This window comes from Malus domestica, chromosome 03 (assembly GCF_042453785.1).
Source record: "Malus domestica chromosome 03, GDT2T_hap1".
Classification (NCBI taxonomy): Eukaryota; Viridiplantae; Streptophyta; class Magnoliopsida; order Rosales; family Rosaceae; genus Malus; species Malus domestica.
In genome coordinates this window covers 30,494,350-30,564,719 of record NC_091663.1, presented here as the reverse complement: position 1 = coordinate 30,564,719, position 70,370 = coordinate 30,494,350, and the positions used below count along the sequence as shown (strand labels likewise).

The 70,370-nt window shown below is 35.9% G+C and overlaps 7 protein-coding genes, 1 long non-coding RNA gene and 1 pseudogene across 14 annotated transcripts in view; 5 read left to right on the top strand and 4 right to left on the bottom strand.

Moving 5' to 3' along the window:
* Positions 1-275, bottom strand: part of LOC139194118 (proton pump-interactor 1-like) — a 5,042-nt gene extending 4,767 nt beyond the window's left edge. Inside the window, exon 1 of the mRNA XM_070818444.1 lies at positions 1-275. This exon is cut by the window's left edge and continues 31 nt beyond it. The gene's annotated coding sequence lies outside the window, so the exon portion shown is untranslated.
* Positions 276-13,244: 12,969 nt separating this feature from the next.
* LOC103427326 (beta-glucuronosyltransferase GlcAT14A-like) lies at positions 13,245-16,798 on the top strand. 5 transcript variants are annotated; one of them, XM_070818445.1, is made up of 6 exons: positions 13,313-13,647; positions 13,812-14,026; positions 14,311-15,039; positions 15,126-15,201; positions 15,285-15,400; positions 15,996-16,798. In XM_070818445.1, exons 3-6 carry the CDS (start codon positions 14,469-14,471, stop codon positions 16,493-16,495), a joined length of 1,263 nt encoding a protein of 420 aa, XP_070674546.1. In that variant the 5' UTR covers positions 13,313-13,647; positions 13,812-14,026; positions 14,311-14,468; the 3' UTR covers positions 16,496-16,798. The 5 variants fall into 5 exon arrangements, with proteins under 5 accessions (XP_008363608.3, XP_070674546.1, XP_008363610.3 ...); XM_008365388.4 differs by having other exon boundaries at positions 13,326-13,647; positions 13,961-14,026; XM_070818446.1 differs by lacking the exon at positions 13,313-13,647 and adding an exon at positions 13,670-13,770 and having other exon boundaries at positions 13,961-14,026.
* A 2,028-nt stretch (positions 16,799-18,826) lies between these two features.
* LOC103431130 (protein SPA1-RELATED 3) lies at positions 18,827-24,966 on the bottom strand. Of its 3 annotated transcripts, none has more exons than XR_011578842.1 (8): positions 24,458-24,966; positions 23,092-24,150; positions 22,762-22,919; positions 21,143-22,082; positions 20,873-21,065; positions 20,476-20,787; positions 19,876-19,935; positions 18,827-19,338 (listed from the first exon to the last, which is right to left on the bottom strand). XR_011578842.1 is itself a non-coding variant. In XM_029100228.2 (8 exons), exons 2-8 carry the CDS (start codon positions 23,983-23,985, stop codon positions 19,150-19,152), a joined length of 2,700 nt encoding a protein of 899 aa, XP_028956061.2. In that variant the 5' UTR covers positions 23,986-24,150; positions 24,458-24,966; the 3' UTR covers positions 18,827-19,149. The 3 variants fall into 3 exon arrangements, 2 of the variants coding, with proteins under 2 accessions (XP_028956061.2, XP_070674543.1); XM_029100228.2 differs by having other exon boundaries at positions 20,919-21,065; XM_070818442.1 differs by lacking the exon at positions 24,458-24,966 and having other exon boundaries at positions 20,919-21,065; positions 22,762-22,902; positions 23,092-23,278.
* Positions 24,967-33,131: 8,165 nt separating this feature from the next.
* Positions 33,132-33,920, bottom strand: LOC103431119 (L-type lectin-domain containing receptor kinase VII.1-like). The gene has a single exon (XM_008369269.3). The coding sequence runs from the start codon at positions 33,918-33,920 to the stop codon at positions 33,132-33,134; it is 789 nt and encodes a 262-aa protein (XP_008367491.3).
* A 621-nt stretch (positions 33,921-34,541) lies between these two features.
* LOC103430618 (probable serine/threonine-protein kinase At1g54610) lies at positions 34,542-41,664 on the bottom strand. Its single transcript, XM_008368775.4, has 9 exons — positions 41,351-41,664; positions 40,501-40,971; positions 39,342-39,626; positions 38,801-39,118; positions 37,875-38,102; positions 37,250-37,350; positions 36,446-36,557; positions 35,418-35,873; positions 34,542-35,214 (listed from the first exon to the last, which is right to left on the bottom strand). Exons 2-9 carry the CDS (start codon positions 40,906-40,908, stop codon positions 35,008-35,010), a joined length of 2,115 nt encoding a protein of 704 aa, XP_008366997.3. The 5' UTR covers positions 40,909-40,971; positions 41,351-41,664; the 3' UTR covers positions 34,542-35,007.
* A 9,827-nt stretch (positions 41,665-51,491) lies between these two features.
* Positions 51,492-56,776, top strand: LOC103430607 (probable hexosyltransferase MUCI70). The gene is made up of 10 exons (XM_008368757.4): positions 51,492-51,779; positions 51,887-52,683; positions 53,113-53,358; positions 53,578-53,791; positions 53,922-54,031; positions 54,123-54,322; positions 54,991-55,094; positions 55,353-55,540; positions 55,683-55,882; positions 56,372-56,776. Exons 2-10 carry the CDS (start codon positions 52,419-52,421, stop codon positions 56,570-56,572), a joined length of 1,728 nt encoding a protein of 575 aa, XP_008366979.3. The 5' UTR covers positions 51,492-51,779; positions 51,887-52,418; the 3' UTR covers positions 56,573-56,776.
* Positions 56,777-58,603: 1,827 nt separating this feature from the next.
* LOC103430599 (uncharacterized) lies at positions 58,604-60,035 on the top strand. The gene has a single exon (XM_070818441.1). The coding sequence runs from the start codon at positions 59,215-59,217 to the stop codon at positions 59,647-59,649; it is 435 nt and encodes a 144-aa protein (XP_070674542.1). The 5' UTR covers positions 58,604-59,214; the 3' UTR covers positions 59,650-60,035.
* A 654-nt stretch (positions 60,036-60,689) lies between these two features.
* On the top strand, positions 60,690-61,996 carry LOC103430593 (cytochrome c oxidase copper chaperone 2-like; annotated as a pseudogene).
* Positions 61,997-69,954: 7,958 nt separating this feature from the next.
* The window catches only part of LOC108173086 (uncharacterized), a 2,069-nt gene continuing 1,653 nt past the window's right edge, over positions 69,955-70,370 (top strand). Inside the window, exons 1-2 of the long non-coding RNA XR_011578840.1 lie at positions 69,955-70,112; positions 70,195-70,370. The exon at positions 70,195-70,370 is cut by the window's right edge and continues 521 nt beyond it. This is a non-coding gene — a long non-coding RNA (uncharacterized lncRNA). The remainder of the gene's footprint in view (positions 70,113-70,194) is intronic.

Here is a 70,370-nt window from a genome sequence, read left to right as displayed (position 1 = left end):
AGAGAGAAAGACAAGGAATATCCTTTTGGGAAAAGAAAAAGGGCCCCAAATCCAAGTATAGGAAAAACCCAGAAAACGGAAAAAATGGAAAATGGTCAAGATCTCCTCCAATTTCTCTCTCTTTCTAAATCCTATTTCCAAGAGAGAGAGAGAGAGGTGAAAAGGAGAATTACAAGGAGAAGGCGGTGTTTATTTGTAGAGGAACGTTTCTGGTGAGGTAACACCATTTGGGGTGTCTTTTGTTTTTACTTCTGCATCCAGTAATTGTTGGACTTAGGGGTGGCTTGCGATAGAGGCGTTTAAAAAAAAAAAAAAGCACCCATAACAAAAAACTGTGAGGATTTTAGGTGTTTGGTAAATTGAAAAAAAAAAGCTTATTTTGGAAGCTGCTATGAGAATAAGCTGAAATCAAATAAAAAAGCTGAAGCTGCTATTTGCAGTTTTGGAAAACTGGCTTTTTTTCAAAGCACACGGAGCTATAGTGCTCATTTAATGAAAAGACCCACTATCAGACTGTTTTTTTTTTTTTCCAAAAGCACTTTTACAAAAAGGTTTACCAAACACTCTGCTGATTTATTTCACAGCCGCTTATTCTCACAGCACAGCTGCTTATTCTCACAGCAGCTTTTTTTCAAAACACTGCAATATCAAACCAGCCCTTAATAGACAAGCGTTTTTCCTCTCCCACCCCCTTCAAATATAAATTCAATTGGGCCCCTATTTTTTCGGTTTCTCATTGGTAAGAAAAGTGAATACCAAGAGGAGGAGGATTCACTCCCCACTCCTTTTTTCTCATGATCCAGGAAATTATTTCTCAAAGTATGGACTCACTAAACTTCGGAAAGTCAACACTTTTTCATTTCTAAGCTCTCTTTCTTGCATACCAAAATTTGGCCTAAGGACGAGGAAGAATATCAAAAATTTTTTTTTTAATAGAGCCGGATTCATTGTACCCTTTTTTACGTAACTTTTACGTACATTTACGTAGAATTTATGCCATAATATACTTCAACGTCTATTTTATCTCTACTAATTATTAAAACACTCATTCTTAACGAAAATCGTATGAAATTATCAATTTAACTCTCTAATTAAAATAAGAAATATAAGGTAAAAATGTAATTTTACACAACCAAATTTTACTTTTTTTTTTTTCAAAACCTCACATACATGTAATCATAATACATCCCTAATTAAAAAAAATTAAAAAACTTCTCACTCTCACATTCTCTATCACTTTCTTCCTCTTTCTTTCTATTTCAAAAACAAAAATAAAAAAATTTTCTCACGTACTTTGTGTGTACCCATATGCTACATAATTAATAAACCAAAGAAAAAAATCGAAATTATGGAAGTACCAATAAAACTCGTTAGATCTCCCGAACCGACGCGGCTTTGGAAGGGGACTTGACGTCATCGATGGTAAGTACATACACGTGTCGTTCGCACGCGCTTGGCTACGCCACTTTTGGCAGCGCGTCAAGGGGAAGCGCATAGAAAAATCAGATTAGACATGGACGAAAGTACCCATCTTGAATGGTCTACCAAAAGGGTACTTTGTACACGTGTAGTATTAAAGTCAAACCATATTGGGTGGTTGGTTTAGAATCTTGATTCTTGATGATGATTCGCTATTTATGGTATTCGTGGATTTATTGCTTTTTTAGGGACTAATTTGCATTAGGTTTTATTTAATTTTTATCTTTTGTTGAGTGGACTTACCAACCAAAAAAAAAAAATATTACGGTCGTTTGCAAGTTGTATATAAGTAAAATTTAGTCAATACATATTGTTTTATATCAAGTGCACTCTATTTCTATTAGAATAAACCAAAAGTATTCCTTATATAAATAGAACACTACTTCACAGCCACTGCTGAAAGAATAGCAATTGCTGTTGCTGAACTCCCAATCACATATGGACATGTGTCCAATCATAGTTTTCAGTTTCAATTATTTGGATTCATCTGTGAGTAGTGTTCAGTAGCAGCTACTGTTATTCTTTCAGCCGAGTGTTCATGTAATATATCAAATAAAATCATACATATTCTCACTAATTCGTGAATAAAATTAAGTTAAAAATCAAACTTTGCAAAACGAAAAATTGAACGAGTTTATCAAATTTGCATGTTTTTGGAACACCCAAGTTGCAATTGGGCCTTATTATCGCGTATAAAGCTGCACAAGAAACGGGCCGTGACCAAAAAAATAGACGGTCCATGCTCTACACTTTATATCTAGGTCAGGTTGGGCAGCACTCACTAGTGGACCAATATGCACCAAATTCAAAATATATATTTCAGAATTTGGAAGTATAATTTGATTTGCTGAAGTTGGAAATTTTGAATTGGAGTCGGAATTTCCAATCCAACTTGTATCTCTAATGTTAAAGGTGTTGCATATTAAAACTTAGTATTTTCGTTCAAGGGGTTTGTAACTGTTGATGCACAAAACCGGAGCGGTCTTGGAACAACGTAAATCCGACCGTGAATCTGCACAAACGCTCAAGAACACGAAGAACACAAAGAACACAAAGATGTATCGTGGTTCACCCCAAGGTTTGGGCTACGTCCACACTGATTGTATTGTATTTCTCTATTGAAGAGGGAAAGAGAGAGCTTAGAGCTTAGGGGATGTGAGAAGGCTTTGAGAGGGATGAGGAGAGACCTCTCTGTTTGTGAGGGTGAGGAGGCCCTTTTATAGAATAAGGGCTCCTCCCCTAATTACATATTTGCCCCTTCCTTTATTACATAATTACATTTAAGTCCCCCAAGTATTTATACGAGGTCTAAATACGAGGCCCTAAATATGGTATAAACAGTAGTCCCCCAAGTCTTCAGTCAAGAGAGTCTTTTGGCTGGAGACTTGAAATTCAGTCCATGTGTGGGCCGAAGTAACTAGATGTCGTCTAGAACTAATGCTTGATATGAGGCGGTGCCCAATCTGAAATGATGCTCAACTAGAAGTAGCACATGTTGCGAGGCCGCTTTGCTTGTAGCTTGTGTTGCCTTGGTTGGCTCGGCTTGTGGCGTTTGAAGGTGAGGGAGTCCCTTTTATAGAATAAGGGCTCTCTCCTCAATACATAAGTGATGGGTTAGAGTTGATGCTCGCAGTGAGACGGTTGCTCAGTAGGCGGCGATGCTCTCTAATGATGGTGAGGGAGTCCCTTTTATAGAATAAGGGATCGCTCCTCAATACATAAATCATGGGTGATCTTCAATGAAAGTGAGGGAGTCCCTTTTATAAAATAAGGGTTCGCTCCTTAATACATAAATAATGGGCTAGAGTCCCCCAAGTATTTTTCATGAGTGCTCTCTAATGAAAGTGAGGGAGTCCCTTTTATAAAATAAGGGCTCACTCCTCAATACATAAGTGATGGGCTAAGTCCCCCAAGTATTTTTCATGAGGCCCAGTTGAGGCCCAATATATGGTACATAATGTAGTCCCCCAAGTCTTCGGTCAATAGAGTCTGTTGGCTGGAGACTTCAAATTGAATCCATGTATGGGCCGAAGTGGTGGTTGTTCGGAGGCGGTATTTGTATACCCTGCACTGAAGCTTTGTAGGTGAAGCTTTGCAAGTGAAGCTTTGAAGCTAGAGCTCTGTAAATGAAGCTTTCGAAGCTGGAGCTTTTATAAATGAAGCTTTTGAAGCTAGAGCTCTGTAAATTAAGCTTTTGAAGCTAAAGCTCTGTAAATTAAGCTTTTGAAGCTGATTGACATGAGTGATTCTCATGAATGTTTATGTTGATTGACATGAGTGATGCTCATGAATGTTAGCATGAGTGATGCTCATGAATGTTGACATGAATGATGGTCATGAATGTTTATGTATGATTGTCATGAGTGATGCTCATGAATGTTTATGTATGAATGACATGAGTAGTGCTCAAGTATAATTTGGAGTACTAGGCGTACTTTTGATGACCTAGTTGGTGCTATTTTGAGCTTATGGGCCTTCGCTCTTCACACAATATTCCAGCCCATTTATTTTGGGCTTTGCCCTTTTTTTTTTTTTTTTTTTTTTTTTTTTTTTTTTTTTTTTTTACCCTCTGATGGGGTTTATACAGATATCTCCGAAAGATAATAAAAATAAATTACATCATTCTGGTGGGGTGTTTATTTCTTGCTTTTGCAGTGTTTTTCTGCTGGCAGACAGAAGGAATCATAATAATAGGAAAATCTTTTGTTTTTCTTCTTTTCTCTTTTCCTTTTTTCTTTTCACTTTTGCTTTGCTCTTTTCTTTTGTTTTTGTTTTTGTTTTTGTTTCCTCTTTTCTGCTGCATGGTCCACGAATCCACCCCCAAGGCTCCATAATATTCTCCCACACTGGAAAGTGGAGACGTTTGGTGCCGACAAAATGATGGGGCATCTTCGCTTGTCTTTACAGCATCTTCTGGAAAGTCAAAAGGCAGCTTTCAGGGCCACTAGCAGCAAGAGCTGTCCTCTCGCCAGCGCGGCTCGCCGGAGCTCGTCACGCTTCTGTCGTCCTCGGAGCTCATTGCGCTTATGTTGTCCTCGAGCTCAGAATGTTCAGTTATCATGCTGTGGACTTATGCTTTCGCTTCACTGTCAATTACATTCTGGTCCGCCGCCTTTAAGTGGCTTGTCGCGCGACTTTTGGCGCTTAGCTTTGGGTTCATGATCAAGCTTGGACCTTGGACGTTTGGGAGCCATGGCTTCGGGTCGTCTGATCCAGAAAATCAGTGGATCTGGACAGTACGATCAACGCCAGTGTGCTCTCTTCCCTTCTTTCCTGTATCTCTCTAAAAAACGGCAGCAATAATGATGAACTGTATAAGACCGAAGAAACACCTGTACGTCGTTACCGAGAACCGAGCTGGGTACTTCTTCAGAACCGAGGCTTGCAGCACGAGCCAGGGGGACCACGACAGGCAGTGCCCGATCAGGTACAGGCAGCCCAGTGTCCAGCTCTTTCCATTTGCATCGCCGAGCGGTGAGAGAGTCGACACTATTGCTGATGAAGAAGTTGATGATATTGCAGAGACGACGGTGGTCCGTCGAAGGAGGGAGGAAAGTGATCGGTTTTTCTGTCATTGTAAGCGACAATGTTGACGGGTTTGTGGGAGAGGTGAGATGGGTCGTCGATGTTGAAGACGAGTTTCTCGTTCCAGCAAGGATTTCCCGCATCCTCCAGCAGCAGTCAACACAAGCATAGACACCTGTTCATCCTTAAGGAGTTTCATCTTCAACTCCTTCAACGGAAAATCCAACCCGACTGTGAACGGTGGCGCTTCAGGCACCCCAGACGAACTTTTAACCATTTTAAGGCTGATTACTTTTCATCTTCAAACTCTCTTCTATTCGAGAGCGCACCGTCATACTCTGCAGTTTAAGCACATTAAACACTCTTCGGAGAGAATTGTCCAATTGGCGAAGCTTCTCGGGGTGATTGTGTTTTCTCCACTCGCCAATGTTGATGCACTTTTGAACAAACTTCGCTCCTTCCTCCATCTGTATTGCATAATTTTCTGGTCCTTCATTCCTCCAAGAGGCAGCAAAGACGGAACTGATAGAATGCTTTAAGCTGCTGGAAAACGAGCTAGGGGACAAGACCTACTTTGGGGGTGAGAGTTTTGGCCTAGTGGACGTGGCACTTATCCCTTTCTGTAGCTGGTTCTATGCACTGGAGACCTGTGGAAACCTGTGCATGGTGGAGTGTCCGAGGCTGGTAGGTTGGGCAAAGAGATGCATGCAGGGGGAGGGCGTGTCCAAGTCTCTGCCTCAAATTTGTCGGTGGTCTCGAAGACCGGACCTCAGATTTGTCCTGGTGTGAAATTAGTCTTCCTCCTTGGACTCGAAGACCGGACCTCAAAAGCTGGAAGAAGACCCACTCGATGCGGAAGAGCAAAGCCTGAGCTTGAAGGATTTCTTGACTCGGAAAGCTTTGGTTGTTGGGTTTTTTGCAGATTCACGGTGGAGGTGAAAAATTGAGAGAGAACCGACATAGCTTTTCGTGTCGATTCCCACAGACGACGTCAAATGTTGATGCACAAAACCGGAGCGGTCTTGGAACAACGTAAATCCGACCGTGAATCTGCACAAACGCTCAAGAACACGAAGAACACAAAGAACACAAAGATGTATCGTGGTTCACCCCAAGGTTTGGGCTACGTCCACACTGATTGTATTGTATTTCTCTATTGAAGAGGGAAAGAGAGAGCTTAGAGCTTAGGGGATGTGAGAAGGCTTTGAGAGGGATGAGGAGAGACCTCTCTGTTTGTGAGGGTGAGGAGGCCCTTTTATAGAATAAGGGCTCCTCCCCTAATTACATATTTGCCCCTTCCTTTATTACATAATTACATTTAAGTCCCCCAAGTATTTATACGAGGTCTAAATACGAGGCCCTAAATATGGTATAAACAGTAACCTTGATCGTTTTTGGAAGCAGTGTTCTTGTACTTTGATGAAGGAAATTAGTTTTTATGCACTCTCTTCGTAGTTGTCTTTCGAGGTGGTTGTCAATGAGTGACAAGAGGTACACCACTAATATCTACCACCTGGCATTCTCTATCGACCTCACACAGAGTGACAAAAGCCTTGATCTCTGCGTGCAAGATGTCGCCGGGCAACACCGAAGTGTCGGTCGAACATGAATTGTGAGGCCGGATCTCCGCCACACTTGAATCTTCTAGTCCCTTTGGTGAAGCCTTTGGTGAAGCCTTTGGCTTAGACCATCCTTCTAACCTTCCTTGGCCAACCCAATGTGATTTTGGCATCAACACTTCTCTCTTTCAATATCGCTAACCATGTTCACGTATACAACACATATAGTATATACCAAATGTATTACTTAGGTTAGTGGTGGTAATATGTGGATTATCTCCCCTAATTTTCGGATAGACAAATCATCAAAAAATGGAAAATCAATTGTAATTTTGTTTCTTGTAAGTATTAAACACAATCTATATTGGGTTACCTGATATAATTTATGTGCATATCTATCAACACTCGAATGAAATATTTGCGTGACACTACTTTTATGCTTTTTAAGTAGTATTGAGTATATGATATGTAACTGAAAAATTCAATATTTAAACATAATCAAGATAAAGAGTTTTTCATTTGAAGGAAATGGCGATATGATATTATTGAAGAAAATTAGCAATCCAATGGGAAGAAGAAACCTTGAAGCAAACAGCAACTGGTAAGATATGAAGGATTGGGTGGGCGTAGCTACAAATAAAACTTGGCCATCGGACTCTCATCCCACACCAAGCAGGCAAGCACAAATGTATTGTACTTGTAAGCTTCACACTAATAGAATATTTGACAGAAGTTAAATCGTATGACGACATCGATGTCCTTAATCAAATTCAAAGGCGACGTGTTATCAATTGTTTCACAGACCAAAATGATCATTTGTGACAAAAATTTATAAAAAAAATGAATAAAAGAATTTGAGAACAAACATAAAGTTGTCACACTAATAATTGTAAAAGAGAATAATTTTGCTCATTATCCTATTTATAACTGCATAAACACAATCTTCAAAATTTAACACATTCAACAGTAATAAATAAGATGACGGACAATACCACCAGTTGAAAGTGTGAGCAAAATGCACTCACTAGAAGATGTAAGATTTCAACTTGAGGCCTATTTAAATTCCAGACCAACGCTCATTTTCTTACTTGGTCGGAGGTGGATTGTCTGCCCTCCCATTTCCATACTCTTTCCATCCCCTCCTATTGTGTGTAGTCACGGTAAAGCCACATCAATATTTTACATTCCTATTACTTTTTGTTTTAATATTTTTATAAAAAAAATTAATATAAAATATTGACGTGACCTAACCGTAACTACACAAACAGCAGGGGATGGAAAGAGTATAGAAATGGAAGGGTGGACAGTCCACCTCCATTAAATATTTCTATTGAATTTTCCAACATGTTATTATAGTTTATCTTCCAGAAGAACATCAAAAAAATGTTTAAAATACTTTTCCTTCCTCATTTGGTCCGCTGATCGAACGGCCAGAAAGTTTTGTGCCGTTCTGGCGCAAACGTAATGATTGGATAGTTGATTAACGTGACAACCACGTGGAATCTTTTGGCCATTTACTGCAAAGAATGTTCATTGCGTTAAACGCGGTCCATGTTTACACGCAATAACATATTTTTTCCCACGGCTTTAAATGTTTTATTTTTGCCAATTTACTCGAGTACTCGCTTCTATAACAAATTAAGTTAAAAAAATGTTATATTACTACATACATTTGTAATGTCGTTTTAATAGAGATGAAACACACATAGGTTGGTGGGTCCAAGTTTTATTAAAGAGATAATACAAATATGACACGTAGTCATATAGTCTCTTTAACATTTTTCAAAAAAGCATAAAAGACTAGTGCGTGTGCATTTGCAAAATTAGGACTGAAACAATAACGTACCATGTACTTGGTGTTTTTATGTCTTCTGCTTCAGTACTTTGTCTCTCTATGTCGGTTTTGTTTTTGTTTTTCGTTTTATGTTAACGAATAGAGGCAAGGACGGAGCTAGAAATGTTTTTGACTGGGGGCGTCCTAAAACAACCAAGTAAAATAATGGGTGTTAAGTTGTTGAGGGTCAGGTACAATGAAAAATCTCTAAATTAAAAAGTTAAATTTTAAATAGTAATGTCACAAACGAATGGATGAAGTAAATTCATATAAAATACTTTGCAGAGTAAATTTTTTATATCAAGTTATGATACTTTATCGGTTGAATCCAATCTATTTATGAAACCCCCAGTTCAATTGAGTTTGATTTAGGTTAGAAAACGTGGAATATTCAGAACCAACATCAAAAAATTAATTGTTGTTTTAATTGTCATGACAATTTTTTTCATCGCCCAAAAATCTGAGTGGGGGCGGATGCCCCCTCTGGGCCTTAGGTAGCTCCGCCCTTGAATAGAGGTATGGAGAAGAGACAGATAGAGAAGGGTGAACGATGGTCATGCACCTAAAATTTTAGGTTCGATTTCTCCTTCAAGGTTGTCGTTTGTATCGAAAACAAAAATTCAACAATAGTCCACAAAGTTTGTTACTGCATTAAATTCAATGCGTTGCACTTGACGTTGAATCTAATCAGAATTGGAACAGCCTCCACTATAAACGCAAGTAATTGAGAGCATACGTTTTCGATCTCTCTATATGTAGACCACCATAAAAGCTCTTTAAGAAGGTTTGGTACTTGTTAAACCATCATAATTGATGTCCATGAGAGGACAATGCATATGTAACATATTAGTTGATGGAGTTCAGATGAAATGTTGTCTGGTCCACGGTGAATCCTTGTAATTAAATATAAATTCGGGCCTTTTGGTGATTCTTCCACTTTGAGCTCCAAATTTTTTAGAGTCTATCGTTGGTTTTATATATAGATAACGAGCGATATAAAGTTAAAAGAGGAAACAAATATTTTGAATTCAGGTGAATTATAGAAAAATATTTTATAATTAGGATAATTTACCATTTACATAAACGTCTTTAAATATTTAAGGGAGTTGTTATTGTCATTAAAAAAAATCTCATGTTGCACTCTTAATTTTTTTATAATTAAAAAGAAAAATACATTTGTGAGAAGTGTATAATGAGATTTTTGGAGCGCTCATAACACTTCTCTATTTTGAATGTAATTAATAAGGACAATAATGATGTCAGTTGTAAACGATGACACGCAAGAATAAAACAATTTAGCCACTTTTTGTTTTTTGGGTGAAAAAGGAGACGATAACATTACTTGCAGGAGGACATCCAAGATAACATCAGAAGGAGCCTCTTTCCACAATGTTACCAATTGAAAGTGCCCACTTGGCTAGCCGATGACATTACTCATCTTCTTTTAAAATGTCTGATTGAGGGTATTTTGGTCAAATTAGAGGTGTCATCAAAATGATGTGGCAACTTTTGAAATGAATAATATTATCCACATTAAGGATGGAATAGTGGATTAAGCCTCATAATAGGTTAGCAATAATATGGTTCAAATTCACTTTTGACGAGAACCGAACTTAAGATCTCTCATTTACTAATAAAGATGAATATCACTAGACTGTAGTATTAAATGGCAAAATAAGTTCATGTTAAACAGACTTTAAAATGTTTAAGAACAAACTTGGAACGAAAAATAGTGGAAGGACCGAAGTGAAAAAGTCTAAAACTTAGGGGACAAATTCGCATATAGGTCAAGCATTTTATGGTAGGTATTGATTCAAAAAAGTTGCGGTCCTACTTTTATATGTCATATTTGAGGCAAAAAAAAAGAAAAGAAAAAGAAAAGAAATTCATAAATCAAATAAGTAGAAAGTCAATGAAGAGTTAGCAATATCCCACTGCCTGATTAGTTGTCTTGTTCATTTTCTTAAAAATAAAATTTCATTGGTTATTTGATTTATTTGTCAAATTTTAGAGTTTAATCCTTCATAATATTATTAGCAGCATACTTTTCCACTCCAAAATCTGACTTTATATGTAACATCCCACATCGCTCAAGAAAGCGATCCTTAAATGTATATTCACATCCCTACCTAGCACGAGGCCTTTTGGGAGCTCACTGGCTTCGGGTTCCGTCGGAACTCCGAAGTTAAGCGAGAAGGTAGTCAGAGCACTCCCATGATGGGTGACCCACGGGGAAGTTGCTCGTGAGTTCCCAGAAACAAAACCGTGAGGGCATGGTCGGGGCCCAAAACGGACAATATCGTGCTACGGTGGTGGAGCGGGCTCAGGAAATGGTCCGCCCCGGGCCGGGATGTGACAAATGGTATCAGAGCCAATCCCTAGCCGGAAGTGTGCCGACGAGGACGTCGAGCCCCTAAGGGAGGTGGATTGTAACATCCCACATCGCCCAGAGAAGTGATCCTTAAATGTATATTCTCATCCCTACCTAGCACAAGACTCTTTGGGAGCTCACTAGCTTTGGGTTCCGTCGAAACTCTGAAGTTAAGCGAGAAGGTGGCCAGAACACTCCCATGATGGATGACCCACTGGGAAGTTACTCGTGAGTTCCCAAAAACAAAACCATGAGGGCGTGGTCGGGGCCCAAAATGAATAATATCGTGCTACGATGGTGGAGCGGGCCTGAAAAGTGATCCACCTCGAACCGGGATGTGACATTATATGCAATTTTACCAAACTTCATAAATCATTGCATAAACTTTGCTCCTAGTGGCAGATATTGGAAAACCACCAAACAAAATATTTCTATCATTTTCTCTTTTTTTTTCTGAACAAATATTTCTATCATTGGATATAAACAAATAGGTAAACTAATTTGGGTTTAAAATGGCTCAAAACAATCAATAGTATGAACACTATCTATTTCTATACAAAGTATATATCGTTAACAACTTATCCTAATTTTTTCCAGCATAATATAGAAGAGCTTAGAGTCACATAAAGAATTAAATATGACATTGCATTTAATTCTGTGAATCATATTTGACCCTGAGTTATATATGACTACAAATGTTCTGATGCATTGAAGAGAAGTTGAGTTAAATTTGAAGTCAAAAGTTATATTGACTCTTTAACTTTAGAGATACCCCAATATTTCTTCATTAAACCCCTTAGATTGAAGCCAAACCTTCTAAATGCACCCTGGTTCCTTCAGGACTAGAGGTTTTATATGTCAACCAAAATTTTTTTTTTTCCAGAAGTGCTTGAATTTCTAGTTAAATTTCGTCATGTTTATAGTAAAAATACTAAAAGTAAAAACACTTATAAATTTTTGTTCACCCCTATAGTGAGGGTGATGCTCACCCCTCCCCCCCCCCCTCTCATTGATTGCCATTAGATTAATATAATGTGGGTGCAAATTTCTTCCTCCTTGCTCTTGGACAAAATTGCACCTACAAAACAAATAACACCTTAGGTCAAGGTCAAGTGCCTCGCTCGCCCACGATGAATCTTTGGTCAAAAAACCTCCGATGTAAAAGTTAGAATTTTGAGGGGAAATGTTTGGAGAATTTAGAGAGTTTAGCAAGAGAATTGAAATTGAGTTTTGGAGAAAATGAGGGTGTTTATATAGGGGTATGGCTGGCCCCTTTGAGAGGAGATGGACCGGCCACTTGAATGGTTTTTTTGGTGAGATTCATGATTTGTAGCTAATTAATAAATTAATTGAATAATAAATCAATTAATTAGCTAATTAATATAATTTGAAAGGAAAGATTTGGGGGTTTCCTTGTGGAGAAGATATGATGAGGATGAATGAAATAGGTTTTAAATAAATATCCATTTTGGGCACTTTTGACTTGATTGAGGGATGATTGTCCACTGTTCGCACGTAGGAGTTCCGGTGTTTCTTGAGGGTAATTTTGTCCTTTTAACCAAAAAATCCACAAGTCGCCTCCATATTTTTCTTGATTATTTTTTGCTCCACATATAAATTTCAAAATTCGTTTCTTAGATTAATTAACCAAACTAATCTAACGGTAACCAAGAGGAAAGGTCAGCAAAGATGCACTCGCTACAAGCGAATATGTTAATAGAAGATTAAAGATTTTAGTTTGACCGAACAAATTAGAGTGTTTCCAAATGAGACGTCGAAGTGTCCAAATCAGCAGTAATAGTAAAAACAAGGCAGCAACAATGTTTTTCAATAGAAACGCCAAATCGGATGTGGCATGATATGGATTGGTAACTCTCACCGTTGCTGTCAAAATTGACAGCAGCTTCAATTTTTTTAAATTGGTTATTAAATACATTTTTATTGGTTATTATTATTTTTTTGTTTTAAAACATTAATTAGAATAGTTTAATGTAATAAAATAATAGTTTAATATAACATATCAAATGAATATCAAAACTTTAAAAGATATCAAAATATTATATAGACGGTCAACTCTAAATTTTATATTTAAATTTTAACATCTCCATTAAAGATGCTTGTACCTTGAATTCTCCTTAAATGGGTCATTATTTGTAACTGCCTTCTTTCATCATTAATGATATTGGTTTGACCAAATAAACAATCATTTATCCTCCTTAATTCTACCATATGAAAGATAGATGAAATTTATGGCAAATATAACAAATTAAATCCAACACTCAATTCATGACAAACGACAGCCCTTGATCAGCATTACTTTCCCCCACATGGAATCACCACACTAATTAGCAATTACAACTTAAAATTACAAATTGATGAGAAAAATATTGAAACAAAAAACTGATTTTCGTTGGTTTGATGAACCTCCCGATATTATATGTGACGTTATTCACAAAGATTGTAGTTGTTATTAGCAATCTAATAAAAACGCTACCGTTTCTCAAAAAAAAAATAAATAAAACAGCAAAACAGCAAAGGGAGAGCGGAATGAAACCGCAGAGATTGTAACTGAGAAACAAAAACAACAGCAGATAAAATAAGAGATGGAAAGCAGTTGAAATCAGTTGCCGTGTTGGTGAATCCCAGATACAGGAGACCCAGCAAAACCGAAGCCCCTGAGTCTCCGAGCCCAGGGGAGAGAGAAAGACATTCATTCCCTATAAAATACAATCAATCTCCCCACTTCCCCACTCTCTCTCTCCTCTCGCATGATTTTGTCTCTCTCTCTCTCTCCAAATCCTGTTTTTGTTTTTCCATTTATTTATTCCTCAACGTGCACGGACGCTCTTCATCTTCTCCACCAGAAAAAGAATCAACAGGTTCTACTCCTTCTCTCACATCCCTCTCTCTCACTAAAGTTTACATCTTTGTATCGAAACGCATACCAACTTTTCTGGGTTTTATTTATTTTCCATTTTTGAGCTCACGATTCAGCTGCCCTGGTATGTGACATCTGATTCTCTGTTTTGGTTGGATTACACAGAACTGCAATATTCTGATCTGGGGTTTCTTTGTTTTGCATGACTGAATCAATAGGGTTGTGTTTTTCTTTGACTCTCCGCCGATATTGCATTCTGTTATTTGGGATACAAAATTAGGAATTTTCTTCTGATTAGACACAGTTTTTTGCAGCTGATTGTGTCATTGTCAACGCACATATCTGATGGTTTTTTTTGGTATTGACTCATTGGAAACAAGGTTACAAGCAATTCTTTAATTATATATTTCTGATTTTGTTTGCTTGAATCCTCTGTTGTTCCTTTGCCGATTTTCTTATGCTTCAATTGTGTCTCTTCTGCTATTGCTTTTTGCTTGCTTGATTATAATTTTATAAAATAAGTGTTGTTTTGGCAGTTTTTAGCACTAATACTTCTGCTAAATTGATACGGCAAAGCTCCAATATTCTTTGTTTTACCAGAGTTATAAGCTACAACTTATGAATCAAATGCATACGTTTTAATATTTGGTGTTTGATTCAACAGCTGTTTCAAAAGTCTGGATTTTGGAATATTATTGAGAAAGGAGTCTCAATCTGCATCTCATCGGCGTTGTTTAAATCCGCGAGCGTGCATGGTCAGTTGAGCAAAATGATTATGTGGCAATAGTTTTTGATTGGAACAACCCATCTTAAGGTCTGGTAATGGGGTCCGCAATGGAGAAGAAATGGCTATTCCCTCTTCTCATAAGTTCTGTCATATGCATATTCCTTCTAGCCACCTCCATGAACTTGGGTCTCGTATCTTCACGACAAGCAATCAATTCGATCTTTTCCTTTTTACCATCTAGGGTGGTAACAAACCAATCTAGTCCAGCTTTTGCTGAGACTATAGTTTCACAAGGTCCACCCCCTCCTACAGTGCCATCGATTCCCCGCTTTGCTTATCTAATTTCCGGGTCAAAGGGGGATTTGGAAAAGCTTTGGAGAACTCTCAAAGCGCTTTACCATCCATTGAATCAATATGTTCTTCATTTAGACCTTGAGTCACCGTTAGCAGAAAGATTGGAGCTTGCTTCGCGAGTGGACAACGAGACTCTCTTTAATACAGTTGGGAATGTTTTCATGATCAAGAAAGCTAATATGGTAACTTACAGAGGACCAACAATGGTTGCTAATACTCTTCATGCCTGCGCAATTCTTCTCAGGAGGAGTAAGGATTGGGATTGGTTTATCAATCTCAGCGCCTCAGATTATCCGCTTGTTACTCAAGATGGTAAGTCCATATCAATTACAGTTGTAAACTTTTCTTAAAATGTGAGCTTTTGTGCTAAAAGAAACTGTTTGATTTGTTTTTGGCAGATCTTATTAACACTTTTTCAACTTTAAACCGAAATCTGAATTTCATTGAGCACACAAGCCAACTTGGCTGGAAGGAGTGAGTTCTCTCTCTGTGGACATATACAGATTGTTTACATATTTATTACTATCACTAATGCTATTTTAACTTTTGTCTTCCAGGGATAAACGAGCAATGCCTTTGATTTTAGACCCTGGTCTCTACTCAGTGAAAAAACAAGATGTATTTTGGGTTACACCGCGGCGAACATTGCCCACTTCGTTTAAATTGTTTACTGGTGAGTATTTTAATTAGTTCTCTGGTCACTCACAAAATTTTTAACCTGGCAAATTCAAAATCTTCATGTAGAGAAGACTTAACTGATGAATCTGAACATGGGAAATTCAGTGAACTGTATGTTTTGATTAATGATATTGTATGTTGTTGCCTAGTTTGTTCTTTCTTCTGCTGAGAAGAAATAGCCTGGTTGCTGGAATACTTAGTGAACCGTTTGGGGGATTTACGTAAGCATGCAACTTGCTGCAATAATCTCATTGTTTGTAACCTTTTTTGTAACTTGTAACTGCGTTTGTCCAAGGCAAAGGTTTACTGGAAAGCCTAGGGGTTATTTTCAGGGGATGAAATTTTGTAATTTTGATATTTCACATTGGATCAGCGAACCAATTTGAAAACTAGATATTTTTACTTCGAACAATTTTAGTGAGCAGACTAAATTAGCTGATCCGTAGCTCTCCTATTGATATAGAGTTGTTTGTTTTCTCTCCGGATAAAACCAATAGTGTTGGCTGTAACTTCGGATATATTATTTCATCCTGCATTGCCAGTTTTGGTCTTTGTTTTGGACAATCAATTAACATGCACCTCTGTTGCAGGTTCGGCATGGATGGTCTTATCACGCTGGTTCGTTGAGTACTGCGTTTGGGGTTGGGACAATCTTCCGAGGACCCTTCTCATGTACTACACAAACTTTGTTTCTTCGCCAGAAGGCTACTTTCACACTGTTTTATGCAATGAGCCGGAGTTTGCTAAAACTGCCGTCAACCATGATTTGCACTACATTTCTTGGGACATTCCTCCCAAGCAGCATCCTCATACCCTCAACATTAATGACACAAACAAGATGATTGCAAGTGGTGCTGCCTTTGCTCGAAAATTCAGGCACGACGACCCCGTCCTGGACAGGATCGACAAGGAATTACTTCACCGAAGAAAAGAGAGCTTCACTCCCGGCGGTTGGTGTGCTGGCAAACCGAAATGCTCCAGGGTTGGTAACCCGAACAAGATCAAACCAAGTCCAGGCGCCGACAGGCTTCGCCACCTCGTGGGTAGGCTTACCTTGACAGCCAAGTTTGGTCAAAACCAGTGTAAATAGATTGTGTTGACATTCTTGGAAATTGAATTAGTGAACGAAAAAGAAGAGAGTCATACTTGTATCAACAGTATAAGACAGCAGTTGGGAATTTAAAGGGTCGTCCATTTTTTATGCTTAAGTTTGATGGAATTAAGGTTGATGAGGAAGATTAAGATTAGTGTCCCCTTGAGCGTATCCATAGGTTGCCGCATTGTTGAAAGCAAACAGGTGTTTGGTCGTTGTCATTGTTTCTGTAGGTTGATCTATATCTGCAACTTTACAATCATACATTATTATATGTTGTATGCTCTTGCTGTTCCCCCACCCTGCTTCTCTTATCCTTTTGGATAAATCTTCTCCACAACTTTGATGTTCTTTGTGGTGATTACCTCCTCCGTCGTTATTTTTTTTACTCCCTTGTGTTGCTCGAACACCTGTCGAGTGGTTCAAATTCTCGAAGTTTTAGGTAAGTCGTTTTGAATATAGGAGGTGTATGTCACCACATATAAATGACATATTAATTTCTTTCGTCATGCAACTTCAGTAACGCGTGAGGTAATATCGTCTTTCGGTCTCCTAGTTAAACACTACCCCAAAGCAGACTCAAAAAGTAATAAATGACATGCGAATTCCAAACTTTTACTCGCTTTCACTAGACCGACTCCTTCTGCTTGACCTAAAATGTCATTGACGTATCTGAAATTTACCTAACTTTTGTTGGGCAATGAAAATGAGAAATTGACAAAAGCAATTTAAGCATTAGTAGTGAATGGTGACGAATGATAGTGACATAGTGCTGACTAGACTCTAAGGTAGGTGAGGATAATCTTCTATTGTTAACCAAATCTTAAAATAATTATTATACCTTTAATTGTGGTGTTTACATCAAATTGGGTGGCAGAAGATATCGACGGTTTTGACCGACCCTTCCAGAATCCAGATTAAAAGAAATCAAGAACAAATCAGTTTTAATTAAGAAATGGGTGGCCGGACTTCCATCATTGAGCCTCCATTTTAAAAATGTAAATGTTGTAGTGAATTAGGTTTGTTAATCGATCTATTGCGTTCAAATTTGTTTTTTCTCTTTCCCTAGTTTGGAGGTGTTTTTAAAATAACTAAAAACGTTTTTGGTGAAATACTTTTGAAACCAATTCTCAGTAAAAATTGAAGAGAATCCTGAGAAAGTATTTTAAAGTGTTTCATGCTTTATGCTTCTTTCAAAAAACACTTAAAATGTTTTCAAAACCCAAAATCAATTTCACAAAAAGCAATTTTAATCATTTTAAAAGCATGTCCAAACAAAACAATAATCTCGTAAGAAAAGAGAAATGATTTTTATACACTTCTGTTCTTCTTATGCACACTTATGTTTGTTCTTTGTTCCCCAGTTGATTTATTAAATTTAATAACCAAGAATAAACATAGATATGTAAAAAAAATTATAAATCATAAAAAATAAAACTTTCATTTGAATAATTTTTTACTAAATTTAAAACAAAATCAAATTTTAAAAGGACAGAACTGGTAATAAAAACATGAACATGCATGACCAAAACCTCATTAACCGAAATGAAAAAGAATTGGTCCATTTGGGAGAATCTTTTTCTTTCTTTTTTTTTCTGAACAAATGGAGAGTCTATTTAAGATATGGTATTTGAATTTGAATTTTTCGAGTAAATTGCTTACTGCTTTAAATTGGTCAAGTATTTTTTCAATACATCATTATTATTACACTCGGTCGTACCAAGTGCACAAGGCTCCCGCTTTACGCAGGGTCTGGGAGAGGTGAATGTCGGCTAGCCTTACCCCCATTTATGGAGAGGCTGCTCCCAAGATCATTATTATTACACCAAAGGTAGTTAATTTGCATTAATTCACACAATAAGTCAACTATGATACAAGAATTTTGTTGAACTGCGTAATTTAAGAATTGGGGGGGGGGGGTTGGAATTTGCCATTACTGAACATTGAACCTATGAAAGTAAAGTGGAATACCACTAAATTGTATAACTAGTATAAGAGAAAACTTCTTGTTTATTTGTATTGAATATTTTAATTTTTGGTATAAGAGAAAGAAGTATGAACATAAACATAAAAATTGTATTGCTGATCATTTTTTTAATAACATGATTTGTACTGGATGCTGTCATTTTTTGTTAAGGTTTGATTATTGGGTGTGGATTTATTGATAAACCTTATTTTTATTATTAATTGTATCTTGTACTTGTTGGTAATCATGCAATATAATTATATAAAGATAGAGGTTATATAAGTTCAAATAAAATTTCGCTTACAAATACCAAATGGTGCCTTTGATCACCATTTTAGAAGACAAACAACGAAAGAGAAGAATTCGAAAACTCTTATAGTATATAAATTGATTTGAATTGTGTTACAAATTATACAGAAATACCAATTTTTGTACCTTCCTACTTCCCTTAAATTTCTATCTACACATTGCATTTCAACAAGAACATTCTCACTTTTCACATTAACCACTTATCCCGCCATCATCTAATACCAAAATTTGCAATCTTGCTTGCAAACATTGAATTCCTATCACCTTCTAAAGCCCCTATGAGCTAACAAGCTTCTCTGGCATAACATTCTTTTACCTCATTTTCTTCTCAACACCCCATATATCCTGCCAGATTCAAGAATTTCCTTGGAGACCATCAAACCATCTCCAAAATTTTTATATTCCCGGTCGAATTTGCAGCAATTAAAGTGGAGGTTTGGACTCGCCAACAAACGGAAGAGATAAACTGTGCAGCGTCATCTGTGTCCTGGCCGGAAAGTGGGTCTGTGTTCTGAAACTTGTACGACAATGCTGGCATTGGAAAAGCCTTGTGGTAGATGAAAACCTGATGAATCAAAGCACATAATCATTGTTCATTAAATATGAATAAAAACAGATTGCATTGTCTGTTCAAAATTCGTATGACAGTTTTTGTACGAGACATTTGATTACTAAACAGATAGGTAAGATCCTTCTTAGGCTTGCATAGGTAACTTCTGCAATTTACCTTATCTTTTCAACCACCACATCACATTCTTTTTAAACGAGTCACTACTCACTAGAACAGTGACACCAAAGAAAACTACGTAGCTAGCTGATTTGCTATTCTCAAAGCATGTTTCTTCCTAATTTTTACAACCATAAGAGGTCATTTTTCTTAAATTTTTAGAACAAAGCTTTGGAAACCTCTAACTATACATTTTTCGACCCCATACCGACAACGAAAGTTCATCCTCTCATATTAGCCCTCCTTTGAACCCAAAATACAGTTTTCCGGTGAATGTAAGAAAATTGAAATTTGGGTTCACTGGTCGTAGCATGATAGAAGCAAGATGTGAACAACCTGCGCATGGGGTAAAGTAAAGATGTTTGTCTAAATTACCTCATTAGTCTCTGAGCCTGTAGCAATATAACCATCAGAAACTGACAACCCCACAAAGTTCTGCAACAAGGAAAACACATCTGAGCTATAAATCATAGACCACTACGGCCATATTAAACTTGCATCTAATAGACAAAAATAATGCATCAGGGCTAAAAATAACATTGTGTAGATGCAAATGACTAACTTCGAAAAACTGTATAAAAGAATTTACTCGTTTACAGACGATGCTCTTTAGCCGTTTTCCTTCATAAATATCCATAACAATGAAGATTGGAATTGAATGAGAAGCTTATGCAGTTAAAGAACTCGTGGCGGAAAACTTTGGTCATCCGAAAGGGTCCAAAAGTTTTAAATTAGTATATTGGTCAATGGAGAACAATATATCATTGTTCACCACACGGGTTATGTTATAGAATCAGCCTATTTTGGAGGGTTTGAAATATTGACACGAAAACATTTGATGCAAATGTTATCATGTAATTAAGCTTCTGAAATATTTTGCATATAGTAGAACACAAAATTATCATATACTAATCTCACATCAATCTCATAAAGTATGCCTAGAATTGCTATGATATAATAAATGAGTGGCAGTACCTTCACATTCGTGTGGCCGGTGAATGATAGAACTGGAGTGTCAATGACCCGAGATGAGGACATTGACAAATCCCAAAGCTTCAAAGTATTGTCAGTGGATGCAGAAACGAGATTTGTCCCATCTACAAACTTGACATAACTCACGGTTTTATTATGTCCGGTCAATGTGCACAGAGGAACCATTGAGTTACGAAGATCATAGTAGTAAATTTTATGATCCGCTGAACCAAAGGCAAGGGAACGACTAGAGTCCAATGGAAACTGTACACAGCAGACATTCGCCTTTGTTTTAATTGTACCAATACTTACTCCCTGCAGAAGCAACCCACAAAAAGAATCAGCTAATCAGACATCCAGAATTAGACATACACATCATGCATATAGATCAATGCAGTACGTTTAGTTTCAAAGCTGACATCCACCAAGTGCAAAAGTAGAATTGCCTGATTGATACTCCATAGCTTTACAGAACCATCATCGCTCCCGCTGGCCAACATTGTTGGGTCTGCTGATGAAAAGTCAATGGACCATACACGCCTTTCATGTTCTCTCATCTCCGTAAGAACTTGACTTCTCGTAACATCCCATACCTGAACATGTTAAGCAATTTAGTTAAAACAAGCTAATAAAAGGTCGTAACTTGAATCACAAGTAAGGCTTAACTTACCTGCACCACACCTTCAAAGTTACTTGAAGCAATCTGGCTTTTAATATAACTATTCCAAGATATACTGCTTAGCTTTGACCTGCTAGCCATTTCAACCACGGGATAGTGGATATCACGATCCTCATTTATTATTGTGTCACATTCAAATACTTTAATTTTCTTATTAACACCGGCTGTAGCAAAAAATTCTCCATCACGATCAAAACTAAGTGAGCATACTAGATTTGAAGCATTTAAAAGATCCCCTTGCTTCAAATCTGCCTTGACTTTTAATTTAGAGAAAGACAGATACTTGCACAACCCCTCAAGAAATGGATCTATCCAACCACTTCGTCTACCCTCACTATGTTCTTTTGATTGCAAATTATTGACCGAACTTCTTTCAGTTACAACAGAACTGCTTATTGGTGAATGTCTAGCCGGTTTGGCTGACTGCTTTACGGGCCTCCATCTCGTTAAAAAATATGCCGCCTCGAGCTTTTTAAAGTTCTTCATCAATCTAGAACTTCTCAAGAGAACACCTTCTTTATTTTCAGTATCTGTCTTCTGACCTTCCAAACTATCATCGCTTTCATCTACGTTGTGAATCCGGGTGCCTGGTCTGGACCTTTTTCTGGACCCACTAGCAGAATCATCATCGTCAAAAATATTCATAGATGGGAAACTTGATGTCGAATCATCTTCCTTCACCAGTTGTGGGATTGAACTGCCCTTTTTCTTAGAAGTTATTTGGTGCTTCATAACTTCGTCAATATCAGAACACAGAAACGAAAGAGTATTTTGCAACTTATCTGCAACTTCCTGTTTCCTTTGTTGTATAAGCAACAAGAATTCCAGTAATAATTCCTGCTCCTCTATTTTCTCTCTAAGCTCTATTGCTGCTTCACGTTCTTCTAAATCATCTCGTGGTTCATTCAGAAGTTCACTTTGTTGCAACTCACTGAAACAAATGACAAAGTAGATTTAGAAATTGTGACCTCGCTGGAGGTATAGTGCATAACACCAAAGAAACAGGTGAGAGTTATTTTACAAGTCAATAGAAGAGGAAAAGATGCGGAACAAAGCGAAAGATACAAGGGGATATATGAACTACAAGTCCAAATTATAAAAAGTGGCATAAATGGAGTATATCATGACCTAATGAATTGCAGAAACATGTTATGGAGTTTAAATATACAGCAACTACTGCATGAAACTCGTGGGACAGAATTCCTATTGCACCATACAAGATAAACCTGCATATGTAAGGAGTTGCTAACTAGATATCCTACGTTGCGAGAAAATTTGAAGCATCAAGTTAACCAACCAACTTCTCAGTGAAGTTGAAAAATGTACATCCAGTTATATAGACACACTAATCTAGTGGCTTCTTCTCATAATGCTTCTAATCCTTTATTTGCCAACACCAATCGAATATGTCAATTTCACTCGTTGGAAAATCTCCGGAAACCTTCCTACTGACCTAACCTAAGTTTGACATGCACGGGCTTCTTTGGGCATGGAATTCCACTTTCAAGATATATTGGCACTTATGCACAGTATTTTTAGGCTGAATATATAACTTTTGAAAAGAAAAATCAAAGTCTGAGATAGAAGCCCATTTTGTAAGAAGTATTCACCCCATTTTTAGCCGGCTATTTGGCTCCGGGTGCAGTAGACATAAGCAAAACGAAGCCACTTTCGGCCATTTCAGCAGCAATTGAGGAGGAAGAACTCGATGTCTAAGACTAGACATTGTCCTGCTTTTTTCTTCTCTTGAGCTGAAAGGACAGAATAACTGGTCACAAGCACAACCACGTTAGTCCACAAAAACAAAAACAAAAACAAAAACAAAACAACTCCGAACAAAATCATCTTTTACCATTTATATAAAACGATAATTGAATGCATCTGAAGATCTTATTTAACTTATACTACAGATAAACAATTGAAAGCTTTTATTTACGAACCTCAAAAAGAAGAACCCCTAATCGGTAAATGTCTGAAGCACATGAACTTGATCCACCAGAAACCTCTTCGGGACTATTATACCAACTGGTCTCCATAAGCAATATCTGTTTCATTGGAAATGGTTGTCTCGTATCTTCTAGTTCAACATTTCGGTCTCTGATTCTATTTTCACTCTCTTGTACCAACGATTCGCGTGCTGCATAGATTGAACTTGACTGCATGCAACTCGTTTCCGACAAGGCATTTGGAGTTGTCATAGACTGAAAATTTTCTCTTCCTAAGTTCCGTCTTTGCTGATGCAAATTACGACGCAAGAAAGAGGGAAAATCCTTAATTTCTTCAGTTGGGCTGTTTACCCCATCCTCGGGAGAATCAGTGCCAGAATCCGAACAAGAGGCAGACTCGATAAAGGAGACGTGGTTGAAAGATGACATAACGTAACATGAAGGTCGCACATTATGAACAACAATCCCTTGGGAATGTGCTGCATTAACAATTTCCACTATTTGCCTAAATATATGCACGCATTCAAATACATCAACAGATCGATCCGGTTTATCCAACCACTGCCTCAAGCTAACATCGCCCCATTCACTAGCTCCGACAAAACGGTCAACCGCCACCTCATCCTCACAAACCCCTGATAACCCACCCTGGTTTGTAAGGTCATCATTGTGTGCCACCACAACTCTATCTCTATCCTTTCGTAAGTCCAAATCCTGAGATGCCTCACCCGACAAGCCAAACCTTCCAGCACGATGAAGCCTTGGATTCCGGTTTGAAACTCTGGAACTATTCAATCCTCTAGAACTATCAGAATTCTGCCAAGCAGACTCAGATGAGCCTTCCATTGTTATCCTCCTATAGCAGCATGAAAGCCAAAACACACACATCCAATAAACGGAGGAGTTCTCCGACTTGTATTGCACTCTCTCACTTCCACCATTACCATCTTGAATCAGAAGCTCATTTCCGCAGCGTAAACAGATAAGCGAAAATCGAGTCTCTCATCAGGCACAGCAAGTTCTTAACTTCACAAACAAATGATAGATTCCCAGCTGCCCACAATTACGAAACTAATTAATTACCTTAACTATGCAAATTTGAACACAGAAAACATGAAAAGGTTTTCCACCACCAACACAATAACAACGATCTGACAAAAAGTAAGAACAGTTTTACAAAACCTAATTCATAATCATATACACAGTCACATACATGAAATTTCTCCGAACAAACAATCTCAACCACCATCACCAACAAAAACCCACAAAGAAAAAACTCTTACCCAACACTCAAAACACAGAGACAATTCAATATATTGCATGAGAGAGAAAGAGAGAGGAGAGAGAGAGAGAGAGTTACCATCACAATGAAAACGGAGTTCCGTGTTCTGCTAGGTTATTAACCTGAAGAGAAACAGAACTTTTAGCAGCAGCACTGCTCAAACGAAACCTCCACAGCCTTATAAATTCCCCAATAATTCTCAACAAGAAAACATACAAAATCTCCCCAGAAAAAACACAGACCGTTTGAAAATTAGAAACCCAGAAAAATAAATAAAAAAAAGATTATATATTTCTATAATTTTTGTCCAAGTTCCCTATTACATTACTTTTTTGTGCGTGCTGAGAGCTATAAGAGAGGCCACTCTTTCAACTTTCTGCATTACCATCTTTATCTTCCCGCTTTATTCCAAACTACCAACGTGGCTCAACAAAGACCTCTTCCTATCAGAGATCAGAACAGTAATATATATAGGGGTGTGATATCCACACACCTCATTTTACTTCTCACACATCTTTTTAATTTTCAACTGTCGGATCAGATGAATTAAAGAAGATCAACAAACATAAATTATCAAGGAGTGTGTGAGAAGTAAAATATAATGTGTGGATAGCACATCCTATAAACCTTTGCGGGCCATGATGGAATTATAAAACAACTTATAAACTTGGAAACAGAAGAAAAATATTATATTATCTTTTTAGTGCATTTTTGTTGAATCCGGATCCTCGCCGAATCCTCTTTGTGAGAATTCTGAAGATCCGTAAATCATATTCGTTCATCGTACATCGTGTAATTAGAAATTATTTTTAATATTTTATTTAAAATTAAATATAAACATTATCTACAAAAATTGACCACACGATATACAATTTACAGATTCCAAAATTCTGACCAAAAATATCCGGAGAGGATCCTGTTGGATTTTTGTTCAACACGCTTGGTGATATTTTTCACCGCCCTAGTCCCTAGGTAACCAACGGTTATAAATAGTAATGAGTATTACCGAGTTTTGTTTAAATTATCTTGAATGGGGAAGAAAAATTAAAAACGGTTGCTACTCACTCCGTCATCGGTGGAGGATACTTTATCATAAACTGCAATCATCTACCTAAAACTATGCTGCAAACTCAGTACTTGTCTTTACTAATTAATCAAATTCCCTTTGTCAATTAAAAAATAGTGAAAAAACAAATTAGTATTCATCATACAAAAAATAATAATGAGCAAAAAAAAAAATAATAATGAGCAATAATGTAATTTTACAGGTCCAAATTTTACAATTTTTAATGAAGCCTCACGTAATATTAAAATACCTCCAATATTTATAATAAAAAAAAGAAAAAAAAACTAAAAACAAAAACCACTTACTCCCTCTCTCCCTCTTTCCCTCTCTCCTACTCATTTTCTAGAACACGTGTTCATACACACAAAATGTGTAAGTAAATGCTAGTTACATATTGATATAACCCTGATTATCAACTAAAATTTCATAAAATTATCATTCTAACCCTCTAATCAAAACTTAATAAAAATCAATATTATGGGTTGTTTTTTACATGAACCGGTATAGTTGGGGGCGATGAGAAGAGAAGTGGGGATGATCAGTTTGTGCACTGCCTTTTTTTTTTTTTTTTCTCTCTCTCTTTTTTTGTTTTTTTTGTTTTTTGTTTTTTTTCAATTGTCATCCCTCCTACTCATGATAAGTTGCAGTAAAATAAAAAACATACTTAGTTGCACATGCAGAAATAGTGTGCTGATTGCCAGTATCTTCTAATGAGGTCAGAGTACGGAATATCCAGTATAATTATATCTTGCACGTCTAAATATTTTTAAAAATAAGCGAATTCGTTCATTTTGAATTCTTTAATTAGGAATTAATTAAATCTCTCCAAATAGAATCTGAAGTTAGAACATACAGCATAAAAATATTTGGAATTTATTGGTGATCCCGATAAATTTCACTTATGTATGTGAGATCTACTTGTATTCAAGAGGTGATCGTAAAAAATAGCAGTAAGTAGAGTCCAAATAATAGCACCCTATGAGTACGTGTTTCTCATATTTTACATGATAAAATAATGATCTTGTTTGGGAGTGTTTTTTAAATGATTGAAAGCGTATTCTTAAATGAAATGCTTCAAGTACTTTTGAATTTTTGATACCAAAGAGTTTTTTTTTTAAAAGCGATTTCAGTCATTTTAAAAAACCTTTTAAACGAATCCAATGTTTGAAATTCACTCAAATTATCTCATTATCTTTTGAATAAACGTTATTATCTATACTAAGAGGATGGGTGGAGTGGGCTAAGCCTCACAATAGGCTAACAATAATGTGGTTCAAATTCACCTTGGCCAGAATCGAGCCTAAAACCTCTCACTTACAAGTAAGGAGGAATACCACTAGACCATACTCCTAAATAGGCACAAAGCGATCCTTAACGGTCAAAAGAAGCCTTGTTCGGTCGTTCAGAGATATAGGGGTTGCCGGTCCTTAGTTCATCTCTCGGTAGAACGGCAATGATCTCGTTATCATTTCTTGTAAAAAAAAACTCAAATGATCAGAATTCGTAATATTGGTCACAATAATTTTTAATTGCTTTCATTAATAGAGTTAATTTTGATTAATTTACCAAGAAACGGCTAATCGTTGGCCCAAAATCGAAAAACGAACGTTTTCTTTCCCAAAGGAGAAAGTTGTAAGCAAAGCAATAAACAATGGGTTTATAAACTAATAAACAAATGAAAGAAAGTGACAAGACTAATAAACAAATGAAAGAAAGGGACAAGATTAAGTAGTTTATAAATAAACAAATGATTACTTAGATCTCACTATAAAAACTCAACACAATTTTTTTTTTTTTAACCAAAGGCAGAAAACTCAACACAATTGATCTAATCTAATTGGAAAAGCCACATTTTATATAGGAGTAGTTGGCCTGTCAATCAATCTTATGGAGTGTGTTTTATGAGGATGCCATCTGTATACCTAACCCTAATCTTCCCCGTAAACCCTAATAATTTAAAGATTAAAGTAGAAAAAATCAATCTTATGGACCATGTTTTATGAACTAGGAATCTTTTTTCTTCTCTTTCTATCTCCTTCTATCCCCTCATTTTACATTTTTTATTTTGTCTTTCTCTTTTTATAAAAAATTATAATAGATATGGATTAACTATGACCGTTCAAATATGAGGAGAAGATATAAAGGAAGAAAAAAAAGATACGAGAGAATCATACTCCTTGTTTAATGAGGGTGCCATCTGCGTACCTAACCCTAATCTGCCCCATAAACCCTAATAATTTAAAGATTAAAGTAGAAACTATAACACAATCCCTAACCTCAAATCAAAAGGGACATATCTCCCAAAAGCTACACACCATCCCACCACCCAAAATCCCAGAAAACCCTAACCCTTCCGTTCTCACTTATCCATGCTCGAATTGTAAATATAATAATAAATCAACACACCTAACTCTTAGATATTAGACCATCTCTCCAACCGAATGGGCCAAAGAGGCAGATGGTCGAAAATAGTCCAAAAATCGTCTCCAACTGAGGGCTATGCCAGGGGGCTGTGGAATCTTAGAGGGCCTCACAGAATCGAAGAGGGCTGGACGGCTGGCCAGAAAAATCATCTTTCCTGTCGGTTATAACCGACAAGAATGCTTAAGAAAAAAATTCAAATGCAACGGCTAGCTGACATCAGCTAGCCGTTGCATTTGATTTTTTTTTTTACAGTTTTATTATTATTTTTTATTTACAAAATTTTTCCTATAACTTCTATTTTTCATATTTTTTTTAAATTCTATTTTTTTCCTAAAACTTTTATTTTACAAAATTTGTTTCATATTTTTTTTAAATTCCATTTTTTCCTATAACTTCTATTTCACAAAATTTGTTTTATTTTATTTTAAATTCTATTTTTTTCTATAACTTCTATTTCACAAAATTTGTTTCATATTTTTTTAAATTATATTTTTTTTCCTATAACTTCTATTTTACAAAATTTGTTTCATATTGTTTTTAAATTATATTTTTTTCCTATAACTTCCTAATCCATTATACAACATTAAATTAAATTAAGTAACATGAAACAACATTAAACAATATGAAACAACATTAAATAACATTAACCAACATACAAATTATAGAACATAAAAAAACATTTAACAACATAAAACTTAAACGCCTACTCCATGCTTCTTTTGGCACAAAGATATGCAACAAGATCCTGTTGTAGGTACTTGTTTATGGCACGAGAACGTATCATTCTATAGCGCTTCATGTACTCATTTATAGAGATACTACCAGTTCTTGGATTGAAAGACAAATTAGGCACATCATATATTTTTGCACGAGCCCTTCTTGACTTATTTGGATCTTCTTGGTCATCATCGGACTCTTCATCAATACACTCATCTCGCTCATCCTTCACTATCATATTGTGTAATATGATGCAAGACATCATGATGGAGTCCAAATTTTCTCGACTCCACCCTCTTGCCGGTTCGCTGATGATCTTCCACTGTGCTTGTAGAATACCGAAAGCTCTCTCAACATCTTTCCGGTATGCCTCTTGGTGTAAGGTAAACAACTTTTCTACGTCATTCCTAGGGTTTGGAATTGCTTGGACAAGTGTTGCCCACCATGATGCCACTTAGCCGTTGGATTTGAATTTAAGTTTTTGTAGTTTTTAAATTCAAGTTAATGTTGTTTTTAAATTTAATTTGTAGTTTTTAAATTTAATTTGTAGTTTTTAAATTTAATTTGTCGTTTTTTAATTTAAGTTGTAGTTTTTAAATATAAGTTGTAGTTTTTGAATTTAAGTTGTTGTAGTTTTTAAATTTAAATAATAAATTATGTTTGGCCCTTTGGCCTTCGGTTGGAGACGATTTTTTGTGACAAAGCTAAAACGAGCCATATGGCCCTTTGGCCCTCAGTTGGAGACAAAGGCAAATATGGTCATGTACTGTTCATTAAAATATTAATATCTTGGAGGGCCAGAGGGCGAAAACGAGCCCTCTGGCCAATCCTCAGTTGGAGATGGCCTTACTATTCCTAAAGACCATAACCACCACAAAACTCAACATGTTCACAACTAATACAACTAAATATAAGATTGGGACGTCCACACATGCATGAGTTAATTTTGACTGTTGATGCATTTAAGGTTCATAATGCATTTTGGACCCCCCTGACGGAAATGTTGAGTATTGTTAGCATTCTTCAATGAATATCTAATACATATTTCAAATCTGTATACTTGATTAATACTTTCGTTTGTTCTTCACTCTAGATATTTATGCTTGCATTTGTAGAAGTTGAATTTGAAGTTATGGGCTTTATTTTTGGTAATGAAGATATAAATTGTGTGGTGGAATCAAAGTAGCAAGTTTTTTATCATCACTGAAGTTTTCTGTGCTGTGTTACTTGTCATTAATTGAAGCCTCTCTTCATATATGTGAGATATTATCTTAAAGTACATGCTTTTTGGAGAAAGTTATGCTGTGACAAATTGTAAAAGCACTTGAATGAGAAATACTTGTTTCTTTTAAGTTGGCTGAGACTGAGAGTTGTGGCCCTTTTTGCATCGGTAGTAATTGCATATTGTCATCTTCCCATATTCATGCATATATCAAACATTGCAGATTCCTTGGTTTTAGTAGGAAATTCATGATATATTGTCATTACCATATTTTCGTACTTGTAGTCTCAACCCTTTATGATAATTAGCTTAGACTATGGCTTGAGCTACTCTTTCTTTAATGATGACGTGACATCATTTTATCGTATAAACGTTATAATTAAAATTGTTCATTATCTTTATTAGCATATCATCTTTAGAAGATTCATTCAATTTAGAGACCATGTAGTCATCCATGTGTCCAACAAATCGACGATTATGTTAACAAGTAACATTCTCAAGATGAACCGTCACTTGTGATATATTGAAATTTGATTATAATGTTTGTACAATGAAAGAATGTCACACCGTCATTAAAAGAGAAATGACCAAACGATGTCCATATTTAATCACTCTCACTTTTGGAATGAAAATGTTAATTATAAGCATATAAGTGGGAGATCTTAAACTCTACTATTAGGAATGACGAGTTTAAACCAAATTATTATAGATAGTCATTCTGTATTTTCATACTCTTACTCCTTAATATAAAGATACACATAATTATTGTATTAAAAAATTATAAAGCATATGTGTGTCCATATTTTATTTAAGCACTCTTACACTATGCAAACCGCAACGGAAATATCACGATTATAAAAGCATGCATGTGTGTGATTTATCTTTAGGAAAAATTATACCTTAATGAAACCATTTCGTTTTCAATTTTTACATTTAAAAAAATAAAAAACCGAAATATTATTTTAATAGCTACTTTTGGTTATTAAAAATAAAAAAATAAAAATAAAAAAACTAAAAACTACTCTCTTGGATTTTCAAAATTTGTACTTGAGTTTTCAAGAGTTGGTTTTCAATTTTTTTTTAAAGCTAAAAATAATTATCAAATGAGATTTCATAAATAATTTACAAAAATATAAAAACTGAAAAAACATTTTGTCCCACCACAGAGCCTCTCTTCAAAGGTACCCAACATTTAACAGGTTTGGCACATGTACATGTCCTCAAATTCTAGATACCTACTAGAACGGATAATGTAGATAATTTGATTAGATTTAGAGCTCAGTAGTCAGTAATCCATCCATTTAACTGTCTGTTGTTTAAGCATCAAATTTGAACTTCCAACCTAAAAAAAATAAATCATATTCTAACTCAGGTCTCATAGAGATTATTAAAGTTACCCAAATTTGGGATTATTAAAGGAAGAAGTGTATCGAAAAAAGATATGCTAGCAATTTTTTCACTCGAACATTCTCATTGTATGTTTTCGACTTTCTTTTTATCTTGCAATGCTATTGATGATTAAAACTCTTTAATTTCTAGATCACCCTATAATTTCGTTAGCAAAAAAAAGGGCAAAGAAAACACAAGAGAAGTTTTTCATTGAAATACAAGGAAATAAGGTCGGTTATGTGGGAACTGAAGCATACAAGTCAACATATAACCCTCGCGGTCGGTCAAATGCATCTCAAACGAGTCTCCTCTAGCATTGAAGCCTAACCCTTTAAGAATTAACTTTGCAAAAAATAATAATAATAAAACCTAATTAGAAATCATTTAACTGTTTGAACAATGTTTTCAATATTTAAGTGATAAATGGATCGTCTATTTATTGGGATAACTGCTAAGTGAGTAAACAATTTTGGTTTCAATTAAGTTTTGAAGAGATGATGTTTAAAGAGGTGACCAAGAAAATGAACAGTTCGAATCATCGTATATCATTGCATGTTGAGAAGATAGAATGAGAAGTTTGATTGCATTCTACGATAAAAAAATGTTTAACCCGTAAACCTATAAGGGTAATGCTAGGGAGACCAAAGTTTTATACCAAATTTTGTAAACCAAATGATGTGATTGTTGATGATTAGATTATTATTTAAGTGTTGATTAACGTGCTTATTTCTTATTAGTGACACATTATTTGGTTTGTAAATTTGGTTTAAAAATTTGGTCTACCTAACATTATCCAACCTATAATAATGTTTGGGATATAAGCATAAAATTAGCACCAAAAGGAATTTGTTAATGATCCTATCCCATATAATAATATTCTCTAATCATATCGTGTGACATGTTATGTGATCGATTGTTGATTTAAGATCAACCGTGACAACATTATTTCATTTAATCAGTCAAATTTAATGCAAAAATATTAGTATGTAGATCAAAAATAGGATTTAAGGTTGGGACTTTGGTCTTACAGTTAGGTCTTTTTTCAGTTCATTTTAGGTCTTTTTATTTCTCCTATTTATTTATTTTGAATGAAAGGTCTTTTGGTAGGGACTTCTGTGTGTGTACATTATTGATCAAATTGATGAACAAAATTGTAGGTGGGTGGTGGACATACATGTTTGCCCTACTACACACGTTTGAATTATATGTGGTGGACATGTATGCCCTAGTTGGACACATAAACATTCAAATCTTCTGTTTTGTGGCCTTTGGGCCATATGCAACAAATGCTTCTTTGGAATATGGCAGACATAACAAATCTGAATTTGTACAGTTTGACTAACGTAGTGCGATCACATCTTCTTGCACCGAATTTGATTTTTTTTTTTTTTTTTTTTTTTGTAAATGTGAATGGTTATTAGCACTCAAAAATTTTTATTTTACACTCTTTATAAGTGTATTTTTCTTTATAATTATAAAAAGTATGGACTACCAAATGAGATTTTTGGAATGCTAATAACAATTCGCTAATAAATTAGAATAATTTATAATAGTATATAGTCTTTAATAAGAAAATGTCAAATATAAAGTCACAAAATCATTCACAAAAGGAACTGAGAAATATAATCGTCTTACAATACCATCAACTTTACTTAATCAAAATCAAAACAAGAAACAAATATTTCTTGCCTCCATTAAGCCAACTTGATGAGGCATGTCATGAACCTTATTTATGAAGGTACAAATCTTCCAACCCACAAATTCATGATAAACATTGATTGTAACGGTAGGAAATACAACAGCAGAGAGATAATTGGCTATTTTTGTTATAGTTCGAGTCGCAATTATTCTTAAAAACAGTCAAGGGGAAAATCGAAAGTGACCAACAAGTTCAGGGAGTATATCAACGAACTACTCTCAAAATTATACTAGCTTCAATTATTGAAGTTCCAGCTCAAAATTTTATGATCTTCAATGAGTTGGCCAGTTGATGCAGTGAAACCAACATACATTTCATCAAGATAAACTTCAGAGAGATCAAGAGGAGCCCTAATCAAAGGTTGCTCAGGCTTCTTCACATTTTCAGGAGCCAATGTTATTCTGAGCTCGTAATTCCAGTACTCAATCCAAGCTTGATAGTTGTCTCCACTATTCAGCTTTATTTCCTTGAAAGACAAGTTAGTGTCGTTACTGCCCTCACCAAGCCAATATCCAGCTTTGTAAGAAGCCAGAGAAGTTAGAGAATTGACGTTAACGCCTACGTGATTATCATTGATATCACCGAATTCTTCGTTTTGGAACACATCAAATTCGACGCCAAAAGCATGGTTGTTGGGGTTACCGTCATTGGCTTTATTCAAGAAGCCGAGATGTTGGGATGGAGAGGCGGATTGGATGCCGGGAGAGGGAACGAAAACAAGGACGAACCCATGGCCGGGGAGAGAGTCCTTGTATGGGGTTATGGAAAAGGTGAAGGAGGTTGTGAAAGGCAGAAGGTTTAAGGAGTTTGGATACCTTGTGGGGACTTTGGCGTTGTAGAGAGCTCTGCCAATGGAAAATGTGGTGTTGGTTGTGAGAGAAAGAACACCAGAATCTGTTGTTGCATTTCCAAAGAGCAAGATATCAGATGAGTTGAAACCAGTGAAGGAGAAATCAACTGCAAAACTCGATTGGAGGAGAAAGAGGTTCGTTAGGAATAGTACAAGTAATTGAAGGGACTCCATTGAATTCTATGGCACCTGCACCAAGCTTTGAGTTTTCTGCATCATCCTGCAGTCAATATTTACAACTTGCCTTGCCTTCCAAAAGCAACAAAATTAAATTAAACCCAACTTGTTCAAGTCAACATTTGTGTGGTAAAACACGGGAGTGAACAAACATAGAGACTTAGAGAATTGATTTCCGCACATTTCTTTACACACTCCAATTCATTTATGATCTTTAGATTAAAAAATCGAAGGAGAATCAAGGTACAAAAAATGTTGTGCGGAAATCATTTCCTTATAAAGTTTAGTCTTTCAATGTCTACAATAAGAGTAGACCTGAACGTAACCAAGTTGGCTAGAGTAATATGCTTCTCATTTCCCACTGAAGTTCAAAATTTTCCCTTCCCGTACTTTAGATTAGATTAGAATAACGTTTAAAGGAAAATGCAAACGCCTAGTCAAACACAACCAGATAAATTTTCAACCTTAAAGTGCCAATCTCCCCAACAATTTAGGCAACTCTTAGTCTTGACGTACTCATCAGGGTAGTCTCAAGATCAAATATTATTTAAAATCAAAGGAGGACTAGGAAATTCTGCAGCAACTGTTATTGATGCATATAGCACTCAAGTCAAGCCGTACGAAATGGGAGTAATCATAATTACATGTGGAAGTGACAAATCTGAACTCAAAAGAGTAAACAGATTCATCCCTTCCCCTCTTTTTTTCTGCAAAAAAGTAAACAAATAAAGGGAAAGGTGTTTTAACAGTACAAGGAAAATTACGCTTTTACATCACAAAACACAATTTTCATATTTCCCACATACTCTACAGCTTATGGCTTATAACAAGCTCTGCATGAATGGGCTATGTTTTTCAGTAGCAAGGGGGGGACAATGATAACGATACAGGTGAGAGAGTAAGCGAGCGTGTGTTCTAAGCTATAAACTTAGTTAAAAATGGGCACCAGCTATTCTTCCATGGGTGCCCCTCCTATACAGAAAAAGAAAAGCACCCCCACCTTTGTATGACTCATATTTCACAAGAGAAAACCAGCAATTTTATCTGCTGCTGATGCTCTGCTTTCAGTTCTACTTATGCCACCTCAACGACCAGAAACAAATAATGAATTGGTGGATATTTGGTTCGCCTCAGCGTGGAATTTTCTGACCTTTGCCTTGTCTAGGCGTGCTCGTCTAACAGCTTCTTGGACCTGGAGATCGTGGTCCTTCAGCATCTGATCCGTGTTGCCAGAGGGTACTAGCAACGGACCTGAGTAGTGCATTTTGTGACCCTTAGATCCGTAACCAACCTAAAATAACCAGAAATAAGGAATGCTGTATTAGGCAATAAGAGTAAACAAAAATAAAAAAGAAACATAAACCAAAAAGAATAGCTTCTGAACCACAAATCACAATCAAAACAGTAGGCACACCCTTAAGGTTATTTGTAGAAAATTATAAATCAATGAGGAATCCCCATCATAGGGGAAAAGGCATGAGTTCAACTACTCACAATAATTGGATCTTTGTTGCTTCTAATATCTTCTTTTTGACGAGAACCTGCATTGGCCTGCTTTTGATCGTGTTGTAAGGGATCTGATGCCTCCTTGAAGGAGCCTGGAAACCTGCCTATTGCTTTTGGAACTTCCATTTGAGAAGAACTAGACCTTTTTCTGCGTTCCTCAGATAACATACTCCTCCTTGCGACCACTAAACCTGACATTGCTGACAAGTCAACCCCAGTTGAAACCTTTGGAGGATCATCTGGGTTCTTAGTAGACTTGGCCCATGCAGCCCGGTGAGCCAATGGCCCTGAATGAGAAGCTCGATTATGATTATGTCCATGATGTGCTACACTTGCATCTACGGCTTGTGATGGCCTAGGTGGATCAATTGGAAAGCCAGAAGCAACTTCTTCTGGATGAGGGTTAAACTTCTCACTCCGGCTCTTAGAACTGTCTTGTCTTTTCTGTAACATGCAACGTAGACCACGCAAGATTATAAGTGAAAGAAATTATTTCACAGCTGACTGGAAAAATACATTATTCCATAGTTGAAGAAAAGCAAGTCTGTAATTAACAAGACCATCAATGTTATGTGGAGTTATTGTATTGGTAGAAAACACAAGCCTTGGGTACATATAACTCAAGGGAAAATTTGGGTGGACCGTAAAAGCCCCTTTTCATAGTAAAAGACAAGAAAAAAAAAACCTTGATTTTTAAAGAAGAAATCGAAGAGGAAAGGAGAGGATAATTTCCAACAGATTCCTAGCAATAACAGTGCATTGAATATGTCATTTTAATACCGCAAGTTCATGCAAAAAGCAAAAGGGCAACGCATAAATATCATCATGCTAAACGCATATACACCCTGGTGCTGGTTTGACCCCCACCGATCCCCCTCCCTCCTAATATTTAACAATTTAACCCACTAATGCTATTGTTTGTCAAAAAAAAATATCGTCATGCTTAACGATTAGAACATAAATCAATGATGGATGGAGTTAAGTGAGTGTTTTTAGTTAAAATAACCTCAGGTTACCTTCATTGACATGACTAATTCGGCATTGGCATCAGGTGCTGGTACAGCTCGATACTCTCTTGTTCCTCTCCTTTCGTGGTCAAGCCTTTGGCCCTTCCCTGCTGCTCCTTGTCTACCAATGTGTGGAAAAAGATTATTACTATATACATCACCCACACTTTCAGTGGTAAAAATAAAAGAGGAAAAAACTACACATACAGGACCAAAATTGATATCAGATTCACAGTACTCAAATTAAATCTTAAGAAAATGAGAAGACAGAATTCAACAAATAATCATCAGTGTACGAACATGTACTCAGAAATAATTAATGGTTTTACACCAATGCACTTCAGAAATGAGACTATCATAACCATATATAACCCCAACCAGAAAAATATGTACAAACTCAGTTGCTTTAGGCAAACTCCAGGGTCCAGACTCTTATGATCTCACTTATTAATTACCAAGCTTAAACCATGCCATGATGTGTGCTAAGCACAAACATCTGATAAGTTTTTTAGTTTCCCTTTATTTGATGTCAAGGCCCAACAACCCCTTGTCAGAAGCTCATAGCTAAATCACAGAAGCACAGCTTCACCCAAAGGAATCATGCATCAAATGTGCCTGACTTGTTCAATTTTCATAGTGCATGTATCATTAGGCATATATTTTTGTGTCTTTTGGGAACTTGAACCATTCATGCTCCAAATATAAGTAGTTTAAATGGTACATATAAGTAAATGTAAATTGGTGCAAGTGCCTTCCAACTATAAATTGAGAAAGAGTAAATAAGTAGGTTCTATTTTGTGTAACAATATTCACCTTCTAGCTTCCTCATCACGCGCTTTAGCATCAAACTCTTTGCTTGGAGGATACTTTGGCAAACTTGACGGATCACAAGGAAGAGGTTTAGTTGTAAAGAACTGTGAAAAACAAAGGATCAAAATGATAACACATGAGAAAACACCAAAGCAAAGTTTTGGTAGAAAAAGTCATAATGAAAACATGATCATTCTCAATCTAAATAGTTGCTAACACTGAAGAGAGTTAACAAATGTTCCTGCCAATTGAAATAATCAATGTGGGCTATAACAATTTTCAAATTATAGTCAAGTCAAGAATAAGAAAACCAAAAGAAACTTGCTGCAATCTGGTGGTTTGGTTGACATGATTCTCAGAGCTAGTAATTAGCTACCATCGTTAATGGCAGAAAAAGAGAAGAGATTCTATAAGAGAACATTATGAAAAGGACTCAACTAGTTAAGTTGAAGTTTCCAAAGCAACATAGGCAACAGAATAAAAGCACAAAAAAAAGATCTACTGCACATGTAAGCATGCACTGGCACACACAGAGATCTAGAATGGTGTTAAATGAAAAACTAAAAGACTGCAGCAAAAATAATGACAGCATAACGAAATGATATAGGAATTAATTTAAGATCCAAACCTCGCTCTTGAGAGCAGAAGCTGCAGATCCACGATCTGCAGGGTCTATAGAAAGAAGGATCTCCATAAGTGCTAAAGCTGGTGCAGGGAAGTCCTTAAAAGTTTCTGCAACACAGCGTCTGTAAGGCTGTTGAGGCTTGAATATGGTTGCATGAGGCAACTTTGATTTTCTCCAATACTCTTCAGAAGGTGAGCCACAAAGCTTGAAAATCTTATGCAACTGCTCCACCTACAAGGCAAAAATCCACAAACTCCGGTTATTCAGTTGCACAACACTTTAAATCGGAGAGAAGCAAAAGAGAATCTGAATGTAAAATCAGAAAGGGGACATCCTAATAATTACAAAGTCGGCACAACTATAGGGAACAGAGAAATTAAGCAATTTGAATGGAATTAGAAACAGTTCGTAAACTATCCCTAACCTACCAGCTAATAACCACAAATCTTTCATGGCTGCATGGCCCAATGAGGTTACTTACAAAGCCACCTCTAAAGAGCCATCTCACATCTAACAAACCATTTCAAAGAAAGGGGAAGAATAACTGAAATTTTACACTCAAACTACTTCATAGTGTATAACGAATCTAAAAGGAACAATAATTTAGAGAGCCACAAGACAGACATGCAACATGCATCCACTAGGGTTATGTTGTAAAATCACAGCAGACCAGGTTAGGAGTACGGATGGGAACAAGTGTATGGGACATATTTATGAAGATGATTCATTATGGTGAGTTCCACTAAATAAAAAAGTTTCCTAGCTGATTTCTTATTCTTCCACCAACTTGAAAGTATTCAATTTAAATGCAGAAATATGTGTGTGTGTGTGTGTGTGTGTGTGTGTTTTTGCCACCAAATAGTTGGAAGATAAAAATTAGTGAAGAGCATCAACTCTACATGCCCACAAGGAAAAAAAACTCTAAATACCTCGGTTCTTCCAGGCATAATAGGCTTTCCGGAATACAATTCAGCAACTATGCAACCTGTACTCCACAAATCCACAGCTGTCCCATAGTAAGTAGCACCAAGCAAAAGCTCAGGTGGACGATACCATAGAGTTACAACACGACTTGTCAGAGGCTGATTTTGACAAGGATCAAAAGAACTTGCCAGACCAAAGTCAGCGATTTTCAGCATGCCATTGTTGTCAATTAAAAGGTTGGAACCTTTAATGTCACGATGCAGAACACCACGACTATGACAATGATTAAGTCCACATAACAGTTGCTGCATGTAACATTTAACCTGCCAATAAATCAACTGAATCTCAATCCTCCATCCAACTGAACAATCTCTATATTGCCTATATATATAATTAAACAAAATACACGAGCAGCTTAATGGGTGCTGATGAGAGAAAGTTCATAATAGGAACATCATGAACTGCAGATACAGGAAGCAAGAACTGACGAAAACCCCCAGTAACTTGTTATGTTTAGTCTAAGAGGCAAAACCGACCACTAAATACCTGTGCTTCTGTAAACTTCAGACCAGGGTGTGAAGCAAGCCCTGCCAAATCATGCTCCATGTACTCAAAAACAAGGTACAAGCTGCAAGACATCCTTGAAGTAACTAGACCTTCTAGTTTTATCACATTTGGATGATCAAGCCTTCGTAAAATGTGAATTTCCCTTGCCATAAAGCGAACACTCTCAGGCTCTAGGTTATCAAACCTCACTTTCTTCAAAGCAACAATTTTCTTTTGATCAAGATCACGGGCCCTATAAACATTACTGTAAGTACCCTGACCAATCTGCAAAATATAAATATAAGGACACAACCAAGGCCAGCCAACAGTTATGGAAATCGAAAGAGGATAGTGCTAAGGAAAAATAAACAAAAACACCAGAAATATCGTATCACCAGATGGAAGAACACGATAGAACGATATAGTCTTTATTGAATGCCACAAACCTATTGCTTTTCTCAGTGTTATCATCAAAACCAGTTGGGTATATAAGCATAGTAACCAACAAGCAAAAAACAGATAAGAGGAAGATGATTCTAGGTAGCACCCAAAACATAAAACTGGAAGAGTTTAAAAAAACAAGAAACGCAAATCTGCTTAAATGCAAATCAACAAAATCCTCTAAGTTTTGATAATCCAGTTCATAACTTGCACACCCAACTACTCCACCAACATAAAGTCTAGACTCCCAATGTAAAACCGTTATGCTTAAACTACTTATCCATGTCAACTGATTTAATTGCATGCCCGTAAAGAAGAGGAGCAAATGTAACACCTATTCTTGTCTCAAAGTCTAGTGAATGTGGTTTCTTATGCTTTCACAGGAAAGTAAAGAGCGAATTTTGCCCCACAAGAATTCCATGTGCCTATTCATAAGTATACCTTGACACAACATTCTTAAACTCCAAAATAACTATAAAGTAATAACAGTAAAACTGTCCTGTTACCCCAAACTACTAAGTAAAAAATTGTTCCTCAATAAGTTATGATGCGTAAGGAAACAGGTTTCAATAGAATAGAAAATACCAAATTCAATCTCAATAATAAAAAATAGGATAACCCAAAATCAAAGATTAAATAACAACAAAGACAAGGAAAGAATGAAGATTTGATTTGCACCATAAAGGTACTTGAGAACTAAACAAGAAAAGAAGCATACTTTATCTAGCTTCTCAAATGAATCTGCACGTCGCGGAACCCATCCTTTGATGGCCTCTCCAGCCACTGCAGCTAGCCAGGAGGGCCACCCTGCTGCAACCTGTTCCCCTTCTGCAGCTTTCGGAATGATACCAATCCCAGGATGTTGAGCAACAACATATTCCATCTTCTCCCTCTTCCTTTCAAAATTCTCCCCGTTCAATCGAACAGGCCCATTCACTTGCTTATCAATCAACATTGCTCTCCCATCATTGCCATCATATCGATCTTTCGCTCGATAAGATTCCTCCCTCCTGGATGAAGCAACCCTTGTCGTCCGCGAGTCTGATGCCCCCTTGTTTGACAATCTCTCTCTGGGGCTCTCCTTGCTATCCTCAATTGCAGAAGGCTTACAGAAAATGCAACCCATTATGCACCAAAACCACCCCCAACAATCCCCTCCTTTCGAACCAATGCCCACACCCTCAGAAATCTTGCATTTTTACAATACAATCCTCATCACCAAAACCCAGATACAAAAAGTTCAAAACTTCAAAATATAAATACTCAAAACAAAAACCCAGAATTCAACTCATCAAATATATATAATCCAACAAGCACCAAATGTATGAATCCAACCCCTTCACAAACCCACCAAAGTCATACATTTTGCCAGAAGCAAAAACCCGCAATTTCAGAAACCCAAACCCTAGAAATCTTGAAAATCTTCAAGCTTTCACCAGAGTAAGTTCAAATTCAGCACATAAAATCTTCAAAAATGCCAGTTCTTCAATATAGAATGCAAATTCTCAATGACAACAATACCCACAAATTCAAAACAAACAAAACCCCAATTTCCAAAAAGTCCAAACCTTTTTGCAGAATCTGCAGAATGTTGAGAACCTTGAAGACAAAGCACCTCTTTTACTGAAACCCTAGAAAATTATTTAGGGCTTTTGGAGAAGAAGGACATGGATCAAAGGGCTCTCAGGGGATGCAGAGAGACACGTAAAGTTGGAGAGTTTCAGAGAATTAAAAAAATTAAACAAAAATTAACATCAAATCTCTGGAATAATATAATAAAATTGAGCAAAAAAAAACAAAAGAAAAAACTGGTAGAGTGAGAAGGGGGGAGTGTCCCCTCGCAGTAGCAGCAGCTTTCAGTGAAAGAGAAAAGACTGACTGTGTAGTTTGTAGAGTCCCAACACATAAAAAATGACATTCTCTTTCACCATCTTTTACACGCGCCGTCTACCTTAAACAAATTAAGTAATTATTCTTATCATTTTAAGAAAGATTATTTATTTTCTATTAGATTATCTCTAATCCTTGGCATAGTCCAGAAAATTTAGATTTTAACACAAAAATAGTTTTTCTGCTCTAAACCTTATGTATGGCCTAAATTTTTTAGCCCGAGATTATTAAAAAATAAATTTAGGCTAATTGTTTCTTTTAAGTAATTTTTTTAAAAACAAATTATGTACACTATCCTAATTTAATTTTATGAACATTTTAACTTAAAAATATTCAAATTTCGATAAATATTGAAAAATCACTAAATTTTGGTGAATTTTGAGTTAAATAATTTTTTAAATTAATTAAGCCGTTGGATTTAAATTTGGATCGTTAGATCTTTTTTGTCACCGTTATATTTGATTATATTCGATCGCGGATTATGTGCACTATCCTAATTTAATTTTATGAACATTAACTTAAAAATATTTAGATTCCGATAAATATTGAAAAATCATTAAATTTTGATGAATTTTGAGTTAAATAAAATTTTAATTATTTTAGCTGTTGGATTTAAATTTGGGCCGTTAGATCTTTTTTTACAGATTTGATTATATTCGATCTCAGTTGTTGAATTCAATCAATCATGGGGGACATGCCCATGTGGGTGAGGTCCCGCTGGTGGTGCCCATACCATTTTTTGGGCTAAATCCTGAGCTATTTTTGGCTTTGTTTTAGGTTTTAGGTCCAAGGGGGGAGGGAAATAGAAACAAAAAAATAGGTTATAGGCCAGAGTTAAAAATGGTCTTAGGAGTGGAGGATTCAAATTAGAGATATGTTTTTGCCAAAGTGGGGGAAACTATTTCAAAAACTTGCAAGATAGCGCTTTACTATTTCAAAAACTATTTCAAAAAATAATAATACATATGCATTATAGTGCAGATTTGATTCTTACCAATATATTATAGTGCGAGTTTGATTCTTACGTTATTATAAAAAAGAAAGTTTTATTAATCTTTTTATGTAATGAAACAACGTCCAAGTTCAGACCATGTTAACTTAAATTAAGGAATAATTAAGAAACAAAAATAAGCATGAATAAATTATTTCCTTTGGGGTGCGTGATGGCAGAGCAGCACTTTTCAGAAGACGCGAGTGCATCTCACATGCTTGCCAGGAGAGTGAAACTGTTGCAAATACACTTGGTCTGTGTCTACTGTCAACGTAGTCCGTAGAGAAAACATCTGGGTTGCGCGATGTTAACGTTTTTCGCCGTTTCAAGAATTCTCGTTGGCCTTTCCACTGCTTTCTCAGCTTCGTCAATTCCGTCAGTTAAACAGTTTTTTTTATTTTTTATTTTTTTATTTCAAAAAAAATAACCGTTTAACTGACGGAATTACTGTCCGACTCGCCGCTCACACCGTAAAACTCCATACAACCAAATAACTCCTCTCACTCGCCTAATAAAATCACTCCTCACTTAATCGCATAAAAAATGTAATTAGCATGTTTATTTAGGAATATAATTGTGTAAATTTTATTGAATTCCAATAGGATTTGGAGACCAAATTTTTATATGTTTTGTATTAATTGTAAGATAAAAAAACCGATCATGATTAATATAAATAAATGAACTAATACATCATCAATGAACATTCTCTATTTCACCTACTCTCAAAGTTAGTTTTACGATACGTTGTCGTATATATCTGAGAAGGAGAGGATTCCGAAGGGAACCCCACGAGAGCTTTTTGCCATCTTAAAATTCAAATAATCCTAAACCCTAATATATTTGGTTCCAATTTAATATATGACATGCTATAATTATTGTTCTACGAGGTGGTGTGCAACTGCCAGTGTACAACACCACCACTTTTTTGTTCGTAACGAGGGAGAGATAGAATGCAGTTCTTCACAAAGTTCGAGACCATGATAAAACAATACTCTCGTGATTAGGCCATGTCCCTGTATATGCATGTTATTGATGAATATGTGTGGGCATATCAAAATAGGAAAAAACCGAAGGATTCCAAAACCTTGAATCACATGAGCCGCTGAGTCGTCACCTAGCCCAGGTCATGAACGACATGTCAATTGTCATGTCCCCTACCTTAAAACCTGCTACCGTTGAAAATGAATCTCATGTTGATTGGAGAAAAGAAGTTACATGGGTTGATAAAAAAAGTTACATTATTTCTCATATTGTTAATTGATTTTTTAGTAGCATCTCAGTTTCTTCATGGTATCAGAGCAGATTATCTCACATGTGAAGCAAATGACCGCACGTGCTCTACGTCACCTCGTTTGTTTTATCCAAGTTTTGATGAGACATTTACACTGGGCAGGTCATAACCTTGTGTGTGTTAATAATCATTCTAAAAATGTGAAACATTGGTAGCCTGCATTAACTCACTTTTCTCCGTAGACTATGAGTTTGTCCTGCTGGTTTAATTACCATAGCTAGCTTTTGTGAAATTTTCTTTTGATACGCTCCCCCTCCTAAGAGACTCGTGTTAGTAACTATTGTAACTACCAAGAACTGGTGACAACAACCATCATCTCTTAATCATGAAAACCTAATGGGATTACTTCTTAAGTTGTACACACTCAAGGAGAGTATTGTAATTAGTGTGTTTTTATTTATGAATGTGATTGTGTAAATTTAAAGTACAATCTCAATAGGATTTGAAATCAAATCCTCATAAGCTTTGTATTACCCATAAGGCAAGAAAACTCATTATAATTAGTATAATGAAGGTACAAGGCCGATGGTGATATACATATGAGCCATTCTCTCTCTCTCCTGACCCTCTCTCTCTCTCTCACCCAATTTCAAGATTAGTTTTTCTTTTTCTCAATTTATGCACTTCTGTTTATTATTGTTTTTTGTTTGATTCGAGCCAATTTCAAAATATACAATAGTGTAATAGTGTATGAAAAACAATGAATGTTGAAATCATTTTCAAAAAGAAGTGCAACGAAAACATGGTAATTTGGATTCATATTTTTTAGTGAGGCTACAATAGTGTGTGATAAAATACTACCCTAGTGATTAGACCATGTCCATGTATATGCATGTTATTGATGAATATGTACAGGCATATCAAAAAGGAAGTTTTAACGAAAAGCCCGCGGTACTGTTCACTTTAACGAAAAACCATATTTTTATCCTAAAAATTCAATCCTGGTAGTATTCACTTTACCCTTTATTTTGTTCTTATCGTTAAAACTCAAAGTTTTCAAACCCTTTTCATTAGTTTTCCTTATCAAAAAAGGATAAAAATGAAGGATTCCAAACCTTGAATCACATGAGCCACTGAGTCATCACCTAGCCCAGGTCATGAACGACATGTCAGTTGTCATGTCCCCTACCTTCTAATCTGCTACGGTTGAGAATGAATTCCATGTTGATTGGAGAAAGGAACTTGCATGGACTAATAAAAAAGTTGCACTACTTCTCATATTGTCAATTGGTTTCTTAGTGGCATCTCAATTTCTTCATGGTATCAGAGCAGATTGTCTCACATGTGAAGCAAATGGCCACACGCGCTCTACGTCATCTCGTTTGTGTTATCCAGGTGTTTGACTTGAAAATTCGTCATACGTGAATTGGTGTGTTGATAATGAATCTTACATTGATGAAATGAGGGACCTTACATAGGCTTATAAATAAGTATCCTTACAATTAGGAGCACTTTTTCCCATTGAGTTTTTGCTAGCCTGAGGAGGTTTTGATGAGACACCTACTCTGGGCTGGTCATAACCTTGTGTGTGTTAATAATCATTTTGAAAATGTGAAACATTGGTAGCCTGCATTAACTCACTTTTCTCCTTTGATTATGAGTTTGTCTCGCTGGTTTAATTACCATAGCTAGATTTTGTGAAATTTTCTTTTGATACGCGCCCCTACTAAGAGACTTGTGTTAGTAACTATTGTAACTACCGAGAACTAGTGACAACAACCGCCATCTCTTAATCATGAAAACCTAATGGGACTACTTCTTAATTTGTACACACTCAAGGAGAGTATTGTAATTAGTATGTTTTATTTAGGAATGTGATTGTGTAAATTTAAAGTATAATCTTAATAGGATTTGAAATCAATTTTCAAATCCTAATAAGCTTTGTATTATGTGTAAGGCAAGAAAACTCATTATGATTAATATAACGAAGGTACAAGGCCGAGGGTGATATACACCTAAGCCCTTCTCTCTCTCTTTCTCTCTCTCTCTCTCTCTCTCTCTCTCTCTCTCTCTCTCATCCAGTTTTAAGATTAGTTTTTCTTTTTCTCATTTTATGCACTTCTGTTTATTACTATTTTTTGTTTGATTCGACCCAATTTCAAAATATACAATAGTGTGTGAAAAACAACGAATGTCGAAATCATTTTTCAAAAGAAGGGCAACGAAAACATGGTAATTTGGATTCATATTTTTGAGTGAGGTAGATCCAATTTTTACAACCGTTAGATTGGATTGTAGGCCTATAAGTGACGAATTATTCAATACTCATACGTATTGTAAATTTTCACATAGTTCTATGAACCTTATTACGTTGGTATAGATATTACTTGCATCCACATGAAAGATTGCGCATATCTCATATCTTAAAAATACACTGTATAAATTTTAAATCAAATCTGCTCAATTTATTATCCCTCCCTAGAAAAATAATTGAATCAAAGATCATTTTGCATCTAAATGTATGGGCTAAATCGGTGTGAGTACCAAATAACATATTTACGATGCACGGTCTATTTATTTGATACATTTGAATAACTAAACAATCTTATGTTCAAATGAATACTTTAGATATGGTCTTCAAATGAAAATAAAAAATTTGAACAAATTCGATTATAAAATTTATACACTAAAGTACGTTAACGACAATTTTATTTTCAAATTAAGCATGTTCATGATTTCGGCCATCAATCATTGACAAACCAATCTGATGCCACTTAAGAATTGGAGAGGTAAGATTTCTTGAAAAAAAAAGGTTTGGAATTGATGATTTTAGACCAGGTTTTGAGACGATTTTTGGCAATACATATCATGTATGTTACAGTCATTCATATACAAATTTTAAACATAAGAATGTAAATACATTACGAATTCATTCAAATCATAATATTTATGCCGCGGTCATATGTGCAAATTTTAAATCTGATAATGTGAATATATCATTCTATAACGAATTCATAAAATAAAGTACACACGTAACGTTGTGTTACCGGCACGTACATTAATTCCACGTCCATGCGTTTAGATCTACGATTATATGTGTCGCGCGCTATGAAGTGATTCTATGTGTGAAATTTTGGGTTCATAATAATTGGACCCATTTGATGTGATACGAGACATAAAAAAGCTAGTGCGAGGAGACATGTAAATAAGTTAATAATATGGATGCTAATAATCATTAATGGGTGGTGGGTCCACCAATGGCGCATTAGATTACAAAACCCATGAATGATCCAACGACAGCTGGCTCCTGTCTTATTTAATATACCAACAGTTTGCCACGTCATCTGCATCCATGAAATTTATGGCCGTCTCTCCTCCTGCTCGGACAAATAAACTTGTCCGTGGCAGTCAATCGAACGGATTGAGATTTAGAGACGGCCATAAATATTTGGAATCTAAGGATCAAGTAATTTGGTTTAAATTTTGTAGTCCCAATTGTCTATTTTACCACCAATTATATGAACAACTTTTCTTTCAAACCCCTAAATTTTTCTCTTACTTGAACGTTTTAAATTAGGGAACTTTAACGAAAAGTACCTGGTACTGTTCACTTTAACGAAAAACCACATTCATGGTACTATTCACTTTACCCTTTATTTTGTCCTTATCATTAAAACTCAAAATTTTCAATCTCTTTTCATTAGTTTTTCTTTTAAATTATCTGGCAAAGCGTGAGATTCCGAGAGAATCTCAACCCCACCCGACACCCCTCAAGTTTTAGACTTCTAGCTTGGGGCCCCACGCTCTTGGGCTCTGTATTTTGATTTGTCTCCATGCAGGCGACTCTTACATGTATTAGGCAAAAGGCAAAGCAAATCACCAATTCTTTGCCTTTTTTTTTTTTTTTTCAAAAAATCTTATTTACATTAAGATGAGGGGGTAGGTTGAGCCTTACAATAGATTAGTATTTTGAAAGAGAGTGGGCTGAGCCTCAATTTTTTGCTTTGTTCATAAACAAAATTTTGTGGTTAATTAATTTGATAATTTGTGGTCTTAGGAAACTTTAACGAAAAGATCTATGTACTGTTCATTTTAACGAAAAACCATATTTTTACCCTGAAAAGTCAATCTTGATACTATTCACTTTATCATTTATTTTATCTTTATCGTTAAAACTCAAAGTTTTCAAATCATTTTCATTAGTTTTCATTTTTATTTTTGACAAAGGTAAAATTCATTACTAACAAACCAAATATACACAAACATAGGCCCAATTATAAATAAAACATAAGACTAAAAGATAGACCCACAAAGCAAAAAAAACCCAACCCAATGGTTGAGCCCAAATCACAAGAAGTAATCCAATGGTAAGGGCACGGACTGCGGCTCTTCAATAAAATAAAAAATGATGGGAGATCTTGGCTTTGATGCTTCGAGCTAGTGAGTCTGCTTGACTGTGGCCATGGACATGATGAAAATTTCTATAGCTTCCCAAAGTTAGGGTTCGAAAGGGATGGATAACAGTTGCTTATCACTAGTTGTGCTCCCTTTTAAAAAAGAAAAAAAATGATTGAGCCCACAACAAACACACAGAAAGCAAAAATCCTTGCAGCTTTGTTGGTGCCACAACTGAAATTGATTGAGGCCCCCCACAAGCACCAGAGATCACGCCAGCAAGAGCCCCATAATTGAGAAAGAAAAAGGCCGCATCATCCTCAAAGGACCACCACAACGACCACCGCCACAAAACCAAGAAAGCAAGCGAGAAGAAAGATTCCACGAGCAACATCGCTGACAAGGGCAAACACCAGGAAGGACCAACAAGGGCCAACAAAAGTGGTGATGCGAACATCCGAACCAAAACTCTACTCCCTCTTCCATAGATCCGTGACAAATCGCAATGAACACCAACGGTTTAGTCATGCATATATATAAGCTTTTAACGTAGAATATGGTTTGCCTCTTGAAAGTTATATTCAACTATTCAAAGCACTGCAACTTTCAATTGTTGTTTGGCTTCCAACTTCATACATGAAGGGCTCGAACCAGACTTGGATTATACCTTGAACCCGCGGACATCGTAGGCCTCTTCTGCTTCTATAAATAGAATAGTCTACTGTAAAATTTATTTGTTATGTCAGTGAGTTTCTGCACATTCCGGTTCAAAGGAGCCTTGTGAAATTGCAATGCTTCGTATTATGGGAGATGAGTGTCAATAACTATTAACACTAGTGTGATGCGTAATTCTTTTCAAAGTCAAAGTGTCGATCACTTTCCTCAACTCGAGTTTAAGTTCATCTAGTTTGTTTGACTATAATACTTACATGTATTAAGCCTTTGTTTGATACTGAGGTGATTCTGAAAAAAGTGGCTATAAAAAAAAACTCCCAACTTTTTTATGTTTGGTAAACATTCAACTTCAGCTTTTTTTTCACAGTTTTGGGTGAAAAAAAGCCAAAAACACAAAGTTGCAAAACCCAGCTTTGAAAAACCAGCTTTTTTTTCACATTTGTTTTACATAAAAGTTTATCAAATACTATAATACAACTTTTTTTTTTTTCAAAAGCACTTTTACAAAAAAGTTTACCAAATACTCTGCTGCTTTATTTCATAGCTATTTATTCTCACAGCACAGCATAAACTGTTTTTTTTCAAAGCATAGCAATACGAAACCAGCCCTAAATACAATCACCATTTGACAGTCATATATATAACTTATGTGATGTGAATACATGTATTTAGGGCTGATTTGGTATTGCTGTGCTTTGAAAAAAAATTGTTTTTGCTGTGCTGTGAGAATAAGCTCATTTTTGCTGCTTCATGTTTTCAGCTCTTTTCACCAAAAACTGTGAAAATAAGCTGAAGTGTTTACCAAACACTTTTTTGAGCTCAGCTTTTTTAGATACCCACTTTTTATAAAAGCACCTCAGTACCAAACCAGTACTTAGTATAATCACCACCTGAACGTCGAGACGGTAATTATATTAATTACATGTAAGAATTGTAGCCAAATCCCTAACTTGTATTGATGATCGTTTTATAATAAATAATTTGTATGATTATTTATAATTTTCCCATGTAATTTTTAACACTTAAGTTAGAAAAGCAGCCATACCATTTATTGAGTCAAATAAATCATTTATTTTATTAAATTTTTTGATGAGAAAATGAAAAATTAATAAGAAATTGTAGCGAGTCCCAAACAATACCATAACAGAGTTTTATTGGTTAGATCATATATGTTATGACCTATGAATTTTAAGAAGCTTAAGGTATGAAACGAAGTTTCATTGGTTAGAGCATATATGTTATGACCTATGAATTTTCAGAAGTTAAAGGTATGTCAAAACTTTAATTGAATCATGCAAAAAATGAATAAATAAATAAATTTGTCATATTTTAAAGTGTTCAAATGTTGTATGATTTGGTTAGATCACCATTGGGGATTTTCTTCAAGTTGATGGTAGTGACAAGTACCAACAACTACAAGTCTACAGGGTGGATAAGTCAGTTTCCAATGAGGAACCTATAAAGTCGATTCACCATCAAGTTGATGGCAATGGCACCAAAAAAATGGTGGACGACTGAAAGTGAGTTTTTAATGACTTACAGAATTAATTTTGATTAGTCAAGGGACTTCTAATTTTTCTTTGACTTTTTCTCTTAAAGTTGTAGGGGCGTTCAAACTCGCGTACAAGTGGAAATGCACACTACATTGAGTAGCTAGTTTAACCCGTAATTGTTTTCATTACTTTATTTATCATTTTTTTTTGCAAAAGGAGCATGTTTAATCATTTTCTCTATTTTTTAGTTAAATTTTAGCCAAAACGGCTAAGAAGCTATTTTAGGAGCTCTAAACAATTTCTATTCCAATCATACTCTCTAATTTAGGGAGTCGTAATACATGTGACTTGTAGTTCAGTAATACAAGTGTTTTCAAGATAGCTCATAGCTTGGTGCCAACTCCCAAGTTTACTTCAAATTGTCCAATCTTACCCTCTAAATTTCTTTTGCCCTAACATATTTCTCTCACAAAAATCATATTTCTATTACATTAGAAATGATTGAACTCTTTAATTATTTTTCCTAAATATATTTTTGTAATCTCTTTTACTAACTCAGTTAACTCTCGTATGACTTATTATTTAAAAATCAATTATATTTGCGTTCATCTTAGTAGTATTTCTCCTCTCATGGTTAACTTCCGAGCTCAAACTCATCAAAGAAAATATATTATTTTTATTATCCATTTAACAAACAAAAGAAAAGTGTGAGAAAGGAAAATTAACCTAGAACCTCGAATATAGAGATAAAAATTCTAAATTTTGTTGACCTATAAACCTTTTGCGACCTGAGTTCATTTAAAATTTTATTTTTTGTCTGGAAACAATTTTTTTGCCAAAATCTGAAGTACCCCACAACTCCAAATATATGACTAATTTCGAACTCGAAAAAGTTAAAGATATTTCAGCTCATTTTTAACCTTTTTATTTGTTGGGTAACATTTTAAAAGTTGGAAATTTGATTAGTGCTTTACCAATTGACCATAATGGTTGTTCAAGAACATTATAATGTTTCCAAAAAGCAATGAAGTGATGGTTGGAAATTGGAATCTTAATAACTTCCATGTTAGAAAATAAGAGGATTTAATATTAATGGGTTATAATTTGGGTCCAAATTCCATAATTACACACAAAAATAAATGTTTCTAATAAATAATAAGAGTAATAAAAGAAAATATTAATGAGACAACAGCGGTACAGCGCGGATGGTAATCCCCAAAATATTCGCCACCGAAACCCTAGAGACAGAGACATCTTGATGTGGATAACCCCTACAAACCTTTTTAATTGAGTTCGAATTTGGAGCGCTTTTTCCGATAGAGGTACGTAATTGGAAGCTTTTTGTAATTAAAACTCTACTCGGAATTCAATTTTGTGCTGGCATTGATCCAGGTCAGTTTTTGGTTTTGGGTTTGTTTGCAATTTGCAGTGGTAATGTGATTTGGGGGTTTCTGGTTGGATTGGGGATTGGACTGCATGTTTGGTTGATTGGAAGGAAAAGTGCTTTTAGGAAGTGGGTTTTGCATAGAATGTGGTTTGTGTGCTTTTGGTTCAGTGTATTCGAGCGCATTGGTGTTTCAGATCGTAGGCAATTAATTATATTTGGAGTTGTTTAAGTGCGTGTTGGTTTTCGGGATCCTTTCGGTTCTTTGTGTTTTGGAGATTCAGTTGGAGATTTTCAATGCATATTTGGATTTGCAGCTTCGAAGTGTAATTCATTGAGGATTTTCTGGTGATTTGAAGTATGATTTCGAGGTGGGGGCGGTGTTTTCGATGATATCTTTGCAAAAGAATTGTGGGTTTGTTGATGTGAATTTGGAAGTGTAAGAAGTTAAGTCTGTTTCTGCATAGCGTTTTTCAAGTTTCGGACTTTGGAAAAAGAATCTGGGTTTCCTGAATGAGAGGCTCTAGTCGAAGGAGAAGGAAATAAAACTTAAAGAATTTGTGGATTTGAAGGTACAATGACTGGAGGGTCATTCGGTCTACGTACAGGGAGTTATGGATCACTACTACAACAACAACCGATACAGAATGGTCTTTCACATAATCAGCCAACACCTATTCTTACCCGCAAGTCTTCAAAGTTGCTTCTTTCCGGTTCAAGGGAGAAGGAAAGAGTTTTGCCCTTTGTCTGTAGATTCTTGGGTCGAAAGCGAGTCACAATGCTTCTTTTGGTTGTCCTTGCTCTTTTGGTTTTCGTATTCAATTCCTTCACTGTAAATAGAGGTTTGTTTTCTTTATCCCTGCTGCTTTTAAATCCACAGTAATGTATTCATTTTTAAAACAGGAATTCGTAAGAGTACATGCATGAGTTTATACCAGTTGAAACTTTACAAGTAACCGATTGTCTGAGCTTAGTATTATTTTGCATAATCAGAAGCTGTCTTGATATTGGCTGTGATTGAAAGTATGGAACAAACATGATTATTGTTTACACCTTGATATATTGTAAGAAATATCACTCAATTGAGTTTACCTAGCTGTATCTATTTCTTCATAATTGGAGCTAGTATGTTTGAGCCTTGCTTGTTGATGTCGGAACGAATTCTGATTTTGTAGAGTGTTTTCCCATTTTCTGTACAAATTCATTTATTGTTCTCTACAATTCTTTTAAGTAAGATAATGCATTTTTTTTTTTTTATGATGATGGACCAGAAAGCACTAATGTCATTATGACTCAACATAGTGAAAACGTAATACCTTATCGCGAGGAGATGTCAAGTAGTTCCGTAACTTTTGAAGACGTGGAAGACAGACATGACATTAAACTTCCTTCTCCCCATTCCCTTACTCAACCATTTGCTGTTCGTGGAAATGCCCCTCTATTGCCTCACCACTGTGAAAATTTTGCATTTCCCCCGCCTCCTCCTCCAACTGATCGAAAACGCTATGGACCACGCCGTAAGTTTTTGTATTTTTCTTTATTCTTTCAGTGTTTTTTTTTTTATGGGTTACACATTCTTTCAGTGATTTTTTCGGTCGCCTATTCTTTCAGTAATATACCATGATATTCAATATGGTTTAACATCTTTACATGAACTTGAGAAGTTATCACAAACGTTCTGAGGTGATGCATATCCTGTTGCTGAACCATTGAATTTATTGTTCAATTTCTTTCAGCATGCCCAGTATGCTATCTACCTGTGGAGCAGGCTATAGCTAGTATGCCAAGCTACCCCTCAGAATCACCTGTCCTACATAATTTGACATATGTTTATGATGAAAATCCTACTAGAGTTGAACCACATAGGGGTTCTGAATTTGGTGGATTTCCAACTCTAAAGCAGAGAAATGACTCTTATGATATAAAAGAATCCATGATGGTCCACTGTGGGTATGTTTACTCTCATCATTTGTTTTGCCTTGTTGCTTTTTATTAATTAATGATTTTGTGATCCTTTTCAGTTTGTTCTTCTATCGATGATTGCATTGACCCTTACTTGTGTTCTCTTGGTGCTTTTCAGATTTGTGAACGCAAGCAAACCTGGTCACCGGTCTGGATTTGATGTTGATGAAGCTGACCTTATGGAGTTGGAGATGTACCATGATGTCATTGTTGCATCAGCTGTCTTTGGTAAATCTGAGCTTAAGAAATCGTGGGATGTTTGCTTAACCGTATGCATATGGTTTACTTTTTCTCATGGTTGCATCTGTATCCTTGACAGGAAACTATGACATAATACAACAGCCAAAGAACATCAGTGAGTTTTCAAGGAAAAATGTTCCATTCTACTTGTTTATTGATGAAGAGACAGAAGCTTATATGAAGAATTATAGTGTCCTGGGAGACAGTAAGAGGATAGGGTTGTGGAGAATTATTGTTGTCCGCAACGTTCCTTACAGTGATGCAAGGCGTAATGGAAAGGTCAGTTTGTTTTGATTGATTTGGTTCATCCTTTTGGCCACATCCCACAATGTAGCTTGGATCAGTTGTTATTTAAAATTTATTTTTGGTTTCAAGGATTTACTGGTGCTTTTAAATGTTTTGTTTCTTCCATGCTGCATTTATAGATAGGAGATTTGGTATTTTTAAGATTAGTTTATATGATTCATGGGAATTGATAGAAGCATTGCAAAGAAACACACATAGACAAGCATGTATGAGGATGCTGATATCATACAGAGATTGGTATAATTTGAGCATAATTCCTATACCAAACCGGCCTGGCCCTTTTAAAAGAAAAATATTTTTGACCGATCTGGCTGCAGCATCCAGCTCACATTCAACTTCTGGTCTTGGTTATGTTCCAAGTGCTGCTTGCCAAGTTGTAGTTGAACCTTTAACCTGTAGATGTTGGGCTTTGCAACTGGAGTTTGGTCTGTTGTCAAATTGGCACTCCTAACCTTGGTTTTGGTGTTCCCTTTATGCAGTGTATGGATTTTAGGAAAAGTTATTGTCAATCTATTATATCAGGTGGTGCTTTTAATTTAAATTAATAAATAGTGGCGTGCTATCCAGAATTTACTCCATCTGGATTAAAAGGGGTTGGGGAAGTTTTTAGATGTTATTGACACTTAATGTTTTTGTGGCAGATTCCGAAGCTTCTATTGCATAGGATTTTCCCCAATGTCAGATATTCTATATGGATTGATGGAAAGCTTCGGCTCGTGGTGGATCCTTTTCAAGTCCTTGAGAGGTACACTTCTTTTCTGACTAATGCCATGTGCACGCCTGTAGTAGTATAGTTGAGAATCTGAAATTACTACCCTGCCTCATACAACAACCGGGTGTTTGCTTAATTATCAGTAATTTTAACTGTGATTCTTTAATCCAGCATGCACTTTATGTAACAATGTGATATTGCAACCAGTTCTTATGCTGCTGTGCAAATTCATTCGTTTTTGAGTTTTACATAAATAAACCTTGATTTTTGAGTACTTAAATAATGTTACAGGTTCTTGTGGCGTCAGAATGCAAACTTTGCAATTTCAAGGCACTATAAACGGTATGATGTGTTTGTAGAAGCTGAAGCTAACAAAGCTGCTGGAAAGTATGATAATTCCACCATTAATGAGCAGATTGACTTCTATATTAAGGAGGGTTTGCAACCTTATTCAGAGGCTAAGTTTCCAATAACCAGTGGTAGGTCATTTATTCACGTGCTGTCATATGTAAGCTTGTGCATACATATGGCAGTGTATGTTTTTCTGCTTCGGTTTGCATGTAGTAGCATTATCTTTCTCTTTGATCTGGAATGGGTGCTTTGTTCTGTGACTTTCTGCAGATGTTCCTGAAGGTTGTGTTATCATAAAGGAACACATTCCCATCACAAATTTATTTACCTGCAATTGGTTCAACGAAGTTGATCGATTTACCTCCAGGGATCAGTTAAGCTTCTCCACAGTGAGGGATAGAATCATGGGAAAAGTTGATTGGAGCATTAATATGTTTTTGGATTGTGAAAGGCGGAATTTTGTAATTCAGGTAATATCTGTGGTTTGAAAAATTACTGTATTTCATTCAACATGTTTTGTTTATTTGGAATATTTTAGGTTTGTCAGGATGTTGTAGAGTCGCAGGGTTCTGTTGAGCGATTAGGTCTTTTTATTTAGTTCCACCAACGCTTGCATCTGTGTTTTGCAATCTTGGAGATTTAGATGCATTGTTGTGCTAACGGTGCTCTGTTTAGAGTCCGGGAATTACTTGGAAAATGGCTCATTTTTCCCAAATAGAAATTGTGTGCTGTTTGAACGGTTCTTTTCATCTTCATAGCATATGAAGGTAAAAGCTTATCCTCAGCACGAAGGTACTAGTCAAAGTAGATTAACTAATGGTAACTGGTAAAGTTTACTAGGATAGGATGTCAATGTGCCGAACTATGCTATAAGGTCCTCCTGTCTCTTTTTCGTTCTCTTCCTTTGAATGCATAAGCTTTACATGTTATTATATGTTCATAGTGATTGCAATGTACAGGCATACCACAGAGAGTTACTGGAGCACATGCCTCCTCCCCCACCTCCTAGGGTTATTGTTCGTCGTCCGCCATCTTTGTCTCATGGTACCACATCTGTAAAGACTCCAATCGGGAAGAAGATTTCTCAAAAGCGTGTTCGAGGAGATAAGAAGCGCCATCGTAAGGTTGCTGGTGGTAGTAGAGACAGCAAGACATTCTAATTTTTCTTTTTCTTGTTTTCCCCTTGAGAAATCTTTGAATATAGGAAAAATGTAATCTTCCTCCCCCCTTGTCACAAATTATATGTCGCGGGGTAGGAAGATTTGGTTAGATATGTGCAGGATAGGAAAGGACAGATAAAAGAAACTCAAATTTTTGTGTTGGAATTGTTGATATCATTCAAGTTTTTGTTCCTTTTTCTTCAAGTAGCTGTGTATAATCTTTTGCCATGTTCCTCGTGCTTCCTCCAGAAAACTAGTGACAGATAAATATTGTTTGACGTCCCATTTCAGAATCCTTTTTCAACGTGTTACGGTTTGTCTTACCAACGTTGATTTTGTTCATTTTTTCGTATTGACACAAAACGATCAATCGTTCATCGTTTGAGCTCTTAATGTGAAGGGCTGGGAAAGCTAAAACATACAAGGAAAGCAAATTGTGCAGAGAAAACGGAGGTTGTTGATGCACATGCCATTGAAGGTGGGAGAGGAGATGCGAGGAGGTTTGCTTTTGCAAGATGGAAGGAGAGGAGCTGTAATCATGTGATCCCGTACTCTGGCCATTACTTGGCTATGCATTGGTAAATGTGCCCGATGAGTTTGAGGGATTGAGCAACACACCAAGAGTGGCGATTTCCGGACATGACGTGTTACACGATTTGCAATTCGCATGAATATAAAAGTATAAAACACGTGAATAGGATTAAACATAAAATTTCTCAATTTTTTTTTAAAGTATGGGATATTGTATTATTAAATTATTGCTTTTATATATTTTGTTTACTAATCAACCTGTGGATTGACACGAACACGACATAAATATAAGTAAGTTAACTCGATACATTCAATGATTCAATCCCTAATAATAAGCAAATGTACAAAGATAAGCCTTTTGAATAAAAAAGAAGGCCACTTCGACTTCCACTTCCAGTTCCACTTCCACAGCTGTAGCCTGCAAGTGAGGTGGTGGTCTCATTTGATGGTGATTTCTTCTATGTTATGTAAATCTCAATGCATTAAGATATAGTAAAGTTGCTGTCATTGGGTTGGTATAGGAGAGAACAAAGCAGGACAGCTTGCTTGTACATGGATTTACAACCATCCATCTAAAAGCCTTTGCCTTTGGGTGCAGAAGATTTGTAGTTGTTTTTTGGTTTTATGTGCAGATGCAGAAGATCCTGTCAGCACCAGCTCACAGTGTGAAGCGGGTTTCCTAATTCCATGTGGAAAAGTTTGAAAGATTCACAACTTGAAGTGGAAGTCCCTTCAAAGTCCTACTTCTTATACAGATTTTGCTGAGTAAGTAACTATTCTTTTCTTCAGACGATTTTAAATTTGACGGATCATAATTTTAAAAAAGGACGTGAGAAAATATTTTCTTGAATATAGTATTTTTTTGTCCATGTAATAAATTTAGCCTAAAGTAAATTAGAAAAATAATGTAGACCCCCAATGGTTCCATGAGGGTGCGTTTGGTACGTGGGACGGGACGGGACGGAACGGGACGAGACGTTCCGTCCCGCGTTTGGTACGTCAAAAATGGGTGGAACGGGCTGTTCCACGGAACAGATTTTGGGTGTTTTTGCGTTCCACCTCCCCCCTGGAACGGGTTTGTTCCACGTCTGTGGAATACACTGTTTTACCATTTTAAGACAAATATACCCCATGTATTTTTCAAAAATTACACCTTCGTTCCGTCCCGTCCCATTCCGTCCCGTCCCGTCCCGTTCCGTCCCGTCTGCGTACCAAACGCACCCTGACTCCACAAATGTTTCAATTGCTTTGCAGAACAGGGAATCAAAAGCAATGTTTAAAACGAAAATTAATGAAAATGTTTTAAAAACTTTGAGTTTTAACGATAAAGATAAGATAAAGAGTAAAGTAAATAGTAACGTGATTGACTTTTTAGTATAAAAAAAATGTAGTTTTCGTTATGTTTAAATGTATGATCTTTTCCATTTAAAGCATCTTTAAATATCTACAGCTAATCAAATCAATTAATATAAAATAAAAATTCACCACAAATAGAAAAATCCCTCCACTGACAATCAGCTGTTCGGCATGTTGTAGTTGCTGAAATATCTCAATCGAGATTCATTCCTCTTTCCTCTCTCCCCTCTGTCAAAACTGTAAAACCCCCTTTTTTCCAATTTCATTTCCTATCAGAGTCCCAAGATTTGATTCATGTGAAAAACATTGATAAATAAGGTTTGGGGTTTTGTTGGGGTTTTCCTTGTTTGAGGTTTGATTCTTTATTTCAAACCTTAAAATCTTGAAATCTTGGTCTGTTGGTCTATCTGGCATCTGGGTTTCTCGAGTTTTAGAGTGGAAGCTAATTAAGGTTGGCTTCTGATTAGTTTACTTGCTCTGGTTTCTGGGATTTGTAAAGTGAGACTTAAGGGTTTAGGGTTTTTGATATATATGTGATCCTTTCGGAGATTTTTATTGAGCAAATTGTGGTTGAATAAAATGGAATTTCGTTTTGTTCTATGATACAAGCGATATTCTAAACTACGGATAAGGGGATTCAAACTTGGTACATAGGAGAGCACATCTTCTTTTGCTAATGTGACTACGCCCACGTCTCGAAGTTTATCCGTACATGTAGAGAAGAAAGACTAGGGTTTTACTTGAGATTTTGAGCTATGGGGTTATCTGGGTTTTTCCTAATATGTATGCTCCACTCTGTTGTTGCTTTGATTTGTGGAGCTTTGATGATGTTTTACTCTTATGAATTCTCTGTGTTCATCCATGGCCATGATACAGCAAGCAAGCTCCAAGGATCAACACCTCACGACCGGCTTTTGATCCGAACCGCAGATTCCTTCTCCGGTCTGCTCCTATTTGCCATTGGATTCCTTCTATTCATGGTTGCTTTTGTCAAGGACAACAAGTTCCAGAGCTTCTTTGCCAAGGGTTGTGTGTTGCTTCACATTTCTATGGCCATTTGGAGAGTTTACTTTGAAAGGGACCTTCAAGACCTAGCCGGAGACTGGCCAAAACAGGTCGCCGGCGACATCACATTGGCGCTTTCGTGGGCATTACTTCTTGTGTACTCATGGAGGGAGAAGTATGATTAGCAACGAACTGCAGTTGCCTTGCTTGAAATTCCATGGTGCTCCGAAGTTTCTTATATTTCAGGGTTGCACATTTTTCATTTGTTGGAAATGGAATTGTGGTTTTCGTTCCTCAGCTTCTTGGTCATATGATGTTGGAAATGGGAATCATCATGTCTAACAAAACAAATGATGTTGAATTCTGGTAACTCCAAGAATTGCAAATAAAGAAAAACAAAGATTAGATTTCACACTTGTGGTTAGTTTATAGGTTGCTTGGATCTTGTTAATCTTGAACATGTTCTACAAACTCCCTTGTTCATTTGCAATTTTGCACATTCAGTTGTGCCCCTCTTGTAAATTTCCTCACACTATAGATCGAATAAAATGACGGGAAATGCATTTACTTATATCTTTCACTTGGTTTTACGACTTATGTCTTTCACTTGGTTGGACAACAATGTGTGACAAATTAATGTAATTCACGTTTATATTTTTCAGAATTCGTAAAAAGAGTACAACATACAGTTAGAAGGCCATTCTTAACATGGTTTTGGCAGTTTGTGCTACAATTTTATATTGACGTTAGGTTAATTTGTTTGATAAGATACAAAAAAAAGAAAGAAAGAGTCAATTTGATAAAAGCTATAAAAAATAAATAAAAAAAGAAAAGAAAAAGAAATGAAAGTTTTCAGCATATATTTTGTAGGCCCACTAAGCCCAACACAAGAGTTGACTCTCCGACACAATGCGTGATCAATTAAGTTAATTTACGTTTGTATTTTTTAGAGTTTGTAAAGAAGGTACAACATATAGTTAGAAGACCATTCGTAACATGGTTTTGGCAGTCTGTGCTACAATTTTATATTGACGTTAGGTTAATTTGTCTGATAAAAAAAAGAAAGAGTTAATTTGATAAAAGCCATAAAAAAAATTAAAAAGAAAAAGAAATGAAAGTTTTCAGCATATTTTTTGTAGGCCCACAGAGCCCAAGACAGGGGTTGACCCTTCGACTCATACGCGGCCCAGTTTTAGCCTCGAAATTTTGAGCGGCCACTTTCGTCTTCAGAGAACAAATACCTTTTCTCTGCTCCCACTTTCTGCCTTCCAGAAAACGCAAAGCTTCTTCCTTTCAGCTTCTCCTCCTCCTTCCTTTTCAGCGGTAAGTAATTCCTTCCTTCTCTCATACATTTCTGTGACCAATTTCGTTACCCTTCTGAGACATATTTACTTGTCCATCCAATAAATTATGTATGTAAAGTTCCAAAATCTCTGTGGTTATGGCTGTGTTGTTGTTTGATTAGATGGGTTGCTTTACTTTTCATCTGGGTTTTCTGCTTTGCCTTTGTATTTAATATTTATAGTTTCTGCTGCTTTTGGTGAATATGTAGTATTTATGCGGGAGTTTGCTTGTAGTAACAAAGTGCCCACCGTATGTTTGAAGAAATGCCCGAGTGGGTGTTGGATAAAGGACGTGTCTTGAATCTTGATTGAAATCCGGAACTATGGTGAAAAATTTTATTTCTTCATCTGGGTTTTTTGTTTTGGGATCCTGTGGATTTGTGCTCGTTTGGAGAAGTAGGGTTTAGGGTTTTTGCTTTTCGGTTGATTTCCTCACTTTTACACGAGCTAGTGTCTAGTGATTAGGCTAATCCGTGATTAACGTATTGTAGGGGGTGTTTTTCTATAAATTACGACGCCATATCTCTCTCTTCCATTCAATCTGTTTAGGTATGATATGGTGCATACCATCCTTCATGAATACATGTTGATCATTGAGGCTGCTCTGAGTGAAGCTGATGTTCTTTGTTTTCTTTCTTGTTTTTTAGTAGCATATTTCTGTTAGGTCTTGAAGAACTTTGAGAAATGGGTGGACTGCCGGCAGAAAATACTTCCTCTGCCTTGGTTTTGCAAAGGTCAAGCCTAATCAAGGATCAGCAGTCACTACTCCTGCCCTGGACACAAAGCCAAAGAAGAAGATCTGCTGTGCTTGCCCGGATACTAAGAAGCTGCGAGATGAATGCATTGTAGAACATGGTCAAGATGCTTGCACAAAATGGATCGATGCTCATCTCAAGTGCCTTCGTGCAGAGGGCTTCAGTGTTTGAAATATCCGGATGGTTAAGATAATAAATTGAAGGCTATGTTCAACAGTTTTGAAGGGAAACCATTTACTTTAGGTTTAGACATACAACATGGTAATATTTGAACGTTGGTGAATAATACAAGGAAGAAGAGCTTCTGCAGTTCTGTCTACTGTTAGATGCAACCATATTTGACTTGTATATACTTAAATATTACTGAGACTTACACCTTCAAACGTTATAGAGTTACAACATGTGATCTTAATATATGCTATTGTCTTGGCTAATTGTAAGGCTCTCTCGAATTAGTTTATCATTCAACTATTCGTAAATTCCTTGATGAACTAATGCCTTGCTAACCTCTTATTCACGAGGATTAACATAAATAAACATACACGCCTAGTTGGTGTTGTCTCAAACGAATCATGCGATGTTATGTGGCTATGCGTTTCATTTCATGTAAATCCCTTTCCCTAGTCACACCACCCATACAGTGAAATGGGATTTCTATTTCCGCGTTTTGTGCCATTCGTTTTGGTGGCTCAAGGAGCAAAAGGAATCAAAACATCTTCAAATGCTAAATAAAATGATTGAGCATTCTAATCTTCTCCCATTTAATACCAATCCCAAGATCCAAAAGGGTTTCCAATAAGAACATATTGGACATATCCATCATATTTTATTTCATTTTTATATAACGGTGATAACGGAGGGATAATCGAACATCAAACCTCAGATGAAAGGGTAAATTAAACTACTTGAGCTATAAGTCCATTATCCACAATATTGTATGCAAGAATACATCTATTACATTCCTATCTGCAATTCCTTGATTAATTGCAGCTATGATGTGAAGCAAAATTATGGTTAGGGAGAAAATAAAATGGAATTAAGAGAGCCAAAGCATGTATTCTAATAATATCATTTCATAACATCACAAGGCCACGAACATGGCGATTACATGACACAATCACAGAGACAGTGACAGGTTTTCACAGACACTACATGTCACTCAACAGACACAAATACTATAAACAAACCAAAGACAAAGCCACAACGTTGTTTTCCCACAAACACTTTATTCGTTTACATCTTTAATTTGGTTGTATGGGTTTAGTGACCACAGGTGCAGCTCACACATGAGCAGCCTGTGCCGCACTTGCACTTTCCGTCGTGCTCGGCGGCAGGAGCATCCACGAAGACGGTGTCCATGGAGCTGCAAAATTAATCAAAACTCTCCACAGTTAGTCTGAAGGAAACAAAGAGAAGAAAAGTTAATTCTTAAAATGTATTGAAGTTTATGACATAAGTACCGGTTCTCAGTCTCAACGATCACCAAGTCGTAGCTGTTTCCCTTCTTCCTGCGATTTAAAAAATTGGCATTTTAAAGCTTTGAAGGCATATATGCACCAATTAGATCGAAAAAAATGAATCCGAAACAGCAGATCTTCAACGTCAAGAAGAGAAATACCACATACTAGAGCTAAATCATTTCAGTTAAGCCCTCCATCAGTTATTAAGCAAGTAAATACCCTATATAATCTTGTTATTAAGCGAGTAAACTACTAGTTGGTAACCCTAGTCGAACCCTTTCTATTCGAGAAACATTTAGGTGTCACCGAGGATATATCACCATATTCCTATAGCACTTATCACGTATCTTGATTTGATTAGCACTATAGCTAGGGTTTAGTCTTCAGCGATACATCCATGGTGTCATACCTACGAGGATATCCAAGACCTTCCCATCTGTATAGTCTATATACAGAAGAAAGACTTTCATAACACAAATACACTATCATTGTAATAAAAACTATTTCGGCTGTGTTGTGAGAATAAACTTATTTTTGCTGCTTCACGTTTTCAGTTTTTTTTTTTCACCCAAAACCGTGAAAATAAGTTGTTTTTAATTATTTACCAAACACCTTTTTAAGCTCAGTACCAAACCAGTATTTAGCCATGCAAGATTTACAGATCCATAACTAAACTGATAAAGAAGCATTACTTACACGCACTGGGTGCTGTCAGCGCAGTCGCAGTTGTCGCACTTCCCCGACATGTTGCAGATGAACTTAGAACTTGGAACTGAAGTGTGTTTTAGGGTTTAGCTCGAAGGGTATTTTGCTTGCTGTATCTCCAATCTGCACCATCGTCCTGAATTTATAGATGCACGGAGAGGGAAGAAGCAAGGGTGATAGTTGCTGGGAGGTGGGGCCTACAGTAGATAGTAAGGTGTAGTTGGGGGCCTCGAGGCATGTGGGAAGCACATGTCTCCCGAGAAACGTCCGAAGGAATCTTGATAATGGAGGGCTTGGTTTGCTATCCTCCTCTCGTGTCAACTTCAGTTCTCTTGTTTACAAGATGACCAAATCACTTCGTGCACGCATATTGAGATATGAGTTGATATGTATCTCTCTCTCACTCTCAAGTTCTTAACTCATGAATTGGGAAAAGATTATAGATTAATTGTTATCCCTAAAGCTCTTAGTTTGTAGTATAATTAATGGAGATAAGCATGCACTTTGGCCCTTATAAAAGACATATGGGAGAAACTTGAGTGTAATCGACAATATCTCTCATTCTAAATCTCTCATAAAGTGATCAAGAATATCTCCAAAGACTCGGTTTGTTAAACTATTTTTGAAAGAGTTAAAACTTTTTTAACGTGATCAAATATCGTGGAAGAACACATGCATGCTTCTTCAGGAAATATTTTCAAGTGCTTCATGCATAAGTACTTAATTAGTCGCAAATGTTCAGTTTATTGGAGATAATAACTGGCAAGGCGAGGTCGGATTATCCGACTCGGATACGCCCTCCTGCAGTCCTCACTCCCAAAATAACCCCATCCCCCCATCCTCCCCACTCCATCCCCATTCGGCATGGGTTTGGGAAATTGAATCATCTGTATTTTATTGACAGAGATTATATGCAGCAAATTGAAACCGCTTTAGGAGCACCAAAAACTTACTAGTGGATTGTGATTTTTTTTTTCCAGCCTTAATGTTCATTGTGATTACTAATTAGATATAGTATAAAAATTACAGGAATATTAAAACTTGAGTAATGCTATTTATACCATGTTTTTGTACCACATTTTCATAGTGGCATCTGATATGGACATCCATATCATCTGAAAAATTTACAAAACCTAAGGAAAGGAAGGAGAAAGACTCCTAGTATACCACAATCATGATTTAATTAATTAATTTTTCTTAATTATTAGTTTATTAAATAATGAACTAAATTTAAAAATTTGATTAATTCAAATGATGTGACTGTTCACATCAAATGCCATCTAAAGTGGTATGAAAATATGATACAAAAACATGGTATGAATAACATTACTCTTAAAACTTAAAAGGTTGTACTACCTTATAGGCTTATACGCATGTAAAAGCACAAATTCCCACGAAGTTTTCACCATCCAAGTGTCCAGAGAACTTGCCAAATTTGGCATCGAATTTAAGAGACGAGAACATATCTGCTTAACTTGGAACAAACCAACAAATGCTGGCCTAAAGAGAAAATAGTTGGTAATTTGCTCCTCACTTATTCGCATTGATTCTTTCTCTTGAGACCATTCTTTAAACAAAAATGCTATATATTTTTGCCCCAATTTAAATCTCATATTTGTATCATATTAATAAGAGAGTTTTAACGAAAAGCTCACGATACTGTTCACTTTATCGAAAAACCACATTAGTACACTAAAAAGTAAAACCTGCTACTATTGACTTTACCTTTTATTTTGTCCTTATCATTAAAACTCAAAGTTTTCAAGCCATTTTCATTAGTTTTTCTTATTAATAAAGATAGACCCACATATATTGATGTGCAACTTCGAATTGAATAGCTTTGCATTTTGGATTCTTGTAAGTTTCTTATAATCTAAGAGCTTTTATGTAGGCCAAAATTTTGCTACAAGCCATTTGTTTTTCTTCAAATTAAGGAACTTGGAGCACAAAATAACAAGTTAGTTATGTGATGGTGTTCTAGTACCACAAAATAATTTTTTTTACATAAGAAAGAGATCAATCATAGAAATGGTACTCGATATCGCAAAGTTTTTGAAATTAAACAACTTAAATCTTGAATAACTTAAAATTAGACAATCAAATATATACCAACTTTGTTGTGTTTAATAGTTCTTTTAAGGTGATTTTACATTAATGAAGAAAATAAAAAAGTTCTTGGTGACTTTCAAAGCAATTGCTTCTCCGAGTAGCCAGCGTTGCTTTCAAACATTTTTCAGAGGAAGTATAGCCTTACATTCCCATGTACATTATTTTTCCATCTTTTTATCTACGAGTAGGGAAGAAAGATATACATATATATATATATATATATATGTGAATTGTTATTAGCATTCTAAAAATTTCATTTTATACTTCAAACTTTCTATATTAGGAAAAAAATATACACTTATGAGGAGTGTAGAATGAGATTTTTGAAGTACCAATAATACTTCATATATGTCACAGCCCGTCCCGGAAAATTATTCTCATGGATGGGAAATGTCGAGAATACCCTTAAATGTTTCATGGGATTTAATATTAGGGTTTATTTGGTTGCCCTAGCTTAATTTTGGATAATTTGGGACTTAGACTTTTTGTTTGGTTGTAGATGTGGGTTTGGTGATGTGTCAGTGTGAGGACCACACACACACACCCAAAACTTCCTCTCTCTCTCACCCTTCCGTACTCTCTCGGACACACACTCTCTCTCTCTCTCTCTCTTCTTCTCTCTTGTACGGACTACACCCAAAACCCATCGAAAGTGTGAAGATCGAGGGTATGAAGCACACCATTGTGTTCGTGAGAACCATACGAGTTGAATGGTACCATTTTCAGGTAAGAACTCCATTGGTTTATCGAAAAACCACATTTGTACACTAAAAAGTCAAACCTGCTACTATTCACTTTACATTTTATTTTGTCCTTATCATTAAAACTCAAAGTTTTCAAGCCATTTTCATTAGTTTTTCTTATTAATAAAGATAGACCCACATATATTGATGTGCAACTTCGAATTGAATAGCTTTGCATTTTGGATTCTTGTAAGTTTCTTATAATCTAAGGGCTTTTATGTAGGCCAAAATTTTGCTACAAGCCATTTGTTTTTCTTCAAATTAAGGAACTTGGAGCACAAAATAACAAGTTAGTTATGTGATGGTGTTCTAGTACCACAAAATAATTTTTTTTACATAAGAAAGAGATCAATCATAGAAATGGTACTCGATATCACAAAGTTTTTGAAATTAAACAACTTAAATCTTGAATAACTTAAAATTAGACAATCAAATATATACCAACTTTGTTGTGTTTAATAGTTCTTTTAAGGTGATTTTACATTAATGAAGAAAATAAAAAAGTTCTTGGTGACTTTCAAAGCAATTGCTTCTCCGAGTAGCCAGCGTTGCTTTCAAACATTTTTCAGAGGAAGTATAGCCTTACATTCCCATGTACATTATTTTTCCATCTTTTTATCTACGAGTAGGGAAGAAAGATATACATATATATATATATATATATGTGAATTGTTATTAGCATTCTAAAAATTTCATTTTATACTTCAAACTTTCTATATTAGGAAAAAAATATACACTTATGAGGAGTGTAGAATGAGATTTTTGAAGTACCAATAATACTTCATATATGTCACAGCCCGTCCTGGAAAATTATTCTCATGGATGGGAAATGTCGAGAATACCCTTAAATGTTTCATGGGATTTAATATTAGGGTTTATTTGGTTGCCCTAGCTTAATTTTGGATAATTTGGGACTTAGACTTTTTGTTTGGTTGTAGATGTGGGTTTGGTGATGTGTCAGTATGAGGACCACACACACACACCCAAAACTTCCTCTCTCTCTCACCCTTCCGTACTCTTTCGGACACACTCTCTCTCTCTCTCTCTCTTCTTCTCTCTTGTACGGACTACACCCAAAACCCATCGAAAGTGTGAAGATAGAGGGTATGAAGCACACCATTGTGTTCGTGAGAACCATACGAGTTGAATGGTACCATTTTCAGGTAAGAACTCCATTGGTTTATCGAAAAACCACATTTGTACACTAAAAAGTAAAACCTGCTACTATTGACTTTACCTTTTATTTTGTCCTTATCATTAAAACTCAAAGTTTTCAAGCCATTTTCATTAGTTTTTCTTATTAATAAAGATAGACCCACATATATTGATGTGCAACTTCGAATTGAATAGCTTTGCATTTTGGATTCTTGTAAGTTTCTTATAATCTAAGGGCTTTTATGTAGGCCAAAATTTTGCTACAAGCCATTTGTTTTTCTTCAAATTAAGGAACTTGGAGCACAAAATAACAAGTTAGTTATGTGATGGTGTTCTAGTACCACAAAATAATTTTTTTTACATAAGAAAGAGATCAATCATAGAAATGGTACTCGATATCGCAAAGTTTTTGAAATTAAACAACTTAAATCTTGAATAACTTAAAATTAGACAATCAAATATATACCAACTTTGTTGTGTTTAATAGTTCTTTTAAGGTGATTTTACATTAATGAAGAAAATAAAAAAGTTCTTGGTGACTTTCAAAGCAATTGCTTCTCCGAGTAGCCAGCGTTGCTTTCAAACATTTTTCAGAGGAAGTATAGCCTTACATTCCCATGTACATTATTTTTCCATCTTTTTATCTACGAGTAGGGAAGAAAGATATACATATATATATATATATATATATATATATATGTGAATTGTTATTAGCATTCTAAAAATTTCATTTTATACTTCAAACTTTCTATATTAGGAAAAAAATATACACTTATGAGGAGTGTAGAATGAGATTTTTGAAGTACCAATAATACTTCATATATGTCACAGCCCGTCCCGGAAAATTATTCTCATGGATGGGAAATGTCGAGAATACCCTTAAATGTTTCATGGGATTTAATATTAGGGTTTATTTGGTTGCCCTAGCTTAATTTTGGATAATTTGGGACTTAGACTTTTTGTTTGGTTGTAGATGTGGGTTTGGTGATGTGTCAGTGTGAGGACCACACACACACACCCAAAACTTCCTCTCTCTCTCACCCTTCCGTACTCTCTCGGACACACACACTCTCTCTCTCTCTCTCTTCTTCTCTCTTGTACGGACTACACCCAAAACCCATCGAAAGTGTGAAGATCGAGGGTATGAAGCACACCATTGTGTTCGTGAGAACCATACGAGTTGAATGGTACCATTTTCAGGTAAGAACTCCATTGGTTTATCGAAAAACCACATTTGTACACTAAAAAGTCAAACCTGCTACTATTCACTTTACATTTTATTTTGTCCTTATCATTAAAACTCAAAGTTTTCAAGCCATTTTCATTAGTTTTTCTTATTAATAAAGATAGACCCACATATATTGATGTGCAACTTCGAATTGAATAGCTTTGCATTTTGGATTCTTGTAAGTTTCTTATAATCTAAGGGCTTTTATGTAGGCCAAAATTTTGCTACAAGCCATTTGTTTTTCTTCAAATTAAGGAACTTGGAGCACAAAATAACAAGTTAGTTATGTGATGGTGTTCTAGTACCACAAAATAATTTTTTTTACATAAGAAAGAGATCAATCATAGAAATGGTACTCGATATCACAAAGTTTTTGAAATTAAACAACTTAAATCTTGAATAACTTAAAATTAGACAATCAAATATATACCAACTTTGTTGTGTTTAATAGTTCTTTTAAGGTGATTTTACATTAATGAAGAAAATAAAAAAGTTCTTGGTGACTTTCAAAGCAATTGCTTCTCCGAGTAGCCAGCGTTGCTTTCAAACATTTTTCAGAGGAAGTATAGCCTTACATTCCCATGTACATTATTTTTCCATCTTTTTATCTACGAGTAGGGAAGAAAGATATACATATATATATATATATGTGAATTGTTATTAGCATTCTAAAAATTTCATTTTATACTTCAAACTTTCTATATTAGGAAAAAAATATACACTTATGAGGAGTGTAGAATGAGATTTTTGAAGTACCAATAATACTTCATATATGTCACAGCCCGTCCCGGAAAATTATTCTCATGGATGGGAAATGTCGAGAATACCCTTAAATGTTTCATGGGATTTAATATTAGGGTTTATTTGGTTGCCCTAGCTTAATTTTGGATAATTTGGGACTTAGACTTTTTGTTTGGTTGTAGATGTGGGTTTGGTGATGTGTCAGTGTGAGGACCACACACACACACCCAAAACTTCCTCTCTCTCTCACCCTTCCGTACTCTCTCGGACACACTATCTCTCTCTCTCTCTCTCTTCTTCTCTCTTGTATGGACTACACCCAAAACCCATCGAAAGTGTGAAGATCGAGGGTATGAAGCACACCATTGTGTTCGTGAGAACCATACGAGTTGAATGGTACCATTTTCAGGTAAGAACTCCATTAAAAACTCGTGAAATCCGAACCCCGATTTGAGGTACTATTCATGCTCACGTAAAATGTTGATTTTTAGGGAATTTTAAGGACATATGAAGCTTTAGGAGGTCCTAAGGAGGCTCGAAATGGTTCATTGGGTGAAATTGGACGTCTGGATCGGGAGTTTCAAGCTTGGCCGGATTTTGTGGAATTTCTCCGGCGAGATTCCGTGACTTTTGGAGCTTCAAATTGGTAAGGAAATGTTCTTCAAGT

What these genes read in the sequence shown, in the direction of transcription:
- LOC103431130 (XM_029100228.2), bottom strand. Translation starts at nt 23,985, where the DNA reads ATGTGTGTGTTTTGGCTTTCATGCTGCTATAGGAGGATAACAATGGAA. An exon ending in TAGGGGTTCTTCTTTTTGAG is followed by an intron (nt 22,920 to 23,091) that starts GTTCGTAAATAA and finishes GCTTGTGACCAG; the next exon opens with TTATTCTGTCCTTTCAGCTC. An exon ending in CAGGCTCAGAGACTAATGAG is followed by an intron (nt 19,339 to 19,875) that starts GTAATTTAGACA and finishes TTGATTCATCAG; the next exon opens with GTTTTCATCTACCACAAGGC.
- LOC103427326 (XM_008365386.4), top strand. Translation starts at nt 14,469, where the DNA reads ATGGGGTCCGCAATGGAGAAGAAATGGCTATTCCCTCTTCTCATAAGT. An exon ending in TCCGCTTGTTACTCAAGATG is followed by an intron (nt 15,040 to 15,125) that starts GTAAGTCCATAT and finishes TGTTTTTGGCAG; the next exon opens with ATCTTATTAACACTTTTTCA. An exon ending in TTCGTTTAAATTGTTTACTG is followed by an intron (nt 15,401 to 15,995) that starts GTGAGTATTTTA and finishes CCTCTGTTGCAG; the next exon opens with GTTCGGCATGGATGGTCTTA.
- LOC103431119 (XM_008369269.3), bottom strand. Translation starts at nt 33,920, where the DNA reads ATGGAGTCCCTTCAATTACTTGTACTATTCCTAACGAACCTCTTTCTC.
- LOC103430618 (XM_008368775.4), bottom strand. Translation starts at nt 40,908, where the DNA reads ATGGGTTGCATTTTCTGTAAGCCTTCTGCAATTGAGGATAGCAAGGAG. An exon ending in CATTTGAGAAGCTAGATAAA is followed by an intron (nt 39,627 to 40,500) that starts GTATGCTTCTTT and finishes TATATTTTGCAG; the next exon opens with ATTGGTCAGGGTACTTACAG. An exon ending in GCAACAAAGATCCAATTATT is followed by an intron (nt 35,215 to 35,417) that starts GTGAGTAGTTGA and finishes TGGTTATTTTAG; the next exon opens with GTTGGTTACGGATCTAAGGG.
- LOC103430599 (XM_070818441.1), top strand. Translation starts at nt 59,215, where the DNA reads ATGGGGTTATCTGGGTTTTTCCTAATATGTATGCTCCACTCTGTTGTT.
- LOC103430607 (XM_008368757.4), top strand. Translation starts at nt 52,419, where the DNA reads ATGACTGGAGGGTCATTCGGTCTACGTACAGGGAGTTATGGATCACTA. An exon ending in TGTTGCATCAGCTGTCTTTG is followed by an intron (nt 54,032 to 54,122) that starts GTAAATCTGAGC and finishes TATCCTTGACAG; the next exon opens with GAAACTATGACATAATACAA. An exon ending in CCTTTTCAAGTCCTTGAGAG is followed by an intron (nt 55,095 to 55,352) that starts GTACACTTCTTT and finishes ATAATGTTACAG; the next exon opens with GTTCTTGTGGCGTCAGAATG.